At 47.5% G+C, this 71,497-nt stretch overlaps 1 protein-coding gene and 2 non-coding genes across 3 annotated transcripts; 1 reads left to right on the top strand and 2 right to left on the bottom strand.

Annotated features, from left to right (window-relative positions):
* Positions 1-7,402: 7,402 nt before the first annotated feature.
* On the bottom strand, positions 7,403-7,536 carry LOC148090545 (small nucleolar RNA SNORA71). The gene has a single exon (XR_015713755.1). It is a non-coding gene; the product is annotated as a small nucleolar RNA SNORA71 (small nucleolar RNA).
* A 26,315-nt stretch (positions 7,537-33,851) lies between these two features.
* LOC148090544 (uncharacterized protein CXorf49 homolog) lies at positions 33,852-35,430 on the top strand. Its single transcript, XM_087813385.1, has 2 exons — positions 33,852-34,505; positions 35,350-35,430. Exons 1-2 carry the CDS (start codon positions 33,852-33,854, stop codon positions 35,428-35,430), a joined length of 735 nt encoding a protein of 244 aa, XP_087669511.1.
* A 16,095-nt stretch (positions 35,431-51,525) lies between these two features.
* LOC148090543 (small nucleolar RNA SNORA71) lies at positions 51,526-51,659 on the bottom strand. Its single transcript, XR_015713754.1, has one exon. It is a non-coding gene; the product is annotated as a small nucleolar RNA SNORA71 (small nucleolar RNA).
* Positions 51,660-71,497: the final 19,838 nt, after the last annotated feature.

Below are 71,497 nucleotides of genomic sequence, written 5' to 3'. Positions count from 1 at the left end.
TGTAACATGTTTCTTTGTCTCCACATTTTGGCTGCTTCCCTGTGCTTGTTTCTATGTATCAGGTGGAGCTGCTATATCTCCCGGACTTCACAGAGTGGCCTGGTGTAGTAGGTGTCCTGCAGGGCCCAGTGGATCATCCTCCCCAGCCGCCTGAGCTGGGCACTCCAGGTGCGCCCCTGCATGAGCTGTGTGCACTGTCCTATTAGAGTTGAGCCTTGATTGATGTTGGCGTCACTGGGAGGAATTGACCCCCAGGTCAATCGGTTGCGAGGATTGGCTGCAACGGTAGAAGAGCTGCTGTGCAGGAGCTGACCCTATGGAGCAGGACTTGCTTCAGTGGGGCTTTGGGGCGCAGCAAGTCTGTCCCTTGAGTGTGCCGCTTGTGGAGGTGGTAGGGTTGTAATGAGGCGTGGTCTGAAGCTGACCACCAGGTACACTGGCTCTGGGACCTCACGGGAGGTCCAAAGTCAGACACTGCCTGTGCCCTGCCTGGGACCACCCGGAACGAGCTACAGAGTGATCTGCAGATGGCTGCTACTTGTGTTGGGCTTGGAGGTGCCCAGGAGAGGCCAAGCTGTGAACCAAGGTGGTCTGCCACTAGTGCCAGTCCTGGGGCCACTTATTGGAGGTACGGGGCACACTGAAGCCAGCTGCTGCTTGTTTGAGAGGTTTTAGGAAAGTCCAAAGCATGAGGCAAGAGAGGACAGTTGTATGGAAAAGCCACTGGAAATGGCTTGGATGAGCCTGCAAGAAGGGAGGGGCAGGGTCTCTGGGAAATCACCAGGGTGGGGCAAAAAGTGTGAGCCAGGTTGATGGAGATTCAGATATGACACCTGCCTGCGGGCTGTGTGGGGGCAGGGCTCAGCAAAAGAACAATGGCCTCTGCCAAGCACTTCTGCCTGGGAGAAAGCTGCCCCTCCAGTTCTTGCCCTGATTCCAGACAAGTTAGTTGCTCCCTGAATGCCATAGGATCCTTTCAAGCTGCTGCCCCAGGGCTGGAGCTCAGAGGAAGTGAGTCCGAGTAAGTCTGTGCACTGGCCCTATAAGAGGAACTGCCTAGGGCTCCAGTAGCCTCTCTGTCAGTCACAATCCCCGTTGGTGTTTACAGCCCCAAGGTATGGGGACTTCTCTTCCCGGCACAGGAACCCTAGGCTGAGGGGCCTAGTGGGGAGCTGGGACCCCTCGCTTCTCAGGGGAAACTGTCACAGCCAATATATCCCTCCTGATTTTAAACCACCACACGTGGGTGTGGGACCAGCTGGTTATGTTACTCCTCCCCAAGTCTCTGCCCCTCCTACCAGTCTTGATGTGGCTTCTTCTTTAATTCCCTAGTTGTAGGACTTCCATTCAGCCAGATTTTAGGTGGTACTGAATGCTGCTTGTTCTGTAGTTTAGTCGTAATTTTGATGTGGTTGTGGGAGCCAGTGAGTACCGAGTTCACCTATGCCGCCATCTTGACCAGAACCTCTAGGTAGGTGATTTAGAATGGCACAGCGCTCTCCACCACAAATCAGCACCTCTGTTTTTCAGCCAGCTTTTCCTTAGTCATACATTTCTGACTACATTCTAGACTTCTGTAAATGCTGATTCTGACAGTTTTTGCCAGCTCAATAGTTGCTCTTGTGGAGGAATGGAGCCTTGGAGTTCCTCATTTCTGCTTTCTTGGCAATGTCACCCAGAACATCCATGCATTACACTATTTTAATCAATAAATATCCAAATTTTCAGAAATGAACAAAATGTAATAGAACCATAATAGGAGAGTGAGAAGCAGAAGCAGAGTGGATAGTGTTGTGAAAAGGCTGAATTCTCTTCTGTTCATCAATACCGGTTTTTTTTACTTTAAAAAAAATTATCTTTATTGTTGAAAGTATTACAGATATCCCCCCCTTTTCCCCCCATTGATACCCTCCAACCCACATCCCCCCCCCCAAAGCCTTGACCAAACTATTGTCTGTGTCCATGGGTTATGCATATAAGCATGTAGGTTCTTTGATTAATCTCTCCCCACCCACTCCCCCCACCCCCACAGGCTCCCCCACCCCCACCTGCTCCCCCACCCCCACCTTCCCTCTGAGATTCCTCAGTCTGTTCCATGCGTCTATGTCTCTGAATCTATTTTGTCCCTCAGTCTATGTTGTTTATTAGATTCCGCATATGAGTGAGATCATGTGAAACTGAATCAGGAAGAATCAGAAAACCTGAATAAGCTAATAACAACTGATGAAATAAAAGCAGCAATAAAAAAACTCCCAGCAAACAAAAGCCCTGATCCAGACAGCTTCACAGGGGAGCTTTCTAGTTCTTTAAGTTGTAGAATTAGATAGTTTACTAAAAAATTTTTCTAGCTTTTTGAGGTAGGCCTGTAGTGCTATGGACTTCTTTTGCTGTGTCCCATAGATTTTGGGTTGTTGTGTGTTCATTTTGATTTGCTTCCAGGAAGATTTTTATGTCTTTCTTGATCTTATTGGTAACCCATTCATTGTTTAATAACATGTTATTTAGCCTCCATGTGTTTGAATGTTTTTGAGTGTTTTTACTGTAGTTGATTTCTAATTTCATGCCATTGTGATCTGAGATGCCTGGTATGATTTCAGTGTTCTTGAACTTGTAGAGACTTGTTTTGTGTCCTAACATGTGGTCTATCTTTGAGAATGACCCATGTACACTTGAGTAGAATGTATATTCTGCAGCTTTGGGGTGAAATGTCCTGTAAATGTCAATTAAATACATCTGACCTAGTGTGCCATTTAGAGTCACTGTTTCTGTATTTACTTTTGTCTGGACGATCTATCCAGTGAAGTCAGTGGGGTGTTAAGGTCTCCAACTATGACTGTATTTCTGTTGATCTCTCCCTTAAAGTCCTTAAGGTTATTATTGATAAGTCCTTATTTATTGCCATTTTAATTCTTTATGCCTATGTTTCTCTCTCTATGTCTTCTTATTATTATAGCAGTCCCTTTAAAATTTCTTGCAATGCTTCTATTTCTACTTCTAATTACAACAGTTCCTTTAAGATTTCTTGCAATGCTGGTTTGGTGGTGATATACTCCTTTAGCCTTTTTGTTTCCTTTTTTTTTTTTTTTTTGACTAGGAAGCTCTTTAGTTCACCATCTATCTTCAGTGATAGCCTTGCTGGATAGAGTAGTCTTGGTTTCAGATCCTTGTTTTGCATTACCTTGAACACTTCATGCCATTCCCTTCTGGCCTGTAGAGTTTCTGATGAGAAGTCAGCTGACAGCCTTACCGGAGCGCCTATGTAGGTAACAGATTGCTTTTCTCTTGCTGCCTTTAAGATTCTCTCTTTGTCTTGAATTTTTGGCATTTTAATTATGATGTGTCTGGGTGTGGGCCTCTTTGGATTCTTCTTGCTTGGGACTCTCTGTGTCTCCTGAACTTGTGTGACTTTTTCCTTCACCAGGTTAGGGAAGTCTTCTGCCATTAGTTCTTCAAACAGGTTCTCTAACCCTTGCTTACTTTCGACCTCCTCCAGCATTCCTATGATGCGAATATTGTTCCATTTCATATTGTTCCACAGCTCCCTTTGACAGTCCCCCTGTTTTTCAATTGTTTTTTCTTTTTGGAACTCTGATTGAGTGATTTTTCTCTACAGTGTCTTCTAATTCGCTGATCGGATCCTCAGCTTCCTCTAATCTGCTGTTTTTTCTTTCAACGTATTCTTTATTTCTGCTATGTCATTCTTAATTTCCTTCAGAGTTTCCACATCTTTTTTCATACTCTTGAGCATCTTTACAATCAGTATTCTGAACTCTATATCTGATAGATTGGTTATCTTTATTTCGTTTAGCTCTTTTTCTGGAGACTTCTCTTATTCTTTCATTTGAGGCTTGTTTTTCTGTCTCCCCATTTTGGCTGCCTATTTGGGTTTGTTTCTTTTCTTTTCTTTTCCTTTTCTTTTCTTTTCTTTTCTTTCTTTTCTTTTCTTCTTTTTTTTAAACATACCTTTATTTATTTCAGAGAGAGGAAAGGAGGGGGAGAGAGAGAGAGAGATAGAAACATCAGTGATGAGAGAGCCATTGATTGGCTGCCTATCCCGCAACCCCGGCTTGTGCCCTAACCGGGAATCGAACCCCGATCTCTTGGATCCTAGGTCGATGCTCAACTGCTGAGCCATGCCCGGCCGGGCTGGGTTTGTTTCTATGTATTAGGTAGATCTGCTGGGACTCTCAGTATTTTTGGAGGGTCTCTGGTGCAAGCCAATGTCAGACGCAGTTTGTGACTGGCCCTGAGTCCACTGTTTGGAGCTATCAACCACCCTCAGCTTGGGGTCTACTCTGCTGGGGCTGAGTGCAGTTGGACAGGACCATGGTGTACACCACAGCCTGCTTTTCCAAGGCCCGGGTCCAGAAGCAGATCAGGCAAAGACTCAAAGCACTATGAGGTCTGCCTCTGCCTACAGGCTGATTAATCTGATTCTCTTAATGAGCCTCAGGTTGTAGAAACTCCAGAGGATGGGGCGCAAGGTTTTCCAGCAGGGTGGGGCAATTGATTTCCCCTCCAGGCAAAAGCAGCAAAATGTCTGCCTGAGAAAGATGTCCTTTGCAGTATGGGGGAATGACTTGGCACAGGGATCCAGACAGGTGCCTTCTGATCTCTATCTCCAGAGCCCACAACCTTACATTCTCCTCACACAGCTCCAGTCCACTCTGCCCTCCCTTTGCTGGAGCCCAAGGTGAGTGGCTGCACACAAAACTTGGTGCATTGGCTCTTTAAGAGGGTGCCTGCATTTCCAGCCACCTCTCCCTGTCCAAAAGAAACCCTGCTGCTTTTCACAGCCAGATGTTATTTGGGCACCTTTCTCAGTTCTGGTGCTCTTGGCCTGGAAGCCCAGCTGGGCGTTTAGGCCCCAGAGTCCTCAGTGGGAACCCACCACAGCTGAGATCTCCCTCCGAACCTTCAGCTGCTGCCTGTGGGAGCCCATCCAGCCCTCTCTCGCCTCCGCACTTCTTACCAGTCTCTGTGTGGTCTCCACTTTTCCTCCTTAGTTATGAGGGTGCTCTCCAGCTTGTCTTCAGTTGCAGTTGATTATTCAGTATAGTTTTTCTATATTTTCGTTGTAATTCCAGGTTGGTTGCGGGAGAGTGTCAGTGTAGCTTCCACTCAGTCCGCCGCCATCTTTAATCTCCCTGCTCATCGATAATTAATCTCTAAAATATGAGAGTCAAGAAAGAAAAAAGGAGAAAGAAGCACGAAAGAGAGGAAGAGAAAGAGAGAGGGACTGGGTGAAGGAAAAAAGAAAGAGAGGGGAATGGAAGTGAAGGACGAGAAACAGAAAGAAAGAAGGAAGAAAGGGAGGGAAGGAAGAAGGAGACCCTCCCTGTAGCCACTACAGCTGCTGCATGTAGCCAGGTGAGATTCTTCATTGTCTTCATCATGACCACCACCACCATTATCCCGATCAAGAGCATCTCCCTCCCTCCAGCTCACATCAGAATTCTCAAGTTCTTCAATGGCAGGCTCTGTTCACACTTGTGGAGTAACAGGGAGTGCATTTACCCTGCCAATTCAAAGAATCCCCCCAAACCAGAGGCATTATATGAAACACAGGCTGTAAAGAAAACGGGTATCAAGCAATGAAGGACAGTGATCCCAGGGAGATGGGAAACAAGAGGTCTGACCTGCATTTGCCCCGCTGACTGTTTGGTGAGGGAGTTTCCTGGTAGAGGCCAATGGACACTCCGAGTTTAGGAGATGGAACTGAAATTCTCAGCACCCAGAGTTTGCGGGTTAGAGGACCAGAGGGAAGAGAGTGGCGGAGGGTGAGGACCCTGTGTATCCACAGGAGTCCCATTGGGGTATTCCACAGACCACTGATCAGCACAAGTGTATGAGGAAACTTCGTGAGGCTTGGGGAAGAACCGCCTGAACAGATGAAAGGTACTAATGCCCAGCGCTCAAGCAGGACAGAGACTAGTGGCTGTCCCCTCCAGCCAGGATGGTAAACCTCACAATTTGGGAGGCATTGGGTAAGGTGCTCGGAAGGGTCTTGCCTCAGTGGTGTGGGAAAAAAATGACTCCTATACTGAAAGAGCCCACGCAGCAAATCTTCAGAGCCAGACCCTGAAGGATCCAACTATTTCCAAGCCACTTAACAGCATCCAGAACAAAGCTCAAAAAATACAGGGTGGGGCAAAAGTAGGTTTACAGTGGTTCATATGGAAAATAATACAATAATAAAGAATAATAATACAAGAATAAACTCTGTGTTTCACATACTCACAACTGTAAAGCTACTTTTGCCCCACACTGTATGTCTAGCACTATAAAGATAACCAGCACTTAGGGGAAAATCATAATGTCTGGCATAAATGAAAAAGTACCAGGAGCAGAAAAATCCAACCAATAATGAGGAGAGAAATCATGCAATAAAAGCCTGGAAAGAAAGAAAACCTGCCTTTATTTGCAGATATGATCAGCTACAGAGAAAATCTGATGGTTTCTACACAAGAGCCACTAGACTAATTAGGGGGCTTAGCGAGTTTGCAGGACCCAACATATTTTTAGAGACAGATACTATATATAAGAACATGTTGCCCGGCCGGGCGTGGCTCAGCGGTTGAGCGTCGACCTAGGATCCAGGAGATCAGGGTTCGATTCCCAGTCCGGGCACATGCCCGGGTTGCGGGCTGCAGCCGATCAATGACTCTCTCATCATTGATGTTTCTATCTCTCTCTCTCCGTCTCCTTTCCTCTCTCTGAAATCAATAAAGATACATTAAAAAAAAAAATGTAAAAATTAAAAATAAGAGCCTTAATTCTCCTTGTCGACATAAGGGATGAGACACACCCTCTTCCCGTTTCCTAAAGTGTTTGCTTTAGAAAACTTGTAAGTTCTTTCTCTGTTTCTTTGAAAGCATGTAATTTTTTTTTTTTTTTTTTTCTGCAGGGGACAAGAAGTCTGCATGTGATTGGCCACTTGGCACTACTTATATGTCTGGAAATCATCGTGGTCATCAACAGAAAGTCACTTGGGGAATCCAAGTCTTAGGATATGAATGCACTGACAGCCTGCTTCCCTTGAACCTCAGTCTACTTCATGCTCAGTCACTGCCACTCACCTAAGGCTGTCCCATTAGATAGGGACAAGGGTGGATCCTCTGAATATGAAGGAAACCTTACAACTTTTCTTTGCCTGCATTACCTGACACAGGCAGCCTGTACTCACTTCAAACACAGGCACAGAAAAGAACACCGAGCTGTTGAAACAGAAGTACAGGCAGAAGGCCACAGCTATGGCTCCACAACCAACCCATGCATTGCCTGAGGCAGGACCCACTATCATTCTCCTTTGTTAAGGCCGCACAGAAACCAGCTCTGAGCCAGGCACTCAATAAACCAGACATCAGGGGCCAGGAGACATCAGAAGGTGGTGAGACAGAGCTGTGGGAAAGCTCCAGGGTTTGGAAGAGACAACAGTGGACCCTCCAAACATGGGGACATGCTTTCAACAATTGCTCTTCCTGCACTATCAATGACCAGGGCACACGGAGCCCACAATCACTTTCGAATGCAGGAGTCACATAAATATTTAAAAAATCTTCTTGCCAGCTTTATGACCCAGGAATATAGTTTTCAGGCCCCTGAGAAACATTTCTTTGGAATGAAAACATCAAGCAAGATCGCATCCCAATCTCCTGGTTTCCATGGGAGGTTAGAAGCCTAACTTCAGTGGGCACCTGGCTCCGAGGTGCAAAACTAGCTCCCATCCTGCAGCTACAAGACATTGATTTTTCTCTTGGATAATGCCAATTGTATTAGTCTACTCAAGCTGCTCTAACAAAATACCAATACTGGGTGGCTTAAAGAACAGAAATTTATTTCCTTATAGTTCTGGAGGCTAGAAGTCCACAATCAAGGTGCCGGGAAATTCAGCTTCTGGCGAGGACTGCCTTCCTGGCTTGTAGATGGCCACCTTCTCCTATATCCTCACATGACCTTTCCTCAGTGCATTGGGATTGAGAGAGGGAGGGAGGGGGAAAGCAGGAGAACTGGGGTGGGGAGAGAAAGGAGGAGGAGGGGGGGGAAGGAGAAAAAGGAGGAGGAGGGGGGGAGGAGGAGGAGTGGAGAAGAGAAGAAGAGGAGAGAGAGCACAGGTGAGTTCTAGTGTCTTCTTATAAGGACACTAATCTTATAGGACCTCATTTAACCTTAGTTATTTCCTAAAAGGCCACATCTCTCAATACAGTCACACAGGGTTTAGGGCTTCAATATATGAGTTTGAGGTGTGGGAGCAACACATTCAGTCCAAAACACCAGTGAACTAATACATATGGTCACCCCAGTTACCAGGTAAATTTAAGATGAACTATATGTGAGACCTGGTGATCTCAAGTCCTCTTATTTGAGGACTAGCTATGTAGACCTTGAGAACTTGTATGTAGTGAGTTATATCTGCTTGGCTATACAAAAGGGTTAGATTTCTTTCTGTCTTTGGAATCTCTTAGCAGATTGTCCGTGGTGTACATCACATTCTGGTGCAATGGTTATTCAGTAATAAAACTGTTTTTCTTCTACCTTTGTGGAGACATTTTCTGGGTTGGCAGAAGATTTCGTTCTATTTTTTGTTTCTTAGCTACTAAAAGTACTTGAGAAGAACCCTCTTAATAGTTGAGGAGAGAGGGCAAGGGGGGCAGGGAAACAGGTATCACCATTGTACACCCATTTCAAAGAGGGTCAAATACAATTTCAAGATAGAAAAGGACCTAGGAGCATAGGGAAGCCAGGGTGGGCTTTCTTACCAACCTTCTTTTCTCCTCTACTTTTCCTGCATTTGTCCACTCCTGCACTTGTCCATTTTCATTAGCCACATGGACATTCCCTGGAGCCATTGGAAGAAAAGGCACTATCCCAGCCTCCTGGTGGCTCCACGTGACAGTGTTGAGGTTGGTACGATACTGTGGCTAAGACAGTGCGTGCTCGAATCAAACAAAGATTCAAATGCAGCCTCTGCCACTTCCTAGCTGAGTGACCTTGAGAAAGTTACTTAGCTTCTCTGGGCCTCAATTCCTCACCTACAAAAGGTGTAATAGTACCTGGCGCACTGGGTTTTTGTGAGAATTATATATAATAATGTAGGTAAAGTACATAGCATAGTGCCCCCATACCGAGGATTTTATTTTTCATTATATTTTCCCAAGACTATATACTACACTGTCTCCTCTCCCTCCCCCAAACTCATAACCAGTTGTCGCAGCACTTTTCTTCTCTGATCTGAAACAAGGACAGTAAGGCACAAAGTTTTTTTAAAAAAAAATGTCTTTATTGATTTCAGAGAGAGGAAGGGAGAGGGAGAGAGAGATAGAAACATCAATGATGAGAGAGTCATTGATTGGCTGCCTCCTGCACGGCCCTGAACTGGGGATCGAGCCCGCAACCCGGGCCCGGGCCCTGAGCGGGAATCAAATCTTGATCGCCTGGATCCTAGGCCGATGCTCAACCCCTGAGCCACGCCCGGCCAGGCACAAAACTATTATTCTAGTGTTTCTGGATTCTTAGCTTTGCTCATGCAAACTGAGTTATGCAAACTGAGTTTTTTGTTTGTTTGTTTGCTTTTCTTGTGTGGCAGAAAACAAATCCAGCAGTGACAGAGATGTGGGGAAACTAGCATTCTGGTGGGGGTGGGCACATTTTCTGGAGAGCGATTTTGTATTGTAGATCTACCTCTTGGAATCTATCTTAAGAAAGCAACCATTCGTACAGAGACCTATATACAATAACCCCATTAAAACATTATGTATAATAGGGAAAATGAGAACGATTTAAGTGTTGAACAATATTATAACGCACCTTCTGTGCGTCCATTCGATAAGATGTTTTTGAAGAATTTTTAGACAGAGGTAAGGTCCAGATGGTGGATGAGAAAATTTCAGGGGGGAAAATCAGTGCTAACCTTGAAAAACCTTACTTGTTTATATGACTGTTATACATTTAATGTAGTCCTACAACTTTAAAACTATAAAAGTATGCCAATCTGCTGACAGTAGTTCATGGTGAATGACAAGACCCAAGTAATTTTCATTTTCTTTCATTTCCTAAATCATCTTCAATTGCCTGCACTATGTGAATATTTGAACTCCAGAACCGCCCCTCCAACCCAAGGACAGAGGCAAGAAAATCTGGACGCTGGAAAGAAACTCAGATACAAAATATTAGCTCAGTTTTATTATCTTCGGTAGGCGATATTTAAGCACCAATTAAACAAGAGGGCAGAGTGCCCAAGGGCCAGTACAGGCAAACAATTAACCCCCCACTCCCAAATAAAGTGGCAACTACTGCAAAAACCGTGGCCCTAGGGAAGGATGCACTGCCTAGGACGGGACACTCCTGTGGCCTCAATCCCCGTTTTTGGGCTGAAACTTAGCACAAAACGGGGGCACGAAGTGCTGCATGGTATGCACCAATATGGAAAGCCGGTTCAGCATGGAGGCAGCAGAAATTTGCAGGAGGTCAGAGTCTTCAGCAGTTAATCGGCTAAGAGTGAGGGGAAAAGAAAATCACTTTCGAGGCGATAACTTCTGGCCTTCCTCACTCCAACCCCTCCCCGAAGGTGGCAACTGGACCTACTCCTTCATTAGAGAGGCCCTCAGGCTGCGACAGACCCGGTGCCCCATGGCCCTCCTTAGACCAACCCTTTGGTGTCTCCACATCTTTAACAGAGCGCCCCCCAAGCAGATATTTGCCCCGCCTCCTGCTGCTATTCCCACCCAGGCCCTTCTAGAACTTACATAAACAGGTCACTGCCGGTCACTGTGAGTTCCCAACGAACCATCCCGTGGTAGGGTTCAGCACCTGGGGTCAGATACCTGCGGGCCACCTCCGCATCCACGTAGGACAGGAAAGGCACCGTGAGGGCACTGGTGGAGTTAAGGTAAAGGCACCATCCACACACCAACTTTACGGTTCAGGCCCCCTTGCCTGTCAAAGGCCGGGCTTCTCCCAGACGACCCCTCAGGCCACCCGAGACCCTCCAGGATGAGTTTTCAAGGAACTCTGCACCACAGCCCCCCTCAGGCCACTCCCCATGTCTCCAGGACACCGCAGCTGCTTCCCCCAGCCACCTTGGGTCGCCATAATCCCCTTCTGTCACCCCAGAAGTCCACCCCGCTCCCACCAGCCCCGGAAGCCTATCCTGCCCATCCCCTCACCCCTTACTTCCACGGGAGGGGGGAGGGAGGCTCCTTGAAAAAGATACAACTCCAGCACTTGGCTTCCCAGGCGTCTGTCGGAGGCAGAGGCCTCTCCAGCCTGCCCGGAGTCGAGCGATGCCCCCTCCACCTGCGGAGCTACCTCAGCGGCAGCGCTTTCCGCTCCGGTGCTGGCCCGCTCTCCAGGGCCCATGGGGCCCCCTGGGCCAGTGGGTGATCCAGAACCACCCGCCATGCTGCCTGTGCGGTTGGCGTCGTCGTCCGGGGCCTGCATGGCGGCGCTGCCCACCACAAACCGGAACTACTTTTTCGCTCACCCCTGAGAGGCTAGACCCTCCCGTGAGGCCCCGCCCCCGCCCCGCCCCGCCCGCCGCAGGCAGCGCCTGCGCACACAGACCTGGAGGGGGCTCCTGGCATGGGATTGGTTCCCGCTAAGCCAGCCTTGCCTCCGACTGTCTGCCCTGCCAGGGAGACCCCGTTTCGTTTCCAGGGAGACACTGGGCTCCCTCACGAAGCCCCGCCCCTCTGTGACTGGGTCCCCGCAGGTCCTGCCCATCCTGGAAGAGAGAGGTTGGAGTGAAAGGCCCTAAGCGCAGGGCGCCGGAGTGAGTCCAGACCAAGGGGAGCATCAAGATGGGGAGAATGTGGCAGGGGAAACAGGGTCAAGCATGGCCAACTTAGCCTTGCAGGGACGCCGTGCCCAGGACTTGGAGAGGCGAGCCCTGAGGGAAAGAAACGGTCCATGTCCCTGTGGCCATTCTGTGTATCCATGGGTAAATGGCGGGGGACCGGTGGCATGCTGGGAGAAACTGGGTCCTATTCAGAAGTCTCTGGCAGCCTCAAACTTTTAGGAATCTGAGAATAAATAGTGTTTCTGAACATGTCCTAATGGGCTCCTGTCCCACAAGCAGCCAGTTCCCTCGGGCCAACCCACAAACTCGTTTCCCTTGAGGACGGGCTGTGAAAGTGCCCAAGTGCCCATGAAGACACCCGCAAGAGATTAATTAGAGCTTTCCACTCCCACGGCCTTGACAGCAGCTCCCAAACCATGCTGCTCCAGGCAGGCAATAAGGGCTACGCCTCACTCCAACAACCCCTCACACCCTCCCCCACATCAAACCACAGACTGAACAGAAACTTCAGGGGAAGCATGTGACTTCCAAGAAAAGGGGTCTCCCCAAATTGGGAGGTTGGCAGTGAGGAGTGTGGTCAGGGCTGGGCACTCATCCCCCCCTGCAGGCCCGGCCTTCACGACCTCATCTAAGCCCCATGGTATCTAACACGACTACCATCCTGTTGGGGGTCAGGGCTTCAATATACATGAATTTTGCAGGGGGAGGACCCAAACATTCAGTCCATAGCAGAGTGCTACTCGCTCACTCCATCTATGTTGGCGTGAATATTTTTAACAAGGAGCCAAAGATTGATGTGACCAAACATAGAAACAACATCTTTACTGGTTGATAATGCATGCTAGCTGTTGTGAGAGGTATGACAGGAGGAAGACCTAAGGTCTCACAGGTTCTCCCAGCTGAGGGACAGGACAGAGACAGCAAACTAAGATTTTGTGATAAAAATGTTTTAAAGCAATTCAAATCCAAACGCCCTCATTAAGCTCCTGGAATCAAAGGAGCTATCAAGGTCCAGATCTGTGATGATGGTTACTCTACTTTCTCTCAACTTCACCGTGGAGTGCCCCATTCCCCTGCTTGTGCTCCCTGCCTGAGGGACAGTGTTTCTCCAGCTGTCCTCACCAGTGGTGGTGACTGCTCATGCTCCTGTGCCAGGCCCACCCCTCACATCTCAGGTCCAGGAGGTGTCGCAGGCCACGTCTAGGTTCCTCTCTGCTGCTCTGGGCCACCCTTCTACCTGCTGTTCTGGTTGCTGTCTTTACCTAGCTCTGCTCTGTGTCCCAGAGGCTGCCCCAGGTGGACGGCACCACTCAGGAAGCTCCCTTGTCCAGACTGCCAGTTGGGCTCAGCCAGTGGAGGGCACCGACAGGAGACCAGAGGATGGGAGGAGCGAGAACCAAGGGTATTTGTACCTTCCCCCCAACACACATCCTCTGAGACTCCCTACAGTTCTGGAAGTGGTTGCATTCCTCAACTCTCACCCAGATGCAGTAACACTGATCCCTGTCCCTGCCCCTTTAGGCCCAGGCTCGTTATAGAGAAGATGGCTTTTCTTGGTGCCTGACCATCCCTTGGTGGCTGTGACATGCTGGTCAATGTTTGACAACTTGTTCTCTGGGGTGTGGACGGGGTGGGGGGATTGGAAAGTATGCATATATATGTATAGAAGTTTATTATAACTCTAGCTCTGTTATAATTCTGACTCACATAAAGAATGTGTAGTACACAATTTAAAATTATAATAAAATATAAAATACTCTTTATTGTAAATTTCATAGACTTCATGGATTCTCACGGATTGCTTTAGTTGACTTTTGCCAAACTCTTGTTTGTATCTGTAGCCGATCTGTGCTTGCAAGTGATGAGCCAATGTGGTCGTGACACGAATGTCACTTGATAATTTCATTCACGGTCATGAGTAAGGCAAAAACGAAACAAGACAGACACACATCCATCAGTGACGTGTGGAGCTTCTTTTCCGAGTCGAATAATGGTGTTGGAATATGCCAAAAGCATTTCTTCAAATTTTTATGCTATTCACAATGGAACAGCTACAGACAACACACAATTTTAAGTGCATTCAATCTCGTTAATTATTATCGTTTCCTCCATCACTTTCTTAAGTCTAGGCAATCAACAAAACAATAAGCCAAGGCCTGATTTGTACCATTTGCCAATTTCCGTGGTGTCAATATTCTAACCCTGGCCAATTTCAAGCCAGCAGCAGATGTCATGGAACACAGGGTTGGGAAAGATGTGTACTCGTTCACCATTATATAGTATTTCCACCATATAGTTCCAATAGACAAAGTTAACTACAAGAGCATAGATGACAGTAATGTGTAATAAGATAATTAGAAAGCGGTGGGTTGTTTTTCTTACCTTTGAAAGGTATAATTCATTTAATTGTAAGTTCATGTAATCAAAATTTTAATAAGTATGCAAAATAAATGACTTCTAGACATCACCATGCAGCATGGTGCCTATAGTCAACAATATCGTATTATATCCTTAAAATATGCTATGCTAAATATTCTTACCATACACACCCAACAAAATAATAAAGGGGGTGGGGGAAAACTTTGGTTGGTGATGTCTATGCCCTTGATGGTGGTGATGGTTAGCAGGTGTATGCTTACCCCCAAACTAGTACAGTTGTATACATTAAATATGCACAGCTTTTTACATGTTAAACAAACCTCAATAAAGTGGTTTAGAGAATAAAATAAGCTTCTATTATTGGCTGCTTTGAACATCCAACTCCCAAATTTTTGATGATTTAACACTCAGCTCTCGGGAGCCCACATGAGCCAGCTCCGACTCGCCACTGCTTCTTGGTCCCTTGCCCTTGCTCACACCTCTCTAGATAGTCCTCTCATTGAGCACTCCTCAGCTAAAAACTTTACAGGTTGGTCGGCACTCTAACAAGAAGCACAGCGCCCTTCCTTCCAGCCACGGACTGGATTTACAGCTAAAATACTGCATAGCCAGCTTGAAAAAAACAAGAGAAATATAGCTTATGGACATATTTTGAGTAAGGAGCACTGAAGAAACACCATAGAGTCTGATAAGAGAGGGGGAGGTGTAGAAAGGGGGAGTCCCCCCTGAAGCCTGTGCTCAGCCGTGAGGCCTGAGGGTTAGAGCCTGGAAAACTCCCTCCCCTTGGGAGTGCAGGCTGGCATCCAAAAGGTGGAATTTCAAACCTGGGGCAGAAGAGAAGGGAAGGAGAGCCTGTGCAGGGTGGGCAGAGGGAACCAGGGGCACAGTGTGCTGTGAGGAGGGGGCTGCTCCTTCCCAGTGAAAAAACGCAGCTAATGGCAGCAGCCTGGGCAGGAGAGATTCACCCCGGGTGCTGACTGCAGGAAAGGCTGTCCCTCAGGGTGTGGCTTCCTAATAGAAAGGTGCCAGAGGGCTGCACTCAGCAGTGACCTAAAGGGACCCTCTGCTTTCCTGTAAGGCATTGTGTAGAACCCCAGAAAGCAGTTGAACTGTATGGCGTAGGGAAGGGGAAGAGACACCTCCTGGCACCAGAGAGAGGGACCGGAGCTGCCAGTGGGCCGGATCGCGTCTCCAGCTGCCAGAGCTGCTGGTGGGATGCATTGGAAGTTGTTGACCTGCTCTGAAGAGAGCCGGGATAGCACACAAGGAGCTGCCCCAGCTTTGCTGAGATCAGCTGTCCAGGAGACCTGCGTGGGGCTGACCTTGTGACCCCTCCAGCTTGGATCCAAGGCGCAGGGGTGCCAGATCTTCGCAAAGCAGGTTTTCTGCCTGTTTTTTACTTTATATGTTTTTGATTACTGGTCGGCACCTCACGGCATCCAGCTTCCTGGCTTGCACTGGGGAGACAGACCAGCGAAAGCTGGGTTTTGTGCCTGCATTGTGGAGAGTTTGAACTGAGCGCCCTGTGAGATCAGCCAACCAGAACTGGGAAAGGAGGGCCGGAGCATGTCTACCTCTCCTTCAGGTGAGGAGCACCATCCCCAACAGGAAAAGGGGTGGTTCAGCTCACTGAAGGCCCAGATATCCCTCGCTGGGCATAGGAGGACATTGTAAGAGTAAGACTCTCAGGGACTATTGTTTGGGAACTGGAGGAAATGCATAAAACCCCTCCTGGGGGCCGGGCAGGCAAAGTGTTCACCAGAGTCCCTTTTGAGCAATCCCACTGAGCCCAGGCCACTGAAACTGCCCATCCAGAAAAGGCAACAGGCTGAATTAAATCTGAAACTGCAGCAGGCCGTTGTATGGGGAACTAGAATTGGGCGATATGGTAAAAATTGAGGAGTTGGCTTTGAAGCAGAGATCAACTTCCCCACAGTAAGCGCCTGACAGCGAAACCTCTAAGGAAGGGGAGCAATGTCCCCAGCTACACTTGCGGGCCTGTACCCTAAAGAGTCTTCAGAAGACTCTGGAGTAAGACCAGGCAACCAAAAGGGGGAGGCAAATAGCTGACAGACAGCCTGGGACCAGCCAACTACCTACGGACACCAGAGACAAACCTCGACAGCTCCTGACATTGGCTGACACACAAGCCTCCCAGGAGACCTGATATCAGCACACAAAACACTGAGCCTCAGACAACATAAGCTGCCCAGACGAAACTCACCTGATTGTCTTTTTTTTTTAGAAAAAAAGTAAAGAAAACAATTTTCTTTTTAAGTTTTTAAATTGTTTTTCATTTCTTAATTTCTTCTTTAATTTTTTAAAAATTTGTTTTGTCAATTCCCAGGCAGCAGTTGAAGGAGATGGTGTTCTACCACCTTCTGGCCTTTCTGGTTTATGATGAAAAATCACCAGCAATTCTAATTGTTTTCCTTTTATGGCTCCCTTAGGATCTGTTTGAGTACTTTTCTTTTCTTTTTTTAAAAAAATATATCTTTATTGATTTCAGAGAGAGGAAAGGAGAGGGAGAGAGAGACAGACAGAAACATCAATGACAAGAGAGTCACTGGGGATCGAGCCCGCAGCCCGGCCACGTTCCCTGACCGGGAATCGAACCTCGATCTCCTGGATCCTATGTCGATGCTCAACCGCTGAGCTACGCCCCGCCGGGCTTTGGTACTTCTCTTAAAAAAATCTATTTTATCAGATACGGGAAGAATGCGGCACTGTGAGAAGAAGCAGAGCATGCTTGCTCCTAGACACAGACTTGATTTTCCGCTAAAATACTGCGTAACCAGCTTGGAAAAATCAGAGAAATATACTTGAGTGGACATATTTCAAGTAGGGCGCACTGAAGAAAGATCTTACAGTCTGGTAAGGGGGGAGGGCGTTGAAAGGGGGAGTACCCCCTGAAGCCTGTGCTTGGTTCTGAGGCCCTAGGGCTAGAGGCTGTAAAGCTTCCTCCCCTTGGGAGTGTGGACTGGCATCCAAAAGCTGGGATCTCAAACCTGGAGCAGAGGAGAAGGGAAGGAGAGCCCATGCGAGGAGGGCAGAGAGACCCCAGGGAACAGTGTGCCTGTGCAGACAGGACCACGCCTTCCCAGTGAAAGAAAGCTTCTAATGGCAGCCAGGACAGCAGTTTTCACACCGGGTCCTGACCATACAAAAGACTGTCCCACAGTGCGTGGCTCCCGAATGGAAAGGGCCTAGAGGGCTGCGCTGAGCAGCCACATACAGGGACACTCTGCCTTCCTGTAAGGCATTAGGTAGAACCCCAGGAAGCATTTGAACTGTATAGCGCATGGAAGGGGAAGACAGACCTCCTTTCACCAAGAGAGGGACTGGAGCTGCCAGCAGGGAAGATGGGGAATCTAGGCACCAGAGCTGCCAGTGTGGTGAATCAGGATTTTTTGACCTGCTCTCAGGGGAGCCAGGACAGCGTGCAAAGAGCTGCCCCAGCTTCACTGAGATCAGCTGTGCAGGGGAGCTGCATGGGGCTGGCTTTGCGACCCCTGCTGCCTGGTACCAAGGTGTGGGGGCCACGGGACCTCTCAGGGCAGGTTCTCTGCCCGTGTGCCGCCTGGTGCACTTTTGAGTTTTTGATTGCTGAATGGGCGTCCACCTTCCTGGCTTGCATGGGGGAGACAGACCAGCGAAAGCTGGGATTTCTGTCTGTGTAGTGTAGTGTTTTAAGTAAGCGCCCTGGGCAACAGCCAACCAGATCTCGGAAAGGAGGGGTGGAGCACTCCTAACTCTCCTGCAGGCTAGGAGAACCCCCACCCCAAAAGGAGAGGGGGTGGTTCAGTTCACTGAAGCCCCAGATGTCCCCCGCAGGTCATAGTCCTAAGGGGGAAGGGAGATAAGCTCTCAGAATGACAATATAAGAGTAAGACTCCCAGGGAGTATTGTTTGCGAACTGAAGGAAAAGCTTAAAACCCCTTGTGGGGGCTGGGCAGGCAAATTGCTTCCTGGAAATTTTTTTTGACTGAACCTACTGAGCTCAAGATGCTGAAACTGCCCATACAGAAAAAGCAACAGACTGAAGTCAATCTGAAACTGCAGCAGGCCATTGTATGGGGAACTAAAATTGGAGGATAGGGCAGAGAGTGAGGAGCTGGGTTTGAAGCAGAGACTAACTTCTCCACAGTGAGTGCCTGACAGCAAAACCTCCAAGTAAGGGAAGCAATATCCCCAGCTACACTGCCCGGCCTGCACCCTGAAGACTCTTCAGAAGACTCTGGAGTAAGACCAGCCAACCACAAGGGGGAGGCAAAATAGCTGGCAAGTGGAGGTGGTCCACAGAGAGCCTCAGATCAGTCAACCACCTAAGGACACTAGAGCCAAACCTACACAGCTCCTGACATTGCCTCATACACAAGTACTTCCCAGGAGAACTGAAATCAGCATACAAAGCAGTGAGCTGCACACAACGTAAGCTTCCCAGGCGAAAGTCACCTGAGTGACTTTTTTTTTTTTTTTTTTAGATAAAAGAGAGAGAGAAAAATTTTCTTTTTAAATTTTTAATTTTTTTAATTTTAAATTTTGTAATTAATTAAAAAAATTGTTTTGCTTTGTTTGTTTTCTTATATGTTTCTTTTTGGCTTTGTTTTGTTTTGTCTTTGGTTAGGGCTGAGACACACAGTTATCCTACCTGAGAGGAGAGTTCTCCCAAGAATGGGTCAACATCAATCTAGACCCAATCACAACAGGAGAGCCCAAAGAACCCACAAAAGGGACACCCACAAAAGGGATACACCTAGAGCAAATAGCTCAGGAGTATAAGGAAAACACACCTCTGGGCTCCACTGGACATACACTACAAAATCCCACCCCACAAGAGTGAGAGACAGCAAATGTATCTAATACACAGATACAAACACTAAGAGCCACCAAAATGGGAAGACAAAGAAACAACGCCCAAACTAAAGAAAAGGAAAAATAGTCACAAAAAGACCTTGATGAGATGGAGCCAAGCAAGTTATCAGAAGTAGAGTTCAGAGTAATGGTTATAAAGATGCTCCAGGAAATTAATGAGAGCCACAAGACACTTAATGGAGAGGTCCAGGAACTTTGTGAAAACATGATAAAAGAGCGAGATATCATAAGTAAGAACCAGGCAGAAACGAAGAATACGATATCTGACATCAAGACTACACTGGAAGGAATTGGAAGCAGGCTCAGTGAAGCAGAGGATAGAATAAGTGACTTAGAAGATAAAGTAGAAAAAAACACTCAATCAGAGCAGCAAAAAGAAAAAACACTTAAAAAGCATGAGGACAGTCCAAGGGAGCTTTGGGACAACATGAAGCAAAACATTTACATCGTAGGAGTTCCAGAGGGGGAGGAAAGTGAGCAAAGAATAGAGAATTTAGTGGAGGAAATAATGACAGAAAACTTCCTTACGCTGGTGAGGAGGAAGCCACACAAGTTCAGGAAGCACAGAGGGTTCCAAGCAAGAGGAACCCAAAGAGACCGATTCCAAGACACGTAATAATTAAAATGGTAAATATTAAGGACAAAGAGAGAATATTAAGGGTTGCAAGAGAGAGAGAAGCAGTGACCTACAAGGGAACCCCATAAGGCTGGCAGCAGATTTCGCAACAGAAACACTTCAGGCCACTGGGGATCGGCATGAAGTTCTCCAAGTAATGAAAAGCAAGAACCGGCAACCAAGACTGCTTTATCCAGCAGGGCTATCATTTAAAATTGCAGGTCGCCTGGCCGGACGTGGCTCAGCAGTCGAGCATCGACCTAGCATCCAGGCGATGGGGATTCGATTCCCGGTCAGGGTACATGCCCGGTTGTGGGCTCGATCAATGACTCTCTCATCACTGATGTTTCTATCTTTCTCTCTCCCTCTCCTTTCCTCTCTCTGAAACCAATAAAGATATACTTAAAGAAATAAAAAATAAAATTGCAGGTGAAATAAAGATCTTCCTGACCAAAAAAAAAAAGGCTAAAGGAGTTCAGCACGACCAAACCAGTATTGCAAGAAATGCTAAAAGGACTGCTTTAAGAAGAGGAAGAAATAGCCCGGCCGGGCGTGGCTCAGCGGTTGAGCGTTGACCTAGGATCCAGGCAATGAGGGTTCGATTCCCGGTCAGGGCACATGCCCGGGTTTCGGGCTCGATCAATGACTCTCTCATCACTGATGTTTCTATCTCTCTCCCTCCCTCGTCTTTCCTCTCGCTGAAATCAATAAAGATACATTTAAAAAAAAAAAGAAGAGGAAGAAATAGTGAGAGAGAGGTACATACACAAAGGGGGGAAATGGCATTAAATAAGTGTGTATCAATAGTATCCTTAAAAGTAAATGAAATAAATGCTCCAATCAAAAGACATACGGTAGCTGAATGGATAAGAAAACAGAACCCAAAGATATGCTGTCTACAAGAGATGCATCTGAGAGCAAAAGATTCACACAGGCTGAAAGCGAAGGGATGGAAAAAAATATTCCATGCAAAATGGAAAAAAGAAAAAAGAAAAAAGGTGGAGTAGCAATACTTATTTCGAACAAAATAGACTTCAAAATAAAGACCACAACAAGAGACAAAGAAGGTCACTACATGATACTAAAGGGATCAATCCAACAGGAGGAAATAACCCTTATAAATATATATGCACCCAATATAGGAGCACCTAAGTATATAAAAAATATCTTGGTGGACTTTAAGGGAGAGATTGACAGCAACACAATCACAGTGGGGGACTTTAACACCCCACTGTCATCACTGGACAGATCATCAAGACAAAAAATCAACAGGAAAACAGAGACTATAAATGACACACTAGATCCAATGGATTTTATTGCCATTGACAGAACATTTCAACCCAAAGCAGCAGAATACACATTCTTCTCAAGTGCACATGGAACATTCTCACAAAAAGACCACATGATAGGGCACAAGGCAAGAGTACAAATTCAAGAAGACTGAAATCATATCAAGCATCCTCTCGGGTCACAATGCCACAAAACTAGAAATCGATCGCTATTAAAAAACTCAAAAATATTCAAACACATGGAGGCTAAATAGCATGTTATTAAACAATGAATGGGTTACCAATGAGATCAAGGAAGAAATCAAACACTTCCTGGAAAAAAAGGAAAATGAACATACAGCAACCCCAAACCTATGGGACACAGCAAAAGCAGCCCTAAGACGAAAGTTTATAGCACTACAGGCATATCTTAAGAAACAAGTAAAAGCTCTAAGAACTATCTAACACAACAACTAAAAGAATTAGAAAGAGAAGAGCAAGAAAAGCCCCAAAGAAGTAGAAGGAAGGAAATACTAAAGATCAGAGCAGAAATTAATGACATAGAGACTAAAAATCAATACAAAAGATCAATGAAACCAAGGGCTGGTTCTTCGAAAAGATAGATAAGATGGATGAACCTTTAGCCAGATTCACCTAGAAACAAAGAGAGGACCCAAATGAATAAAATCAGGAGTGAAAGAGGCGATATAACAACTGACCCAACAGAAATACAAAGGATTGTAAACAAATACTCTGAGCAACTATATGCCAACAAACTGGACATGGGTGAAATGGACAAATTCCTAGAAACATACAATCTCCAAAGGTGAATCAGGAAGAATCAGAAAACCTGAATAGGCTGATAACAACTGATGAAACTGAAGCAGTTGTCAAAAAACTCCAAGTCAACAAAAGTCCTGGACCACATGGGTTTACAGGTGAGTTTTACCAAACATCCCAAGTAGAATTAACACCTATTCTCCTCAAATCATCCCAGAAAATTCAAGACGAGGGAAACTCCTGAGCTCTTTTTATGAGGCCAGCATCTTCCTAATCCCAGAACCAGGTAAAGACACTACAGAGAAAGAAAATTACAGGCCAATATCCCTGGTGAACATAGATGCTAAAATCCTCAACAAAATATTAGCAAGTCAGGTCCAGCAACACATTAAAAACATCATACACCAAGGTCAAGAGGGATTTATTTTGAATATATCATTCCATTTTCTCCTGCCTTGTAGGGTTTCTACTGAAAATTCTTTTTTTCCCCTTCTTTTTAATATATCTTTATTGATTTTAGAGAGAGGAAAGGAGAGGGGGAGAGAGAGATAGAAACATCAATGATGACAGAGCCATTGACCAGCTGCCTCCTGCATGCCCCTGTCTGGGGATCGAGCCCGCAACCCAGGCATGTGCCCTGACCTGGAATTGAACCATGATCTCCTGGATCCTAGGTCGACACTCAACCGCTGAGCCACGCCCAGCCGGGCTCTACTGAAAATTCTCATGATAATCTGATGGGGTTTCCTTGGCTGCCAGGGAATCATTTCTTTGTCATTAACTTTTGGGTTTTCATATGCATCTTGGAGAAGATCTTTTTGTGTTGACATAATTAGGTGTTCTGTTAGCTTCTTGTCTTTGAATGTCCAGCTCATTCCATTTGGGAATTTTACATTGATTATTTCTTTGAATAGACTCTCTGTTCCATTCTCCTTCTCTTCTCCTTCCAGGATACCCATTATTCTATGTTGCTCTTTCTAATGGAGTCAGATAGTTCTCATAGAATTTGTTCAGGCGAGCCAATGAGATTGCAGTCTTCCTGGCCTGCATGCTCATCCTGTTGATTCCCTTCTTGTTGATACTGCTCTCCTGTGGATTCCTTCTCGCTGCCATCCTCAGAATCCACTCAGCCGAGGGCAGAAGCAAAGCCTCCTCCACCTGTGCTGGGCACCTGCTGGTCTCTCTTCTGCACTGCGGCTGTGCAATATTCATCTACATTAGCCTCAAGTCATGCTACACCCCGGAACAGGACAAAATCATGTCCTTATCTACACCAATGTAAGTTCCATGCTCTACCCCATGATCTATAGCCTCAGGAACAAGGAAGTCAAGGGTGCCCTCAGGAGACTCTTGGAGAGCCACAACCAGATGAGGAGGCAGCCTAATGCCAGGTGAAGGGCAAAGCGGAGCCCACCAGGACTAACCTGGCGCCCTTACAAGAACCCAGTTGGCCATCTCACTGCACACCTTGCGGCTCCACTCCTCCCTCTGAGGCCTGCTCCATGGTTCTGTGTGCACCTGAACCTTAACACGCCCGTTTCTATGGTCAGAGGGATGGGACGAACCCTAAGGCTCTCCAAAATGTGACAGTTATGGTGCGTTTTGCTGTCCCTTCATGGACGATTACACTCATCATCTGGAACACAGTCTGAGCCATGGACACTGACAGGAAGGAGGTCATGAGATGACCCAAAGAATACATTAAGGCAGCCACTTCTCTGGCCAAAGAGTTAGCGAGGATAAAACACAAGGAGCTCCCAAGTCCAAACTAGGCAAAGTGGAGAAGTGGAAACTGAACCGTGCATCTCCACAAAATGACCTAGAGATTACTTGAGATACAGCAGCGTAAACCAAAGCAGCAGCAGCAGCAGCAGCAACACCAGGGGCCTGTGACCTGCTCCACCACCATCCGGCTCACCATCCTCACTAAGGCATTTCACTATCTGCCCCAGTCCAGCCTCTGGGCCAGGTGACTCCTCTTCCTTCCATTGTCAAAGGGCCACTTGCTCCTGGTAGCCTGTGCAGACTGCCCTTCCTGCCACCTGACCTGCTGTGCTTGGGGAGGTGCCTCTCCAGTGTGGCCACATGTGCTTTCTCATCACCCAGCGCTGAAATGATTTTTCTGTCTCCCTGACTGGCCTGGAGGCTTCTTGAGGGCAAGAAGAATGATTAATCTCTGTTACCAGAGACTTGGCACATAATAGGTATTCAATAAGCAGTAACTGAACTGTGAGCCCCCATGAGCTACGGCATATTTTCAGACCCTGGTTGCTAACGGAATTTAAGCCTTCAATACCCTGCTGAGCTGAGGCCTCTGCGATTCAGGGACTCATGTCAGATGTAAAGATCTCAAGAGCTAAGTGCCATGGGTCCCTGAATTTTCCTCCATCATAGCACTTAGCAAGAAATAATTGTTGAATAAAGAAATGAATGAGTGATTGAGCACCTTGTGTATACCAGGCACTGGGCATAGCACTGGGGACACAGAAAAGCAACACAGTCCCTGCCCTCAAGGAGCTCAGAAATTAGCCTGGGGGATTAGGCACCCAAACAACTTTATTTAACACAATTGTCACCCACTATTCATTGGAAGGAGTGACTTGCCCCAACTCAAAACCTAGGAACACCCACATTCTGTTACAAGGGTCAGGAGCGGGGGCCTGGGTCCTTGATGACCCTTCATTGGACGACTAACCCGGCATGATGGCCATGTCCCTCTGAACTTCACATTCAGTCAACAATACATTTCCTTATACTTTAAGCCCCAAAGCCATCCTTACTGACACACAGAAAAGCACCATAAGCACCAGCTATTTCCAACCTTGCCTGCTCTCCTCGATGGGCAGCTCCTCCTACCTTCCTCATCACGCCTAGCCGATGACCCCAGCTTCGACAGCAAAGAGGCCCTCGGAGCCACCCGAGGGGCACTCCTCAGTGGGAGTGGCAGATCTCGGAGAACATGAACCCTGTAGACCATTTTTCCTAGTGCCCAGCCCTACTTGCTGTTTGGTCAGTGCCAAGGCCACAGCAAGTCACTGAGAGGAGATGGCGACAACAGAAGAATCCCCTAGAGGCACTACCCTGGAGGAGCTTACAGACCAGCAACGTCCTGGTGACAGTCCAGTGCTAAGGATGCTATGGCAAAAGATAGGCTCACGTGACTATCCAGTGGGGAGACACGATTCCACATCTTCTGGGGTCGTGCTGAGGACTGCTTGGACAAAGCACGGGAAGCGATTCCTGGCCCCGCGCCTGGCATACAGGGTGCCGAGTCAATGGCAGCAAGGCTTAGTCGGTTTATCTGGTTCTGGGTCCTTCCATGTTGTTCTCTCCCTCTCGGGCTGCACTTCCTTCAGCGCCCTCAGATGTGGGAAAGGTTGCAGCCTGGAAGGGTGTGTGTGTGTGTGTGTGTGTGTGTGTGTGTGTGTGTGTGTGTACACCATTAGGAAGTCCTGCAGGAAACTTAGATGGTGACTCCAGGTTGATCAAAGAGAAGGTGTGGTGACAGTTAAATTAAATCCATATGTATTTGGAGAGAGAGAACGTGGGTGAGAGCGAGACACACACTGACCAAAACAGTAGCTGCTTGTTGCTGACAGCACCCCACGGCAGCGCAGGGCTTGGCAGCACCAGGCAGGCCCTGTGCTGCATGGCCCTATGATGCCCACACACAGGGGTGCATGGACTCCCCGATATTTGGACAAGCTTAAGTGGGTGCGTCTTCTCTTATTGCTTCAAGAAATATTAGCTCCCACTGCTCTCACCCCTAAATCCTTGTCTTCTTTCAAAATAAACTAGTGGAAAATGCTGAATCTGGGTGAAGGCTAGGTGTGTATTTTGAATACTATTCTGTCTCCTTGGGTGTAGACGTGTAAGTTCCGTAATAAAGAGTTTGAAAAGGCAACAGTATTAGGCCTTCTTTGCCCAAGCAGCTCCTGTGCTTAGAATGCCTTTTCCCATCTTTTTGCCATTTTTCTCACCCTCATGCTTCCTTTAAGGCGCAGCTCTAATGTCATTTAGTTCATCACCTCTTTGTGATTACTTCCTCGGTCCAATTCCCACTTAGGGCAAGTCTAGTGGGAGTGTCGCGGACGGGACGCACACACGCAGGCACACAGACACAGGTAACCTCGGGGGAGGGACAAGGACAGGGAGTCCCGTCACTCCCAGGCAGTGTGGTAGGGGCCTGACAGCATAGGGCGCCCCGGGAAAAGGCAGAACCCCCTTTCAGGTGCGGCAAGACAGGCATAGGTCCGGTCCCACGCCCAGGGCCTCCGTGAGGGTGAGGGGTGCAGGGCTTCAGAAGTGAAGTAAAGATAACCCACGACTCTCCCCAGCATTAGGAGGCCTTCCAGAGGGCAGGGGCCCCAAGAATCTGTTGAGCTACAAACAAAATAGCTTCCAGAGTTTCAGACAAATAAGGATCTATTTGAGACCAATAAGAATAGCTACCAGGGACTTGTTAATTCAGACGGAAGCCCAAATAATGTTCCGATAAGGAGACAGTGGCCATGGGTATTTATGACAAGGACGAGGGCAGCAACTACATCCATAGGAGGAAGGCATTTCTGTTGGCGCAGAAAACATGACACAGCGATGTTTATGCTAAACAATGTTTTCAATGGTCAGTCCAGTGTCATGATATCTGCTTTCTTCTTATGTTTGTAAACAGTCCTTTGGCCGCCCTAGGCCCAGTGCAAACGTTATTGTGCCCTGTTGTAACATTGCAAAGGTTTGAGGCATAAGACATGCAAGGCAGCTCCCCTGTCATGGCAGCTCCGGCTCCATTTTAAAGTGGCTCCAGTTATATTATTGTCTGCAAATCTGTACGGTAAGAGATGATGCCAACCTGGCCTTAGGTGCACTAGGGAGGGTGGCTAGGACACAGTCAGGGGCATTGAGTAGCTGGGAGGTGAAATGAGAGAGTGGGAGGCTGTGGAAATACCTGTCACCAAGTGAGTAATGAAAGAGAGGGAAGCATTTGGGGGTGGGGAAAACACGAGGTCATTTGGGGGCTAGTTGGGTTCCAGGTGCCTGCAGGGCATCCAAGTTCGGGTGGCTATACTGATTTGAGGCTCAGGCATTCAGGAAAGATGTTGAGTATCTTGCAACTGGTTAAAAAAAAATAATAATCCTTGTTGATTTAAGCATCACCTTCCTTGAATTTATGCTCCCTGGCCCTGACACCTCTTAGACTTAGTCATTACGCATTACGCCGAATGTGTTTTTCAACACACATACTACATTCCAAACAAGTCTTTGATCCAGAAAGACAGGGGCCTTAACCGCGACGCAGCCAGAAGGGTTTAGGCTACAGGTGGCGCTATGCACAGGAGAGGCTGTGATGTGCTGAGCGCCTCCTGAGTATCTAGCTGCGTGCGCGTGTATTTCTTGTTCGTGCACACGAGTTCGTATACTGGCATACTTGGAAGGATTAAAAGAGCAAAATATCATCTTGTGTAGAACTGGTGAAATGCTGATGAAAGCAAACTGTCAGTTGCCCACTAGAGGAATAACTTTCCATGTAGGATGAGCGTTATGTGTGGAGTTTGGAAAGGATTGCTTTTAGGGGCAGCTCAAAGTCATGAAGACAGCAGGGCTGTGCCGCACTGGCCCCACAGTCATCAGCCTGGGTCCCCAGGCTCCGTGACTTCAGGGACTTCATCACAGTCCTCCTGGCTGCATCAAGGAAAGGGCCAAGTATGAGCACTTTCAAAGGTAAGATCAGCCTCCAATGAATAGAACAAGATAATTAAAACTTCAGCAAAGTAGTTCACTTGGGAACTAATTAGAAGTTTTCCTAAACAACAGTTGCTGAATACATTCCTTTCCTTTTTTTCCTGTTTTCAAATGTAATCCATGCTCGTTGCCAAAAACAGAAAAAGTATGTGCACATTTGGAAAAGAAGATAATTACCTATCATCTCACTGCTAAAGATAAGCACAATGAAAATGTTGGTGTATTTCAGGATGAAATCAGCTCATTCCTGGTTAGATTTAGAACAGTGACTGGAACATTGTAATCACTCAATTCATGTTACTGGGGTGTTATTTCTTTTCATCTTCACCCGAGAATATGTTCTTACTTGTCGACAGAGAGGAAGGGAGAGAGAGGGAAATATCAGTGTGAGAGCGAGGCGTGCGTGGCTCGGCTGCCTCCTGATGCACCCGACAGGGGATCGAACCGGCCACCTAGGATGTGCCCTGTCGGGGAATCCAACCCGCACGCAACCTTTTCGTGTATGGGATGATGCTCCAACCCACTGGGCCACCCAGCCGGGGCCCTGTTGTTGTTTATTATTATTCATTGTTGGTAAGCTTAGGAAATCTCTCCCATCCAAAACTCAAAGTTCATCTAAATTTCTTCTCGTGTTTTCACTTTGATTTTATTGTGTGCATAATACATAGACACCTTCTCATTACAAACAGTTCCTATGCTATACAGATAAGTAGGATAAATGTGAATGTATTCCTTCAGACCTCCCTCCCGTGTTTCGGTGAGATATGTAACAACAGCTTACGTTGTCCCTGTTCATTTGTCCACTCCTATTTCATTCAATAGTCACTTGCACCTCAGAACTGGCCCTCCAAAGGCTTTGTCCGTGAGTCCTGGCTGCGTCTGCAGAGAGCTGTGTCCAGGGCTGCAAACTCCCGTGCGCTCCCGGCCCACCCCGTGCACAGGCTGTGGGGGGGCAGGAGGAGGATGTGCAGGCAGCTGGAGGGGAGCAGGGCACTGGGTACGGAGGCGTCCAGCCCAGCAGCGTGAAGTCAGAGGCTTGAGGGGGTGCAGGGCCCCAGGGTCTCAGCAGGAACAGGCAGCCTGCTGCTGAGGGAGAGCAGGAAGGGATTCCAGAGATATGTAGACAACACAGGAAGGAGCGCGTTAGCAGGTCAAAGCAGAGTCTTCATTTGTCTCCTGCCCAGACTGGTTTTCCCTCGATGGCCCCATGTCAGTTTGACCCAGTTATGCCAAATCCTGGAGGTCCTCCTCGCTACCACACTTCTTCAGCCTCCACATCCAGTCCTTCCTGAAATCTGTGTCTTTGACCTGCTAGCATCTATTCCCTGTGTTTTCCCTTGAATCCCTTTGCCCTCCTGCTTTGCTCAGCGTGTTCCTCTTTAGCATACTGTTATCCTTTGTCCCCAAGGAAGTCAGCTCCCTGGGGACAAGGCTTTCTGCAGGCTTCCCTCCCCTGTTGCATTATTCCCAGTCCCCGGAACAGTGCTGGGTGAAGAGTGTTCAGAACAAAGCAGCAGCTGGATGCGGGGAGGCCTCCCCTGTATCTCCAGTTCCATCCCACTCATGCGCCCCACCCAACCCCCTGCCCCCCGAAGACAAGCAGAAGTAGAGCAGGAGCCAGCTCTGGAAAAGGACATTTCTATTGCTCTGTTTACAGGGGTTTTTCAGCAGATAAAGAAAGTGCCAGCTGCTCCCACCACCTCCCCACCCAGCGGACCAGCACTCACACAGGCTCACCTCCCACTTGAGGGCGCTGGTGCCTCTATACCTCCAGCCGCCCCCTGCCCCCTTCAAAAAACCCACCCACCCTCCACCACAATGTTAAGACTTTGCTCCTAGGGGAGGGAGGGCCCTGGCGAGGGCTGCGCCAGCAGAGGGCAAAGCCACTGGGAGTGGTCCCAGGGGAGGTGCTCCTGCTCCCGCCTCCCTTGTGTCCAACTGGTCTCTGCTGAGCTGCCGGTAGGGCTCAGCCCACCCAAGCCTGAGGCCTGGAGACGTCCCAGTTGAGTGCCTGGATCCCAGGAGCCCAAGGGCAGAGGCAGCCACCCCCTCCCGCAGGCTGCAAGTCACCACGGAGTGCTAGGGCCCGGAGTGACAAACGGTGCTGAAGGAGCAAGGCCCATCCATCCCGGCTCCTGCAGGGACTGGGCTGGGGGTACCCGAGGGCAGGCAGGGCCCCGGAGTGACTCCCGGGGGACTGGCCCAGAGGCGCCTGGCTAACTCCCAGAACTGGATGACCAGCGACGGGCAGGCAGCAAGCTGGTCACACGTGAGGTTGGCTGGACTGGCACGGACACAGGCTTCGAGGCTCACCCGCAAGCTCGGGGCAGCGCAGGCGTGGCGGGAAACAGCCACAGCCACATGCCCGGGGGCCTCACAAGACGGGGTTCCGGTAGGCGGCAGCTGGACCTGTCTGCGCAGGCGCCCTGGGGAGTCCCAATGATGTCACCCACTAGGGGGCGGGGCCTCGTGCAGGGCGGAGCTCCGCGCTGCGGCGGTTAAGCGGGCTCTCGGAAGGAAGGGCCGAGGAACCATGCAGGCTGAAGAGCGAGGAGCAGGCGGTGTGGCCGAAGATGCGGAAGGCCGGGGCAGTCCTGGTGACCCTGGCAGCTCGGATGGCTCTGGAGGCCTGGAGGACCCCGGTACAGGCGGCTCGGGAGAGGCGGGCGCCGAAGCCAGTGGAGCGCCACAGGTCTCGCGAGCACTCAGAGCTCACGGGCCGGGCGGAGACGCCTTGCCAGGGCCCGTAGCCAGAAGGCCGAGACCACGACTTTTCCAGTTGTATCCTATTCGAGGAGTGGCCGGGGGGCCGGCCGGGGGCCCAGGGCCCCAGGGGGCCGGGGGACAGACCTTGGCGAGGCAATGGGGCGGAGAGGAGGGCGTCAGCGGGGGGAGGGGTACGGACGGGAGAGGGGAGACGGGGACCCGGGTCCTGAGGGGATGGGCCCGTGGGGACCAGTTGAGAGGGTGGTGGGCGACGGCCTGAGGGACCAGGAGGAAGGGAATGGATGTGAGGGGTTGACACGGGTGAGAGTGGTCTGAGGGGACACAGCAGTCTGTATTGCATGGTGCCTTACCTGAATCTCCACTAGCTCCTTCATAGTGGCTTTCCGATCACCAGTGTTGGCAGAGATGGCCTGCGAGTACCTGGCCCCGGGCGCCCAACTCCACCCAGCAGCGGTTGAGCAGGACCTCATACTGTTGGACAATATTCTAACTATGTAAGTTCTAAAAAGGGCCACGGTTGGGGACATGAGGGACAGGTGGCTAGGGTGGCTCTGTGGAGGGTCGTTATAATAGTGAATTGGAGATCCCAGTAAAGTCAGTTCTATCTATGACCGTCGTGGGGCAGTGTTTAGATCGTCAGCCTCCACACCAGAGTGTCACGGGTTTGATTCCCAGTCAAGAGCAGGCACATGGGTTGCAGATTCCGTCCCTGCCCTGGTCAGTGAGCTTGCAGGAGTCAACAGATCGTGGTGTCTCTCTCACATCAATGTCTCTCTCTCTCCCTCCCTCCCTCCCTTCCACTCTCTGTCTAAAAAAAAGCTAGGTCTAAGGAGGTACTAGCGCTTCACCGGGCCTGTCACCAACTGTGGGGACAGAGAGAGAGAACTAGGTGCACTGTTGTCACATTTTATTTGATTTCTTTTTCCCTCATTTAGCCAGCTGACTGCAGAAGACCCTGACCAGTTGCAAATATCTATCTCCTCCTGTCTCCATGAGCTTTGCCTGTTGATTCGGACCATGCAGCCCATTTTGCCCCCTTTTTTTTCGTTAACGCTAGGCCGGAAAAGGGGAGCTTAGACTAACCTAGAGTCCCTCCCTAGGCAGTGCATGCTTCCCTGGGGCATTGATTCCTACAGAGGTTGCCACTTTATTATGGGGGCCTAAGTGTTTGCTTGTATTGGCCCTTTAACACTCGCAGCTCTATTGTCTCCCCACTGCTTGAAGAGGGGGTCCTAAATTGTTTGTTACATCATACTTAGATATCACACTTAGACATCTTTCCCACCCCAACTCCTTTAAAACTGCTCCCCTGGCTTTTGTTTGGAGAGCAGCAGCCATTTCTTTCTCTCTTCAGAAGCTATTTCCCTCTCGACTTGCATACGAGCTTTTTAATAAACCTCTCACCTGAGTAGTTTGTGCATGTGTGTGTGGTGAGCTCTCTTGATTTCCATCTTGGGAATTCCCAAGAACACGGTACACTGGTAATAACAATGCTTATGAAATCTAGTTAGTTACACAGCCTCATTCATTCATTTTCACTGCTGCATTTTAATCTACTGGACAAATATGCCCCATTGCATTTATCAGTTTCCTTGCTGATGGGACTTTAGGTGGTTCCTAATTCCTATCACCACTGTTCTTGGGCATGTGTCCTTATATACATCATTTACCAGTGTATCTCTACGAGATGTACTGGCAATGGATGTGCTGGGTCACAGACAGAATGGGCATTTTCAGTTGCAATACTTTCAGTTCAAGCCAATGCTCTGGAGCCACAGTGCCATGATTCAGTCCTTTTGCTGATATGATCGACAAACTAAAGGACCCTGGGCAAGCTGCAGACCCTCTCTGTGACTGTTTCCTCACCTGCAGATGGAAGTAATAGTCCATACTTCAATCATAGGATTGTTTCAGGGTTTAGTTAATATTTATCTGCAGCATTTAGAAGTGTGCCAGGAGCCTGAGCAAATGTTGTATAATTTGTTGTATAATTTCATAGATTCTGCCAGATTACTCTGCCAACTGCCTGTCCTACTTTACATGCACACCAGTAGTGCACAAAACCACTGGTTTTCTCACAGCTGTGGAAAGTTTTGCAAATCTGATGATTGAAACGTGATTTGTCATTTTAGTTTGCATCTCCTGATTATCGATGGCAAGCATTCAAATTCCCTCCCTTCTGATTTAACTCAGGGATCCATAGACTGTGGCCTCTGGCCTGAATGCAGCCGATCAGTAAAGTTGTATTGGGCCACATTGGTCTATATACTGGTTAGGGCAGCTTTCTTGCCACAACTGCAGAAGCCGGTAGTTGAGAAGGATCACATGGCCTGGAAAGCTGAAACTATTTCCTGTGTTAACCTAAACATAAAAGGCCTTTCATAGTGAGAAGCAAATAAGCATTTATTTGAGGTCAAACGAATTGCTATTCAGGAAAGCACTGACAGGCAGAAACCCAAAGAGTGTTCCAATTAGGAGACAAAGGTAAAGACTATTTATGAGAAAGGGAGGAGGAACAATTACATCCATAGAAAGGGAGCATTGCTATTGGTGTGGATAATATAACCTAGTGATGTTTATGCTAAATGATGTTTTAACTTTTCAGTCCAGTAGTCATAACGCCTGCATTCTTGTTATCTTTCCAGACAGTTCTTTGGGACATGAGGTTGCCCTAGGCCCTACCAACAGTTATTTTGCCCTGTTTTAAGATTACAAAGGTTTGAGGCAAAAGACAGGCAATACTGCTTCATTTTAAATTGGCTCCATTTATATTATTTTGACGCCTGTATGACCCTTCACAGAAAAGCTTTCCACCCCTGCCTATTGCCTGTTTGCATCCTCTGCCCATTTCCCTAACGGGTTGTTAGTCTCCTTTGGGAATAGAGGCTCACAATTATTTTCTGGCCTAAAATGCTCCCATTCATCACTCTAGTTCGTCCTCACAAGCCCAGGAGGGAGGGGCTGCTCCTTCAAGTTTTGGAGATGAGAAACTGAGGCTCAGAGGCAGAGGCACCAGGAGAGGCGGGGCCAGAGCTTTGGAACCTGGAATTCAGCTCCCCTCCCCCCACAATCAACTCTTCAATGGCTGATCTCCCAGCAACCCTTGGCCCTCACTGGTGGAGTTCTCAAAGGGCTGGCATGTTGTGCACGCTCATTGGTGGGCTGTGGTGCTGTTGCACACTGCTGTTCCGTTCACTGAGCTCCGCCGCCGCCCCTGAAGGTTTCAAGGTCTGGAGGAGGTGACGGTCAGGCCTTACCTGCCCAGCTGCCAAACTCCCTGCAGACATGAGCTCCCCTCACAATGGTGAGGTGTCGACCCAGGAGACCGTCTTGGCCCAGGGCATAGGGAGGGCAGTGGTGGGGACGAAGACCTCCTGGTGGGGGCCTTCAAGGAGAGGGAGAGGAGAACACCCCGAGTGGGTGGGTGTTGGGGTGCTGCAGGTGATGGTGGCCTGGAAGAGGGGGTCCCCATGAGGTGGCAGGGATAATGGCAACCTGGGTGGAGGGTGGCCTGGATGAAGGGACTGTAAGTTGGTGAGGGCAGGGTGGCCTGGGTGGGGGGAGGTGAGGGGTTCCCTGGAAGGGTGGGGGTGGGCAGTCCTGGCTGAGGGGCTTGGAGAAGGTCAGGACTGGGGAAACTAAAAGAGAGTGACGAAATTTGAATATCACCATGGGTCTCCAGGGACCGACATCACCCAACCTGCTACCCTCAGGCGAGGAGCTTTCTGACCTGTCATCAGATGAGTTCCCTGAGCCACAGCTCATGAGGGTAAGCATTTTCTTCAAAGGAGGAAGTCAAGTCAAGCCCAGTGGCTTCAATGATCCTGGAGACACGTCCAGACAGGGCGTCCTTGCTGGGCCAGGTGCTTTCCAGTCCTCCGTTCCTTGCACATTAGCTGCAACCATACAAAGGGAGTCTGCTGGAGAACTGGCTATCCCTTCTCCCAACAAGTCATCAGCTAAGAAAATGCCGAGCATCGTCAGTGGGAAGACGGGGGACGGGCCTAGTCACCTGCCTCGGGCAACACTTAGGAAGAAGGAGCCTCCGGAGAAGAAATCTCTGGCTGGCAGTGTCTCAAAAGTTGTCCTGGGGAGAAAATCCCAGGCCTATATCTCGGGAGCTCCCCTGGCACCAGCAACTTTCCCTCCAATCTCTGGCCCTCCCGTGCTTGGGATTGCTAAGAAATATTCCTTGGTCCCTTTGGGGCCCAAACAGCCCAAGCACAACTCCAGGAAGAAACTAGCTGTGAGTAGGATGAGGGAGTCCCAACTGGTGGCCCAAGAAGACACCAACCCAAATAACGAGCCAGCCCCAAAGGGCCAAGTGAGTAGTCCATCTTCCTCTTTCCCTTCCCCATCCATACCCTCAATACAAGCAGCTTTTCACATGCTCCTTCTGTCCTTTGAGGTTCTCATTAGGGTGCCACGTTGGAGGTCATTTTAATAGGATCAAATGCTTAATATGTGTCAAGTGCTGTTTTTGGCCTTTTTCCCAGAGAGGGGCTGGGGAGGAGGGGGCTTTGAGAATGAGGGGGCTGGCAGGAGGGGGCCTGGGAAGGAGGAGGCGAGGAGGCTGAGATTAGGTTTTTACTTATCATCTATTCCCTGCCTCACCCCAGCCCCTACACACACACACACATACACACACACACACACACACACACACACAACCCCCCTCACCAGTCAGAATGTGTTTTAGCTTCCAGCAAACAGGCCAGGGCCATCTCGCCTGTCCATGCATGTTGGAGGATACAGCAGTGGAGACCCCAAGATCAAAACCTTTCCAGTTCCAAGACATTCACAGCTTTTGGCCATGGTGCAGGAAGGAGTCAAGCCCAGAGTGTCCCCACCCTCAGGTTGAGTCTAGAGGGTTTGGTTTATAGGGAGGGGAATTTGGAGGGAAAACTCTGGCTCTGTCACTCTGAGGAACTCAGTCTTGCTCCCAGCCCTCTCTGCCTACCCATACAGTTCTCCCATCGGAAACTGTGTAAATAGGGCTGGCCCGAAGCATGGCTCCTGAGAAGGCCGCCCTGGAGAGAAGGGCACAAATGCTGGACAGAGCGGGGGCAACTTGTCCACAGAGGGAGGTGCCGCCTCACTGTAGATCCTGCTAGGCCCTTCCTGCCTCTCTCCTGGGCCTGGGAGCTGGATTTTGTGTTCTCCTTCAGGTGACCAGGGGCCACTTCTCCATCCACCACCGCAGGAAGAGAAGCAGCCACCACCTGGAGCACAGGACTGCCCTCAAGTAATGCTCTCTAGTCTAGGCAGCAGGTCTATGTCCAGGTTCAACAGTCTTATATTGTCCCCCTCCCACCACTGTGGAGGGAGGCTACCTTCTTCCCACTGAAGATCCATTTCAGTCTAGCCACTGGGCTTTGGGATGTGGGGTAAGCGCCAGAGGGGGAGTGAGGAGAGAAAGGAGGCAAGAATACACTAACAGTTTCTTTCTCTCCTGTCTGCTGGGTTAGTGTCCTGTGCTGCAGAGAGAAATTGAGGATCTTAGCAATCAACTTGGTATGACCAACCTCTGGCTAGGGCAGGGGAAGACCAGGGCATCCTAGTGCTCAACATGGGGTGGTATGGGGCTGGGAGTGTAGGGCGCTGCCCAGGGATCAACATTCCTGTGGGAAGGAGACTCTGGCAGGCCTGACCCTGGAACCTTCTGTGCATCTCTCAATCTCTGTCTCTCTCTCTCTCCCTCCGTCTCCCACTCTCCCTGCCTTCCCCCCTCCCCCTATCTCTTCCATCCTCTCTCTTTGAAATCAATCAATCAATAAAAATAAAGATAAATAAGTTGAAGTCCTTCTCAGATCCCATGGTCTGCTTCTCTCTAGGAGAGGTTCGGGCTGGGGAACGTGCGGCTCTGCCCCTCCTCACACTGCACTGTACTTCCTCACCCCTCTACCTGGGGTCGCATCCCCACACTCACCTCCCTCTCAGCAGAAACGAATGTCCTTCTTCCAGAGGTCCAGCCTTTCTCCCCTCTCCTCATTTGGATCATCGTCCTGGTTCTCCCCTCTCTCCCTTTATTCTCTGCCGTGCGTCGGCCGGCTTCTCCTCCATGGTCATTTCAGCAGCTATTACACAACAGTCTTCCCCCTTCCCAGGCCCAGTCCTCTTTCTGGATTCATTACCTCCCACTGGTACCAGCACAAGCACAGACCACTCAGCCAGAACCTCCGCATCGTCCTCATTTCCTCTCTTGCCCTCAGATGTCACTTCTGTCTCCTCAGTTTCAGTAGAGGGGTAGACACAGAAGTCACAGCATAGCGAGATTTGGAACAAAAAGGGGGACATGTATCTGTTCTGCTGACTCTGGGACAACTTGGGGGAACTGCTCACAGGTAAATAGAAATGGATGGTCAAGGGGTCAGGGGTTTCATATCATTTATATCCCAGCCACCACTGCCACCGCCAATCTGGGCCCAGGCCCCACTCTGCCACCCCCGCCCCACGAATGGCAGTCATGCTGCCCACTGCCTCCGTGCCTGTGGGCCTGGGCCCGCACATCTGTGAGCTGACACCAGCGCCATCTCCTTTGCTCATGCGTGCTCCATTTTCCCATCAAACTTCACTTATAGAACAAAAGCTCAAATATAAAATGATTAAGAATTTCAGGCTGCAACAGCAGAGCATTGCACCAAGCACAGGGGGGGAGGGGGGGCTTCTGATACCAGGGCCCCATGCAAGGGTTGCACATGCAGGAAGCCAGCCCTGGTCACATCTAATGACACCGAGCTAGCTACGCACAGAGATTTGATTCATTGGTGTTATATACAGAGAACTTGTTTTTGTTTAGGCTATCTATCTTTCTCTTAACAATCCTGCTTGATTTTTATTATCTTGAGTGCTTTGTCAGAGCTGAAAAGTAGATTCTTTCCCATTTTTCCGATACAGAAAAAATATCTTCATAAAACTTTAAAAGTTTTTAAAAATCTGATTTAAACCAATTTCTGGAAGGGAAATGTGCAGCTTATGGTTTATAAGGGGTAACAGGATAGTCTTCTGTTAAAAATTAAAATGTGTTTCGTTCAAGATGGCAGCAAAGTAGGTGGAATCTACCATCACCTCCTCCCAGGACCACACTGGAATACAACTACATTAAAGGACAATCATCCTAAACTCTAACTGAAGAGGAGTATTATAACCAAGGATTTACATAAGAAGCCACATCAAGACTGGTAGGAAAGGTGGAGGGAGAATAGGGCTGCCCCAGCTCCCTTAGGCAGTGGCTGCGATTCAGGAGGGATATCTCAGCTGTGGGGGGTTCCACCTGAGAAGTGTGGAGCCTAAACCCCAGGCTGGGCTCCGCAGCTCAGAGCAGCAGAGCAGAGAAGAAGTGCCCACATACATCAGTCTGAAAAGCAGTGGGATTTCTGTCCACCAAGGATAGTCAGAATCCACTGGAGACACAGACACCCTGTTAAAGGACCATTGCACAGAATTTCATTCGCAGCCACTAACCCTGGACTCCTGCGGAAGGAGGGCAGAGCAGACTAGAGTCGCCTTAAAGGATACACTAGATTGGATGGATTTAATTGACATCTTCAGAGCATTTCACCAGAATATACATTCTTTCCAAGTGCACATGGAATTTTTCCTAGGATAGACCACATGTTAGGACACAAAACAAGTCCCAGTAAATTTAAGAAGATTGAAATCACATCAAGCATCTTCTCTGACAAGAATGGTATGAAACTAGAAATCAATCACAAGAAAAAGACTGAAAAGCACACAAAGTCATGGAGGCTAAATAACATGTTCCTAAACAATGAATGGGTTAACAATGAGCTCAAGGAAGAAATCAAAGGAAAAGGAAAATGAGAACACAACAACCTAGAATCTATGGGACACAGTGAAAGCAGTCCTAGGAAGGAAATTTCATAGCATTACAGGCCTATCTCAGGAAACAAGAAAAATCTCACATAAACAATCTAACTTTACACCTAAAGGAACTGGGAAGAAAACAAGAAATGAGGCCCAAAATGAGTTGAAGAAAGGAAATAATAAAGATCAGAGCAGAAGTAAATGAAATAGACTAAAACAAATACAAAAGATCAATGAAACCAAGAGTTGGTTCTTTGGAAAGATAAACTATTGACAAACCTTTAACCAGACTCATCAAGAAGAAGAGAGAGGCACCCAAATAAATACAATCAGAAATGAAAGGGGGGAAGTAACAACTGACACCAAAGAAATACAAAAGATTGTAAGAAAACATTACCAGCAACTATATACCAACAAATTAGATAATCTGGAAGAAATGGATAAATTCAGTGTTCCAAAACTGAATCAGGAAGAACCAGAGAATCTGAAGAGACAGATTACAACTAGTGAAATTGAAGCAATAATAAATTTTTAAAAATACGCCCAACAAATAAGTCCTCTACCGCAGGCTTCACAGGTGAATTTTATCAAATATTCGAAGAACTAACAACACCTGTCCTTCTCAAACTATTTCAAAAAATTCAAGAGGAGGGAAGACTCCCAAGTTAACTTTATGAGACCAGCATTTTCCTTATTCCAAAACCAGATAGGCACTACGTTTCTTTCTGTGCAATAGACATTTAGAAGGGTGATTGTTTGGTTGAAGTATAAGCCCTTTTAAAAGTATTTGATACATATCACCAAATTGCCTCCCGAAGTTTGCACCAATTTGAACTCTATCCAATAGTGCATGAAAGTCACCATTTTCCTACATCCCATCTCACATAGAATATGTACAATCTTTTACATCTTTGTAAAACCAAATACACATAGTGACCAAAATCATATCTCAGTGTTGTTCCACTTTCCTTTTGATTCTAATGTAATTGAACGATAATGTGTATGACATTTGCCCAGTGGCATCTGATCTTCTGAGGACTGTCTATTTGGGACAGTCATGTTTTTCCTATTGATTGGTAAATGCTCTGCACATGTTCAGAATATCCAGTCTTTATCGTAATTGGAAAATACTTTTCCTACTCATTGCTTTATTTTTAACTTTGTCCAAAGTCCTTTTGTATACATAAATTAAAAATGTAAATGTATTCAAGTGATCAGTTAGTTTAAAATTTTTTGTTTGTTCTTGTGTGTTTATTTTGGTCTAAAATATTACAGATGTCCCTTTAAGTGATCAGTTTCTTCATTATGTTCTCTGGATGTTGTGTCCTATGAAAAATTGATGATAAAATGAAAAGTCTTCACTCACAAGATCCTTTAGTTCTTTAACATTTTAATCTACCGGACATTTATTTCAGTGATAAAGGGCATTGGGATCTAACTTTGTTTTCTCTCCAAAGTTTTAGTCAGATGTCCCAACACCATTTATTGAATAACCCATATTGCCCCCCTGAGTTGAAATGTCATCTTCACCAAATTATAAATCCCATCTGGGTTTATTCTTGCATAGTTGTTCTTCCAGCTAATTTAGGTCGGGTGATTCCAGGATGGCCTGTCTGAGGGAAGGATACAGTAGGTGAGGTAGGGAATGGGGTAAGGAGACAGAGACAGAGAAGAGAGAGAGAGACAGAGAAGAGAGAGAGATCCAAGCAGAAAAAACTCATTTCTTCGGAATGTTGGGAGCAAGGCTTACAGAACTCTCAGCTAGGTGACATTTTGGAGGGATCTGTGGTTCTTCAAGTCTTCAAAAAAAATCTCAGGTATCCCCATGACAACTGGGAGGAAATTGGTCCTCTTGTGTTCATGACAGAGACAGGGTGAGTTGGGAATCCAACTACCACTGTAATTTTAAACTTTCAGAATGCTTTTCTGAGTTGGAGAGTTGGGTTTCCTTGGCATCTCAACACTGGCTACATGCACCAAGGGACCCCACCAGCAAATCGGGGAGAGGCCGGAAGGTGCCTTTTGGGTCTAGAGACCATCAGAAGTGCCTGTCTACCCAGGGGTCACCTTTAAAAATGGTTTCACGGCAGCCTCTACCCAAATCCCAGAGTTTGCCTTCAGAAAACACTTGGTCCCAGTTGCCCACTGGTGACAGCTGGGTTCTCTGCTTCCCTCTCCTGCAATGTGAATGGGAATTTCTCAGCTTTCCCCAACTGGACACAGTAAGTAATTGCTAATCACAAAAACCACCTCGCATTTTCTGAGTGTGTGGCTTGATGAAGAGTGTCATCAAGAAGTGATGGCATTCTCACCTTCTGCTTGTGTAAGGATGATTTGTTGGGTGGAACAAAAGAGGTTCCTGTGACTTCTAAGAGAAAAAGTCTGCAATTGGAGGGCATTGTCACTAGGTGGCAGTATATGCACGGGTTGTGACTTCATGGCACACTCAGTGGGCTTGTGAGCCAAGTGGGGAGAGAGATGGGTGCCCCTCCAAACTCCTGCGTGAAGCATGGCATGTGAACACTGCTCAGGCCATAGACTTAGCTGTTGACTTCACAAAGAACATTCCTAGTTCGAGTGAAGAGAATGGATTCACCACCATATCTCAACATGTGCATATGACAATAATCACAACAGTGTGGCTGAGTGTCTTCCAAGTGATGGACGTAAGGGTAGCCTATCCCAAGTGCTCTGCTACAGGAAGGCCTTTGCAGTCTCCCCTGGAAAGGCAGGGGTTCTGTGTCCCCGACCCTTGAACGTAGGCTGGCTTATGACTAATTGCACCAGGGCCGAGTCATGGAAGGTAGCACCGCTTCTGGATTGTTCCCTGGACTATGTGCTCTGGGAACCCTGAGCTGCCTGTAAGAAGATGGGCCACCCTGAGGCAGCTATGCTGTGAAGAAGCCACGCTGCATGGAGAGGCCGCGTGGAGGTGCTCTGGTCCACAGAGCCCCAGCTTTCCAGTCATCCCAGAACAACAGGAGACATACGAGTGAGTGAGCCCTCAGAGGATTCTGGCTCACACCTGCTCAGTCTTCCCAGCAGAGGCTCCAGACATCGTAGAGCAGAGACAACACACCTCCACTACCCTCTACCCCATGTCCTGACCCACAGAATCTTTGATCTGTGTGCACAGCATGTGGCTGTTTTAAGTCACGTTTTGGGGTGATTTCTTATGCAGACATAGTCACTGGAACGAATAGCGATGGCTGCAACAGCAAAACAACAAAATGTGGTTGCTAATCTTTACCCGACACTGGCTTTGTATGGGTCCTTATTCCAAGCACTTTAGTTACATTCACTTGAATTACTTCTCAAGACAACCCTGCCAGGGAGGTATTCTTACCGTCTCCAGTCCCCAGACCCAAAAGCCTAGGTCCAGAGCTGGTAGGTTATTGGTCAAAGGTCACCTAGCTCTCAAGTAAAGGGGCTTCGACTGAATCCTTGCAGCCTGGCTAGAGAGCCCATGCTCAGAGCCACTGTGTACGTGGCAGGCTGCTTCTGATTCTTCTTCCAGCACCCCAACCTGCACTGGGTGGACAGTGAGGCCATGGGCCAGAGGGAAATGCCAGAGGATGCATTCAGATTTCAGTTTTTATTTAGGAAATTTGCCGAGGGACTCTAGAGAGACGAACGAAAAGCTTCACTCCCAAAATGGAAAGAATGGGTGTCACCTCTCTGGTGCAAAGAGGAGGCCGGGATTGACGTGATTTTATTATCTTAGAGTCTAGGACACCCTTCAGACATCCCTGTGCAACCACCCAGACCCGAGAGTCTGATCGAGCGGCAGTGTGTCTCAGGGCAGCAAGGGAAGAGATTAACAAAAAGATTAGAAGCGATTTAAATGAAAACAACAGTTCTTATTTCAGACACTCTCCATGAAGTGCAAGCTTTTCTTCTGAGCAGGTGATGCTTGATTACATTAAGTAAATTGCTCCCAAAGGTAACCTCTTGCTGTCCTGCGTGCCTGACACCACATGAGCAGGGCAGGAGAAACAGAGAGCAGGTCCAGTCTAGAGTGCCCAGGAGAAAATCAGAATTTGTTCAGGACAGGGGAGGCTGAGCCAGGATGAGTAGAGAATGCTGGTACACAGTATAGCCCCGCCCTGGAACCTATCAGTCTTCCCTGATTCCCTCCCTGACACCATTCAAAGGCTCCTTACTGTCCCAACTTCCTCACATGGATGTGTATATACAAACACACTCTTAATACTCATTGGTTCTTCATTTAAAAGCTGACAAGTGCTCTAAGTCAAAACATTGCATGATACAAAAGCATAAAAGGCGGGGATTGTAATTCACAGACATGGCCTTTCCCCAATCCTTTCCTCTGGTGGGTAGAATTTAAAGATGTCCACACAGATTCCAATCCCTGTTGTGTACACCCTGTATAATCGCCTCCCGTCGAGGGCAGAAGGAGCAGTGAATATGATGGCACTAGTAACCTGTGCCAGGTGTGCTGGCTGCCGTCTCCAGCCCGCTGCTGATTTGGATATTGAACCATGTTAGGTAGGCAATTTATTTACTTACTTTTCCTTTTCTGTTGTCTTTTAAAATCATTTTTTAATTTCTCAATTACAGCTGACTTACAATATTATATTAGTTTCAGGTGTACACCCCAGTGATTAGACATTATAAAACTTATTAAGTGATCATCATGAAAAACCTCATGCCCATCTGACACCATATATAGTTATTAGAATATTATTGACTATATTCCCTATGCTGTACCTTACACCCCTGTGACTGCACTATAACTATTAACTTGTACTTCTAAATCCCTGATGGCTACCATCAAAATGTTCTCTGTATCTATGAGTCTGTTTCTGTTCTGCTTGTTCATTTATTTTGTTTTGTTGTTTGTTTTTGTTGTTGTTTGTTTTTAAAATATAACATTTTTAAAAATTTATCTTTAATGTTGAAAATATTACAGATGTCCCCTTTCCTCCCCACTGAGCCCTCCCACCCCGCACCCACTCCCCACCCCAGGCCTTCACCATGCTATTGTCTGTGTTCATGGATTATGCGTATAAATTCTTTGGTTAATCTCTCCCCACCCACCCCCACCTTCCCTCTGAGATTCGTCAGTCTGTCCCATGTTTCCATGCCTCTGGTTCTACTTTATTCATCAGTTTATTTTGTTCATTAGATTCCTTGTTCATTTATTTTGATTTTTAGATTCAACTGTTGATAGAATGCATTTATTGCCATTTTATTGTTCATATTTTTTATCTCCCCCCCCGCCCCGGTTTCTCTTCTTAAAGAAGACCCTTTAACGTTTCATGTAATACTGTATTGGTGGTGATGAATTTCCTTTACCTTTTTGTTGTCTGGGAAGCTCTTTATCTGACCCTCAGTTCTAAATGATAGCTTTGCTGGGTAGGTTCTTGCTTTTCATCACTTTGAGTATTTCTTGCCGTTCCCTTCTGGCCTGCAAAGTTTCTGTTGAGTAATCAGCTGACAGTGGTATGGGCGCTCTCTTGTAGGTAACAAACTGCTTTTCTCGTGCTGCTTTTAAGATTCTCCCTCTGTCTTTAACCTTTTGCATTTTAACTATGATGTATCTTGGTGTGGGCCTCTTTGGGTTCATCTTGTTGGGGACTCTCTGTGCTTCCTGGACTTGTACATCTATTTTTTTCACCAGGTAAGGGACATTTTCTGTCATTATTTTTTCAAATAGGCTATCAATTTTTTGGTCCTTCTCTTTGCCTCACAGCATCCTCATGATGTGAATGTTGGCATGCTTGAATTTGTCCCAGAGGCTCCTTACACTATCTTCATTTTTTTGTATTCGTTTTTCGTTTTGCTCTTCTGATTGGGTGTTTCTTGGTTCCTTACATTCCAAATCGATGATTTCATTCTTGGCGTCCTCTACTCTACTGTTGATTCCCTGTAAATTATTCTTCATTCCAGTTAGCGTATCCTTCATTTCTGACTGGTCCTTTTCTATGTTGTTGATGTTCTCACTAAGTTTCTTGACGTTCTCACTAACTTCCTTGACGTTCTCAGTAAGTTCCTTGAGCATCCTTATAACCATTGTTTTGAACTTGAACTCTGTATCTGGTAGTTTTCTTGCTTCCACTTCACTTAGTTCTTTTTCTGGAGATTTCTCCTGTTCTTTCATTTGTAACATGTTTCTTTGTCTCCACATTTTGGCTGCTTCCCTGTGCTTGTTTCTATGTATCAGGTGGAGCTGCTATATCTCCCGGACTTCACAGAGTGGCCTGGTGTAGTAGGTGTCCTGCAGGGCCCAGTGGATCATCCTCCCCAGCCGCCTGAGCTGGGCACTCCAGGTGCGCCCCTGCATGAGCTGTGTGCACTGTCCTATTAGAGTTGAGCCTTGATTGATGTTGGCGTCACTGGGAGGAATTGACCCCCAGGTCAATCGGTTGCGAGGATTGGCTGCAACGGTAGAAGAGCTGCTGTGCAGGAGCTGACCCTATGGAGCAGGACTTGCTTCAGTGGGGCTTTGGTGTGCAGCAAGTCTGTCCCTTGAGTGTGCCGCTTGTGGAGGTGGTAGGGTTGTAATGAGGCGTGGTCTGAAGCTGACCACCAGGTACACTGGCTCTGGGACCTCACGGGAGGTCCAAAGTCAGACACTGCCTGTGCCCTGCCTGGGACCACCCGGAACGAGCTACAGAGTGATCTGCAGATGGCTGCTACTTGTGTTGGGCTTGGAGGTGCCCAGGAGAGGCCAAGCTGTGAACCAAGGTGGTCTGCCACTAGTGCCGGGCCTGGGGCCAGTTATTGAGAGGTACGGGGCACACTGAAGCCAGCTGCTGCTTGTTTGAGAGGTTTTAGGAAAGTCCAAAGCATGAGGCAAGAGAGGCCAGTTGTATGGAAAAGCCACTGGACATGGCTTGGATGAGCCTGCAAGAAGGGAGGGGCAGGGTCTCTGGGAAATCACCAGGGTGGGGCAAAAAGTGTGAGCCAGGTTGATGGAGATTCAGATATGGAACCTGCCTGTGGGCTGTGTGGGGGCAGGGCTCAGCAAAAGAACAATGGCCTCTGCCAAGCACTTCTGCCTGGGAGAAAGCTGCCCCTCCAGTTCTTGCCCTGATTCCAGACAAGTTAGTTGCTCCCTGAATGCCATAGGATCCTTTCAAGCTGCTGCCCCAGGGCTGGAGCTCAGAGGAAGTGAGTCCGAGTAAGTCTGTGCCCTGGCCCTATAAGAGGAACTGCCTAGGGCTCCAGTAGCCTCTCTGTCAGTCACAATCCCCGTTGGTGTTTATAGCCCCAAGGTATGGGGACTTCTCTTCCCGGCACAGGAACCCTAGGCTGAGGGGCCTAGTGGGGAGCTGGGACCCCTCGCTTCTCAGGGGAAACTGTCACAGCCAATATATCCCTCCTGATTTTAAACCGCCACACGTGGGTGTGGGACCAGCTGGTTTGTTACTCCTCCCCAAGTCTCTGCCCCTCCTACCAGTCTTGATGTGGCTTCTTCTTTAATTCCCTAGTTGTAGGACTTCCATTCAGCCAGATTTTAGGTGGTACTGAATGCTGCTTGTTCTGTAGTTTAGTCGTAATTTTGATGTGGTTGTGGGAGCCAGTGAGTACCGAGTTCACCTATGCCGCCATCTTGACCAGAACCTCTAGGTAGGTGATTTAGAATGGCACAGCGCTCTCCACCACAAATCAGCACCTCTGTTTTTCAGCCAGCTTTTCCTTAGTCATACATTTCTGACTACATTCTAGACTTCTGTAAATGCTGATTCTGACAGTTTTTGCCAGCTCAATAGTTGCTCTTGTGGAGGAATGGAGCCTTGGAGTTCCTCATTTCTGCTTTCTTGGCAATGTCACCCAGAACATCCATGCATTACACTATTTTAATCAATAAATATCCAAATTTTCAGAAATGAACAAAATGTAATAGAACCATAATAGGAGAGTGAGAAGCAGAAGCAGAGTGGATAGTGTTGTGAAAAGGCTGAATTCTCTTCTGTTCATCAATACCGGTTTTTTTTACTTTAAAAAAAATTATCTTTATTGTTGAAAGTATTACAGATATCCCCCCCTTTTCCCCCCATTGATACCCTCCAACCCACATCCCCCCCCCCAAAGCCTTGACCAAACTATTGTCTGTGTCCATGGGTTATGCATATAAGCATGTAGGTTCTTTGATTAATCTCTCCCCACCCACTCCCCCCACCCCCACAGGCTCCCCCACCCCCACCTGCTCCCCCACCCCCACCTTCCCTCTGAGATTCCTCAGTCTGTTCCATGCGTCTATGTCTCTGAATCTATTTTGTCCCTCAGTCTATGTTGTTTATTAGATTCCGCATATGAGTGAGATCATGTGAAACTGAATCAGGAAGAATCAGAAAACCTGAATAGGCTAATAACAACTGATGAAATAAAAGCAGCAATAAAAAAACTCCCAGCAAACAAAAGCCCTGATCCAGACAGCTTCACAGGGGAGCTTTCTAGTTCTTTAAGTTGTAGAATTAGATAGTTTACTAAAAAATTTTTCTAGCTTTTTGAGGTAGGCCTGTAGTGCTATGGACTTCTTTTGCTGTGTCCCATAGATTTTGGGTTGTTGTGTGTTCATTTTGATTTGCTTCCAGGAAGATTTTTATGTCTTTCTTGATCTTATTGGTAACCCATTCATTGTTTAATAACATGTTATTTAGCCTCCATGTGTTTGAATGTTTTTGAGTGTTTTTACTGTAGTTGATTTCTAATTTCATGCCATTGTGATCTGAGATGCCTGGTATGATTTCAGTGTTCTTGAACTTGTAGAGACTTGTTTTGTGTCCTAACATGTGGTCTATCTTTGAGAATGACCCATGTACACTTGAGTAGAATGTATATTCTGCAGCTTTGGAGTGAAATGTCCTGTAAATGTCAATTAAATACATCTGACCTAGTGTGCCATTTAGAGTCACTGTTTCTGTATTTACTTTTGTCTGGACGATCTATCCAGTGAAGTCAGTGGGGTGTTAAGGTCTCCAACTATGACTGTATTTCTGTTGATCTCTCCCTTAAAGTCCTTAAGGTTATTATTGATAAGTCCTTATTTATTGCCATTTTAATTCTTTATGCCTATGTTTCTCTCTCTATGTCTTCTTATTATTATAGCAGTCCCTTTAAAATTTCTTGCAATGCTTCTATTTCTACTTCTAATTACAACAGTTCCTTTAAGATTTCTTGCAATGCTGGTTTGGTGGTGACATACTCCTTTAGCCTTTTTTTTTCCTTTTTTTTTTTTTTTTGACTAGGAAGCTCTTTAGTTCACCATCTATCTTCAGTGATAGCCTTGCTGGATAGAGTAGTTTTGGTTTCAGATCCTTGTTTTGCATTACCTTGAACACTTCATGCCATTCCCTTCTGGCCTGTAGAGTTTCTGATGAGAAGTCAGCTGACAGCCTTACCGGAGCGCCTATGTAGGTAACAGATTGCTTTTCTCTTGCTGCCTTTAAGATTCTCTCTTTGTCTTGAATTTTTGGCATTTTAATTATGATGTGTCTGGGTGTGGGCCTCTTTGGATTCTTCTTGCTTGGGACTCTCTGTGTCTCCTGAACTTGTGTGACTTTTTCCTTCACCAGGTTAGGGAAGTCTTCTGCCATTAGTTCTTCAAACAGGTTCTCTAACCCTTGCTTACTTTCGACCTCCTCCAGCATTCCTATGATGCGAATATTGTTCCATTTCATATTGTTCCACAGCTCCCTTTGACAGTCCCCCAGTTTTTCAATTGTTTTTTCTTTTTGGAACTCTGATTGAGTGATTTTTCTCTACAATGTCTTCTAATTCGCTGATCGGATCCTCAGCTTCCTGTAATCTGCTGTTTTTTCTTTCAACGTATTCTTTATTTCTGCTATGTCATTCTTAATTTCCTTCAGAGTTTCCACATCTTTTTTCATACTCTTGAGCATCTTTACAATCAGTATTCTGAACTCTGTATCTGACAGATTGGTTATCTTTATTTCGTTTAGCTCTTTTTCTGGAGACTTCTCTTATTCTTTTATTTGAGGCTTGTTTTTCTGTCTCCCCATTTTGGCTGCCTATTTGGGTTTGTTTCTTTTCTTTTCTTTTCTTTCCTTTTCTTTCGTTTCCTTTTCTTTTTTTTAAACATACCTTTATTTATTTCAGAGAGAGGAAAGGAGGGGGAGAGAGAGAGAGAGAAATAGAAACATCAGTGATGAGAGAGCCATTGATTGGCTGCCTATCCCGCAACCCCGGCTTGTGCCCTAACCGGGAATCGAACCCCGATCTCTTGGATCCTAGGTCGATGCTCAACTGCTGAGCCATGCCCGGCCGGGCTGGGTTTGTTTCTATGTATTAGGTAGATCTGCTGGGACTCTCAGTATTTTTGGAGGGTCTCTGGTGCAAGCCAATGTCAGACGCAGTTTGTGACTGGCCCTGAGTCCACTGTTTGGAGCTATCAACCACCCTCAGCTTGGGGTCTACTCTGCTGGGGCTGAGTGCAGTTGGACAGGACCATGGTGTACACCACAGCCTGCTTTTCCAAGGCCCGGGTCCAGAAGCAGATCAGGCAAAGACTCAAAGCACTATGAGGTCTGCCTCTGCCTACAGGCTGATTAATCTGATTCTCTTAATGAGCCTCAGGTTGTAGAAACTCCAGAGGATGGGGCGCAAGGTTTTCCAGCAGGGTGGGGCAATTGATTTCCCCTCCAGGCAAAAGCAGCAAAATGTCTGCCTGAGAAAGATGTCCTTTGCAGTATGGGGGAATGACTTGGCACAGGGATCCAGACAGGTGCCTTCTGATCTCTATCTCCAGAGCCCACAACCTTACATTCTCCTCACACAGCTCCAGTCCACTCTGCCCTCCCTTTGCTGGAGCCCAAGGTGAGTGGCTGCACACAAAACTTGGTGCATTGGCTCTTTAAGAGGGTGCCTGCATTTCCAGCCACCTCTCCCTGTCCAAAAGAAACCCTGCTGCTTTTCACAGCCAGATGTTATTTGGGCACCTTTCTCAGTTCTGGTGCTCTTGGCCTGGAAGCCCAGCTGGGCGTTTAGGCCCCAGAGTCCTCAGTGGGAACCCACCACAGCTGAGATCTCCCTCCGAACCTTCAGCTGCTGCCTGTGGGAGCCCATCCAGCCCTCTCTCGCCTCCGCACTTCTTACCAGTCTCTGTGTGGTCTCCACTTTTCCTCCTTAGTTATGAGGGTGCTCTCCAGCTTGTCTTCAGTTGCAGTTGATTATTCAGTATAGTTTTTCTATATTTTCGTTGTAATTCCAGGTTGGTTGCGGGAGAGTGTCAGTGTAGCTTCCACTCAGTCCGCCGCCATCTTTAATCTCCCTGCTCATCGATAATTAATCTCTAAAATATGAGAGTCAAGAAAGAAAAAAGGAGAAAGAAGCACGAAAGAGAGGAAGAGAAAGAGAGAGGGACTGGGTGAAGGAAAAAAGAAAGAGAGGGGAATGGAAGTGAAGGACGAGAAACAGAAAGAAAGAAGGAAGAAAGGGAGGGAAGGAAGAAGGAGACCCTCCCTGTAGCCACTACAGCTGCTGCATGTAGCCAGGTGAGATTCTCCATTGTCTTCATCATGACCACCACCACCATTATCCCGATCAATAGCATCTCCCTCCCTCCAGCTCACATCAGAATTCTCAAGTTCTTCAATGGCAGGCTCTGTTCACACTTGTGGAGTAACAGGGAGTGCATTTACCCTGCCAATTCAAAGAATCCCCCCAAACCAGAGACATTATATGAAACACAGGCTGTAAAGAAAACGGGTATCAAGCAATGAAGGACAGTGATCCCAGGGAGATGGGAAACAAGAGGTCTGACCTGCATTTGCCCCGCTGACTGTTTGGTGAGGGAGTTTCCTGGTAGAGGCCAATGGACACTCCGAGTTTAGGAGATGGAACTGAAATTCTCAGCACCCAGAGTTTGCGGGTTAGAGGACCAGAGGGAAGAGAGTGGCGGAGGGTGAGGACCCTGTGTATCCACAGGAGTCCCATTGGGGTATTCCACAGACCACTGATCAGCACAAGTGTATGAGGAAACTTCGTGAGGCTTGGGGAAGAACCGCCTGAACAGATGAAAGGTACTAATGCCCAGCGCTCAAGCAGGACAGAGACTAGTGGCTGTCCCCTCCAGCCAGGATGGTAAACCTCACAATTTGGGAGGCATTGGGTAAGGTGCTCGGAAGGGTCTTGCCTCAGTGGTGTGGGAAAAAAATGACTCCTATACTGAAAGGGCCCACGCAGCAAATCTTCAGAGCCAGACCCTGAAGGATCCAACTATTTCCAAGCCACTTAACAGCATCCAGAACAAAGCTCAAAAAATACAGGGTGGGGCAAAAGTAGGTTTACAGTGGTTCATATGGAAAATAATACAATAATAAAGAATAATAATACAAGAATAAACTCTGTGTTTCACATACTCACAACTGTAAAGCTACTTTTGCCCCACACTGTATGTCTAGCACTATAAAGATAACCAGCACTTAGGGGAAAATCATAATGTCTGGCATAAATGAAAAAGTACCAGGAGCAGAAAAATCCAACCAATAATGAGGAGAGAAATCATGCAATAAAAGCCTGGAAAGAAAGAAAACCTGCCTTTATTTGCAGATATGATCAGCTACAGAGAAAATCTGATGGTTTCTACACAAGAGCCACTAGACTAATTAGGGGGCTTAGCGAGTTTGCAGGACCCAACATATTTTTAGAGACAGATACTATATATAAGAACATGTTGCCCGGCCGGGCGTGGCTCAGCGGTTGAGCGTCGACCTAGGATCCAGGAGATCAGGGTTCGATTCCCAGTCCGGGCACATGCCCGGGTTGCGGGCTGCAGCCGATCAATGACTCTCTCATCATTGATGTTTCTATCTCTCTCTCTCCGCCTCCTTTCCTCTCTCTGAAATCAATAAAGATACATTAAAAAAAAAAAATGTAAAAATTAAAAATAAGAGCCTTAATTCTCCTTGTTGACATAAGGGATGAGACACACCCTCTTCCCATTTCCTAAAGTGTTTGCTTTAGAAAACTTGTAAGTTCTTTCTCTGTTTCTTTGAAAGCATGTAATTTTTTTTTTTTTTTTTTTTCTGCAGGGGACAAGAAGTCTGCATGTGATTGGCCACTTGGCACTACTTATATGTCTGGAAATCATCGTGGTCATCAACAGAAAGTCACTTGGGGAATCCAAGTCTTAGGATATGAATGCACTGACAGCCTGCTTCCCTTGAACCTCAGTCTACTTCATGCTCAGTCACTGCCACTCACCTAAGGCTGTCCCATTAGATAGGGACAAGGGTGGATCCTCTGAATATGAAGGAAACCTTACAACTTTTCTTTGCCTGCATTACCTGACACAGGCAGCCTGTACTCACTTCAAACACAGGCACAGAAAAGAACACCGAGCTGTTGAAACAGAAGTACAGGCAGAAGGCCACAGCTATGGCTCCACAACCAACCCATGCATTGCCTGAGGCAGGACCCACTATCATTCTCCTTTGTTAAGGCCGCACAGAAACCAGCTCTGAGCCAGGCACTCAATAAACCAGACATCAGGGGCCAGGAGACATCAGAAGGTGGTGAGACAGAGCTGTGGGAAAGCTCCAGGGTTTGGAAGAGACAACAGTGGACCCTCCAAACATGGGGACATGCTTTCAACAATTGCTCTTCCTGCACTATCAATGACCAGGGCACACGGAGCCCACAATCACTTTCGAATGCAGGAGTCACATAAATATTTAAAAAATCTTCTTGCCAGCTTTATGACCCAGGAATATAGTTTTCAGGCCCCTGAGAAACATTTCTTTGGAATGAAAACATCCAGCAAGATCGCATCCCAATCTCCTGGTTTCCATGGGAGGTTAGAAGCCTAACTTCAGTGGGCACCTGGCTCCGAGGTGCAAAACTAGCTCCCATCCTGCAGCTACAAGACATTGATTTTTCTCTTGGATAATGCCAATTGTATTAGTCTACTCAAGCTGCTCTAACAAAATACCAATACTGGGTGGCTTAAAGAACAGAAATTTATTTCCTTATAGTTCTGGAGGCTAGAAGTCCACAATCAAGGTGCCGGGAAATTCAGCTTCTGGCGAGGACTGCCTTCCTGGCTTGTAGATGGCCACCTTCTCCTATATCCTCACATGACCTTTCCTCAGTGCATTGGGATTGAGAGAGGGAGGGAGGGGGAAAGCAGGAGAACTGGGGTGGGGAGAGAAAGGAGGAGGAGAGGGGGGGAAGGAGAAAAAGGAGGAGGAGGGGGGGAGGAGGAGGAGTGGAGAAGAGAAGAAGAGGAGAGAGAGCACAGGTGAGTTCTAGTGTCTTCTTATAAGGACACTAATCTTATAGGACCTCATTTAACCTTAGTTATTTCCTAAAAGGCCACATCTCTCAATACAGTCACACAGGGTTTAGGGCTTCAATATATGAGTTTGAGGTGTGGGAGCAACACATTCAGTCCAAAACACCAGTGAACTAATACATATGGTCACCCCAGTTACCAGGTAAATTTAAGATGAACTATATGTGAGACCTGGTGATCTCAAGTCCTCTTATTTGAGGACTAGCTATGTAGACCTTGAGAACTTGTATGTAGTGAGTTATATCTGCTTGGCTATACAAAAGGGTTAGATTTCTTTCTGTCTTTGGAATCTCTTAGCAGATTGTCCGTGGTGTACATCACATTCTGGTGCAATGGTTATTCAGTAATAAAACTGTTTTTCTTCTACCTTTGTGGAGACATTTTCTGGGTTGGCAGAAGATTTCGTTCTATTTTTTGTTTCTTAGCTACTAAAAGTACTTGAGAAGAACCCTCTTAATAGTTGAGGAGAGAGGGCAAGGGGGGCAGGGAAACAGGTATCACCATTGTACACCCGTTTCAAAGAGGGTCAAATACAATTTCAAGATAGAAAAGGACCTAGGAGCATAGGGAAGCCAGGGTGGGCTTTCTTACCAACCTTCTTTTCTCTTCTGCTTTTCCTGCATTTGTCCACTCCTGCACTTGTCCATTTTCATTAGCCACATGGACATTCCCTGGAGCCATTGGAAGAAAAGGCACTATCCCAGCCTCCTGGTGGCTCCACGTGACAGTGTTGAGGTTGGTACGATACTGTGGCTAAGACAGTGGGTGCTCAAATCAAACAAAGATTCAAATGCAGCCTCTGCCACTTCCTAGCTGAGTGACCTTGAGAAAGTTACTTAGCTTCTCTGGGCCTCAATTCCTCACCTACAAAAGGTGTAATAGTACCTGGCTCACTGGGTTTTTGTGAGAATTATATATAATAATGTAGGTAAAGTACATAGCATAGTGCCCCCATACCGAGGATTTTATTTTTCATTATATTTTCCCAAGACTATATACTACACTGTCTCCTCTCCCTCCCCCAAACTCATAACCAGTTGTCGCAGCACTTTTCTTCTCTGATCTGAAACAAGGACAGTAAGGCACAAAGTTTTTTTAAAAAAAATGTCTTTATTGATTTCAGAGAGAGGAAGGGAGAGGGAGAGAGAGATAGAAACATCAATGATGAGAGAGTCATTGATTGGCTGCCTCCTGCACGGCCCTGAACTGGGGATCGAGCCCGCAACCCGGGCCCGGGCCCTGAGCGGGAATCAAATCTTGATCGCCTGGATCCTAGGCCGATGCTCAACCCCTGAGCCACGCCTGGCCAGGCACAAAACTATTATTCTAGTGTTTCTGGATTCTTAGCTTTGCTCATGCAAACTGAGTTATGCAAACTGAGTTTTTTGTTTGTTTGTTTGCTTTTCTTGTGTGGCAGAAAACAAATCCAGCAGTGACAGAGATGTGGGGAAACTAGCATTCTGGTGGGGGTGGGCACATTTTCTGGAGAGCGATTTTGTATTGTAGATCTACCTCTTGGAATCTATCTTAAGAAAGCAACCATTCGTACAGAGACCTATATACAATAACCCCATTAAAACATTATGTATAATAGGGAAAATGAGAACGATTTAAGTGTTGAACAATATTATAACGCACCTTCTGTGCGTCCATTCGATAAGATGTTTTTGAAGAATTTTTAGACAGAGGTAAGGTCCAGATGGTGGATGAGAAAATTTCAGGGGGGAAAATCAGTGCTAACCTTGAAAAACCTTACTTGTTTATATGACTGTTATACATTTAATGTAGTCCTACAACTTTAAAACTATAAAAGTATGCCAATCTGCTGACAGTAGTTCATGGTGAATGACAAGACCCAAGTAATTTTCATTTTCTTTCATTTCCTAAATCATCTTCAATTGCCTGCACTATGTGAATATTTGAACTCCAGAACCGCCCCTCCAACCCAAGGACAGAGGCAAGAAAATCTGGACGCTGGAAAGAAACTCAGATACAAAATATTAGCTCAGTTTTATTATCTTCGGTAGGCGATATTTAAGCACCAATTAAACAAGAGGGCAGAGTGCCCAAGGGCCAGTACAGGCAAACAATTAACCCCCCACTCCCAAATAAAGTGGCAACTACTGCAAAAACCGTGGCCCTAGGGAAGGATGCACTGCCTAGGACGGGACACTCCTGTGGCCTCAATCCCCGTTTTTGGGCTGAAACTTAGCACAAAACGGGGGCACGAAGTGCTGCATGGTATGCACCAATATGGAAAGCCGGTTCAGCATGGAGGCAGCAGAAATTTGCAGGAGGTCAGAGTCTTCAGCAGTTAATCGGCTAAGAGTGAGGGGAAAAGAAAATCACTTTCGAGGCGATAACTTCTGGCCTTCCTCACTCCAACCCCTCCCCGAAGGTGGCAACTGGACCTACTCCTTCATTAGAGAGGCCCTCAGGCTGCGACAGACCCGGTGCCCCATGGCCCTCCTTAGACCAACCCTTTGGTGTCTCCACATCTTTAACAGAGCGCCCCCCAAGCAGATATTTGCCCCGCCTCCTGCTGCTATTCCCACCCAGGCCCTTCTAGAACTTACATAAACAGGTCACTGCCGGTCACTGTGAGTTCCCAACGAACCATCCCGTGGTAGGGTTCAGCACCTGGGGTCAGATACCTGCGGGCCACCTCCGCATCCACGTAGGACAGGAAAGGCACCGTGAGGGCACTGGTGGAGTTAAGGTAAAGGCACCATCCACACACCAACTTTACGGTTCAGGCCCCCTTGCCTGTCAAAGGCCGGGCTTCTCCCAGACGACCCCTCAGGCCACCCGAGACCCTCCAGGATGAGTTTTCAAGGAACTCTGCACCACAGCCCCCCTCAGGCCACTCCCCATGTCTCCAGGACACCGCAGCTGCTTCCCCCAGCCACCTTGGGTCGCCATAATCCCCTTCTGTCACCCCAGAAGTCCACCCCGCTCCCACCAGCCCCGGAAGCCTATCCTGCCCATCCCCTCACCCCTTACTTCCACGGGAGGGGGGAGGGAGGCTCCTTGAAAAAGATACAACTCCAGCACTTGGCTTCCCAGGCGTCTGTCGGAGGCAGAGGCCTCTCCAGCCTGCCCGGAGTCGAGCGATGCCCCCTCCACCTGCGGAGCTACCTCAGCGGCAGCGCTTTCCGCTCCGGTGCTGGCCCGCTCTCCAGGGCCCATGGGGCCCCCTGGGCCAGTGGGTGATCCAGAACCACCCGCCATGCTGCCTGTGCGGTTGGCGTCGTCGTCCGGGGCCTGCATGGCGGCGCTGCCCACCACAAACCGGAACTACTTTTTCGCTCACCCCTGAGAGGCTAGACCCTCCCGTGAGGCCCCGCCCCCGCCCCGCCCCGCCCGCCGCAGGCAGCGCCTGCGCACACAGACCTGGAGGGGGCTCCTGGCATGGGATTGGTTCCCGCTAAGCCAGCCTTGCCTCCGACTGTCTGCCCTGCCAGGGAGACCCCGTTTCGTTTCCAGGGAGACACTGGGCTCCCTCACGAAGCCCCGCCCCTCTGTGACTGGGTCCCCGCAGGTCCTGCCCATCCTGGAAGAGAGAGGTTGGAGTGAAAGGCCCTAAGCGCAGGGCGCCGGAGTGAGTCCAGACCAAGGGGAGCATCAAGATGGGGAGAATGTGGCAGGGGAAACAGGGTCAAGCATGGCCAACTTAGCCTTGCAGGGACGCCGTGCCCAGGACTTGGAGAGGCGAGCCCTGAGGGAAAGAAACGGTCCATGTCCCTGTGGCCATTCTGTGTATCCATGGGTAAATGGCGGGGGACCGGTGGCATGCTGGGAGAAACTGGGTCCTATTCAGAAGTCTCTGGCAGCCTCAAACTTTTAGGAATCTGAGAATAAATAGTGTTTCTGAACATGTCCTAATGGGCTCCTGTCCCACAAGCAGCCAGTTCCCTCGGGCCAACCCACAAACTCGTTTCCCTTGAGGACGGGCTGTGAAAGTGCCCAAGTGCCCATGAAGACACCCGCAAGAGATTAATTAGAGCTTTCCACTCCCACGGCCTTGACAGCAGCTCCCAAACCATGCTGCTCCAGGCAGGCAATAAGGGCTACGCCTCACTCCAACAACCCCTCACACCCTCCCCCACATCAAACCACAGACTGAACAGAAACTTCAGGGGAAGCATGTGACTTCCAAGAAAAGGGGTCTCCCCAAATTGGGAGGTTGGCAGTGAGGAGTGTGGTCAGGGCTGGGCACTCATCCCCCCCTGCAGGCCCGGCCTTCACGACCTCATCTAAGCCCCATGGTATCTAACACGACTACCATCCTGTTGGGGGTCAGGGCTTCAATATACATGAATTTTGCAGGGGGAGGACCCAAACATTCAGTCCATAGCAGAGTGCTACTCGCTCACTCCATCTATGTTGGCGTGAATATTTTTAACAAGGAGCCAAAGATTGATGTGACCAAACATAGAAACAACATCTTTACTGGTTGATAATGCATGCTAGCTGTTGTGAGAGGTATGACAGGAGGAAGACCTAAGGTCTCACAGGTTCTCCCAGCTGAGGGACAGGACAGAGACAGCAAACTAAGATTTTGTGATAAAAATGTTTTAAAGCAATTCAAATCCAAACGCCCTCATTAAGCTCCTGGAATCAAAGGAGCTATCAAGGTCCAGATCTGTGATGATGGTTACTCTACTTTCTCTCAACTTCACCGTGGAGTGCCCCATTCCCCTGCTTGTGCTCCCTGCCTGAGGGACAGTGTTTCTCCAGCTGTCCTCACCAGTGGTGGTGACTGCTCATGCTCCTGTGCCAGGCCCACCCCTCACATCTCAGGTCCAGGAGGTGTCGCAGGCCACGTCTAGGTTCCTCTCTGCTGCTCTGGGCCACCCTTCTACCTGCTGTTCTGGTTGCTGTCTTTACCTAGCTCTGCTCTGTGTCCCAGAGGCTGCCCCAGGTGGACGGCACCACTCAGGAAGCTCCCTTGTCCAGACTGCCAGTTGGGCTCAGCCAGTGGAGGGCACCGACAGGAGACCAGAGGATGGGAGGAGCGAGAACCAAGGGTATTTGTACCTTCCCCCCAACACACATCCTCTGAGACTCCCTACAGTTCTGGAAGTGGCTGCATTCCTCAACTCTCACCCAGATGCAGTAACACTGATCCCTGTCCCTGCCCCTTTAGGCCCAGGCTCGTTATAGAGAAGATGGCTTTTCTTGGTGCCTGACCATCCCTTGGTGGCTGTGACATGCTGGTCAATGTTTGACAACTTGTTCTCTGGGGTGTGGACGGGGTGGGGGGATTGGAAAGTATGCATATATATGTATAGAAGTTTATTATAACTCTAGCTCTGTTATAATTCTGACTCACATAAAGAATGTGTAGTACACAATTTAAAATTATAATAAAATATAAAATACTCTTTATTGTAAATTTCATAGACTTCATGGATTCTCACGGATTGCTTTAGTTGACTTTTGCCAAACTCTTGTTTGTATCTGTAGCCGATCTGTGCTTGCAAGTGATGAGCCAATGTGGTCGTGACACGAATGTCACTTGATAATTTCATTCACGGTCATGAGTAAGGCAAAAACGAAACAAGACAGACACACATCCATCAGTGACGTGTGGAGCTTCTTTTCCGAGTCGAATAATGGTGTTGGAATATGCCAAAAGCATTTCTTCAAATTTTTATGCTATTCACAATGGAACAGCTACAGACAACACACAATTTTAAGTGCATTCAATCTCGTTAATTATTATCGTTTCCTCCATCACTTTCTTAAGTCTAGGCAATCAACAAAACAATAAGCCAAGGCCTGATTTGTACCATTTGCCAATTTCCGTGGTGTCAATATTCTAACCCTGGCCAATTTCAAGCCAGCAGCAGATGTCATGGAACACAGGGTTGGGAAAGATGTGTACTCGTTCACCATTATATAGTATTTCCACCATATAGTTCCAATAGACAAAGTTAACTACAAGAGCATAGATGACAGTAATGTGTAATAAGATAATTAGAAAGCGGTGGGTTGTTTTTCTTACCTTTGAAAGGTATAATTCATTTAATTGTAAGTTCATGTAATCAAAATTTTAATAAGTATGCAAAATAAATGACTTCTAGACATCACCATGCAGCATGGTGCCTATAGTCAACAATATCGTATTATATCCTTAAAATATGCTATGCTAAATATTCTTACCATACACACCCAACAAAATAATAAAGGGGGTGGGGGAAAACTTTGGTTGGTGATGTCTATGCCCTTGATGGTGGTGATGGTTAGCAGGTGTATGCTTACCCCCAAACTAGTACAGTTGTATACATTAAATATGCACAGCTTTTTACATGTTAAACAAACCTCAATAAAGTGGTTTAGAGAATAAAATAAGCTTCTATTATTGGCTGCTTTGAACATCCAACTCCCAAATTTTTGATGATTTAACACTCAGCTCTCGGGAGCCCACATGAGCCAGCTCCGACTCGCCACTGCTTCTTGGTCCCTTGCCCTTGCTCACACCTCTCTAGATAGTCCTCTCATTGAGCACTCCTCAGCTAAAAACTTTACAGGTTGGTCGGCACTCTAACAAGAAGCACAGCGCCCTTCCTTCCAGCCACGGACTGGATTTACAGCTAAAATACTGCATAGCCAGCTTGAAAAAAACAAGAGAAATATAGCTTATGGACATATTTTGAGTAAGGAGCACTGAAGAAACACCATAGAGTCTGATAAGAGAGGGGGAGGTGTAGAAAGGGGGAGTCCCCCCTGAAGCCTGTGCTCAGCCGTGAGGCCTGAGGGTTAGAGCCTGGAAAACTCCCTCCCCTTGGGAGTGCAGGCTGGCATCCAAAAGGTGGAATTTCAAACCTGGGGCAGAAGAGAAGGGAAGGAGAGCCTGTGCAGGGTGGGCAGAGGGAACCAGGGGCACAGTGTGCTGTGAGGAGGGGGCTGCTCCTTCCCAGTGAAAAAACGCAGCTAATGGCAGCAGCCTGGGCAGGAGAGATTCACCCCGGGTGCTGACTGCAGGAAAGGCTGTCCCTCAGGGTGTGGCTTCCTAATAGAAAGGTGCCAGAGGGCTGCACTCAGCAGTGACCTAAAGGGACCCTCTGCTTTCCTGTAAGGCATTGTGTAGAACCCCAGAAAGCAGTTGAACTGTATGGCGTAGGGAAGGGGAAGAGACACCTCCTGGCACCAGAGAGAGGGACCGGAGCTGCCAGTGGGCCGGATCGCGTCTCCAGCTGCCAGAGCTGCTGGTGGGATGCATTGGAAGTTGTTGACCTGCTCTGAAGAGAGCCGGGATAGCACACAAGGAGCTGCCCCAGCTTTGCTGAGATCAGCTGTCCAGGAGACCTGCGTGGGGCTGACCTTGTGACCCCTCCAGCTTGGATCCAAGGCGCAGGGGTGCCAGATCTTCGCAAAGCAGGTTTTCTGCCTGTTTTTTACTTTATATGTTTTTGATTACTGGTCGGCACCTCACGGCATCCAGCTTCCTGGCTTGCACTGGGGAGACAGACCAGCGAAAGCTGGGTTTTGTGCCTGCATTGTGGAGAGTTTGAACTGAGCGCCCTGTGAGATCAGCCAACCAGAACTGGGAAAGGAGGGCCGGAGCATGTCTACCTCTCCTTCAGGTGAGGAGCACCATCCCCAACAGGAAAAGGGGTGGTTCAGCTCACTGAAGGCCCAGATATCCCTCGCTGGGCATAGGAGGACATTGTAAGAGTAAGACTCTCAGGGACTATTGTTTGGGAACTGGAGGAAATGCATAAAACCCCTCCTGGGGGCCGGGCAGGCAAAGTGTTCACCAGAGTCCCTTTTGAGCAATCCCACTGAGCCCAGGCCACTGAAACTGCCCATCCAGAAAAGGCAACAGGCTGAATTAAATCTGAAACTGCAGCAGGCCGTTGTATGGGGAACTAGAATTGGGCGATATGGTAAAAATTGAGGAGTTGGCTTTGAAGCAGAGATCAACTTCCCCACAGTAAGCGCCTGACAGCGAAACCTCTAAGGAAGGGGAGCAATGTCCCCAGCTACACTTGCGGGCCTGTACCCTAAAGAGTCTTCAGAAGACTCTGGAGTAAGACCAGGCAACCAAAAGGGGGAGGCAAATAGCTGACAGACAGCCTGGGACCAGCCAACTACCTACGGACACCAGAGACAAACCTCGACAGCTCCTGACATTGGCTGACACACAAGCCTCCCAGGAGACCTGATATCAGCACACAAAACACTGAGCCTCAGACAACATAAGCTGCCCAGACGAAACTCACCTGATTGTCTTTTTTTTTTAGAAAAAAAGTAAAGAAAACAATTTTCTTTTTAAGTTTTTAAATTGTTTTTCATTTCTTAATTTCTTCTTTAATTTTTTAAAAATTTGTTTTGTCAATTCCCAGGCAGCAGTTGAAGGAGATGGTGTTCTACCACCTTCTGGCCTTTCTGGTTTATGATGAAAAATCACCAGCAATTCTAATTGTTTTCCTTTTATGGCTCCCTTAGGATCTGTTTGAGTACTTTTCTTTTCTTTTTTTAAAAAAATATATCTTTATTGATTTCAGAGAGAGGAAAGGAGAGGGAGAGAGAGACAGACAGAAACATCAATGACAAGAGAGTCACTGGGGATCGAGCCCGCAGCCCGGCCACGTTCCCTGACCGGGAATCGAACCTCGATCTCCTGGATCCTATGTCGATGCTCAACCGCTGAGCTACGCCCCGCCGGGCTTTGGTACTTTTCTTAAAAATATCTATTTTATCAGATACGGGAAGAATGCGGCACTGTGAGAAGAAGCAGAGCATGCTTGCTCCTAGACACAGACTTGATTTTCCGCTAAAATACTGCGTAACCAGCTTGGAAAAATCAGAGAAATATACTTGAGTGGACATATTTCAAGTAGGGCGCACTGAAGAAAGATCTTACAGTCTGGTAAGGGGGGAGGGCGTTGAAAGGGGGAGTACCCCCTGAAGCCTGTGCTTGGTTCTGAGGCCCTAGGGCTAGAGGCTGTAAAGCTTCCTCCCCTTGGGAGTGTGGACTGGCATCCAAAAGCTGGGATCTCAAACCTGGAGCAGAGGAGAAGGGAAGGAGAGCCCATGCGAGGAGGGCAGAGAGACCCCAGGGAACAGTGTGCCTGTGCAGACAGGACCACGCCTTCCCAGTGAAAGAAAGCTTCTAATGGCAGCCAGGACAGCAGTTTTCACACCGGGTCCTGACCATACAAAAGACTGTCCCACAGTGCGTGGCTCCCGAATGGAAAGGGCCTAGAGGGCTGCGCTGAGCAGCCACATACAGGGACACTCTGCCTTCCTGTAAGGCATTAGGTAGAACCCCAGGAAGCATTTGAACTGTATAGCGCATGGAAGGGGAAGACAGACCTCCTTTCACCAAGAGAGGGACTGGAGCTGCCAGCAGGGAAGATGGGGAATCTAGGCACCAGAGCTGCCAGTGTGGTGAATCAGGATTTTTTGACCTGCTCTCAGGGGAGCCAGGACAGCGTGCAAAGAGCTGCCCCAGCTTCACTGAGATCAGCTGTGCAGGGGAGCTGCATGGGGCTGGCTTTGCGACCCCTGCTGCCTGGTACCAAGGTGTGGGGGCCACGGGACCTCTCAGGGCAGGTTCTCTGCCCGTGTGCCGCCTGGTGCACTTTTGAGTTTTTGATTGCTGAATGGGCGTCCACCTTCCTGGCTTGCATGGGGGAGACAGACCAGCGAAAGCTGGGATTTCTGTCTGTGTAGTGTAGTGTTTTAAGTAAGCGCCCTGGGCAACAGCCAACCAGATCTCGGAAAGGAGGGGTGGAGCACTCCTAACTCTCCTGCAGGCTAGGAGAACCCCCACCCCAAAAGGAGAGGGGGTGGTTCAGTTCACTGAAGCCCCAGATGTCCCCCGCAGGTCATAGTCCTAAGGGGGAAGGGAGATAAGCTCTCAGAATGACAATATAAGAGTAAGACTCCCAGGGAGTATTGTTTGCGAACTGAAGGAAAAGCTTAAAACCCCTTGTGGGGGCTGGGCAGGCAAATTGCTTCCTGGAAATTTTTTTTGACTGAACCTACTGAGCTCAAGATGCTGAAACTGCCCATACAGAAAAAGCAACAGACTGAAGTCAATCTGAAACTGCAGCAGGCCATTGTATGGGGAACTAAAATTGGAGGATAGGGCAGAGAGTGAGGAGCTGGGTTTGAAGCAGAGACTAACTTCTCCACAGTGAGTGCCTGACAGCAAAACCTCCAAGTAAGGGAAGCAATATCCCCAGCTACACTGCCCGGCCTGCACCCTGAAGACTCTTCAGAAGACTCTGGAGTAAGACCAGCCAACCACAAGGGGGAGGCAAAATAGCTGGCAAGTGGAGGTGGTCCACAGAGAGCCTCAGATCAGTCAACCACCTAAGGACACTAGAGCCAAACCTACACAGCTCCTGACATTGCCTCATACACAGGTACTTCCCAGGAGAACTGAAATCAGCATACAAAGCAGTGAGCTGCACACAACGTAAGCTTCCCAGGCGAAAGTCACCTGAGTGACTTTTTTTTTTTTTTTTTTTTAGATAAAAGAGAGAGAGAAAAATTTTCTTTTTAAATTTTTAATTTTTTTAATTTTAAATTTTGTAATTAATTAAAAAAATTGTTTTGCTTTGTTTGTTTTCTTATATGTTTCTTTTTGGCTTTGTTTTGTTTTGTCTTTGGTTAGGGCTGAGACACACAGTTATCCTACCTGAGAGGAGAGTTCTCCCAAGAATGGGTCAACATCAATCTAGACCCAATCACAACAGGAGAGCCCAAAGAACCCACAAAAGGGACACCCACAAAAGGGATACACCTAGAGCAAATAGCTCAGGAGTATAAGGAAAACACACCTCTGGGCTCCACTGGACATACACTACAAAATCCCACCCCACAAGAGTGAGAGACAGCAAATGTATCTAATACACAGATACAAACACTAAGAGCCACCAAAATGGGAAGACAAAGAAACAACGCCCAAACTAAAGAAAAGGAAAAATAGTCACAAAAAGACCTTGATGAGATGGAGCCAAGCAAGTTATCAGAAGTAGAGTTCAGAGTAATGGTTATAAAGATGCTCCAGGAAATTAATGAGAGCCACAAGACACTTAATGGAGAGGTCCAGGAACTTTGTGAAAACATGATAAAAGAGCGAGATATCATAAGTAAGAACCAGGCAGAAACGAAGAATACGATATCTGACATCAAGACTACACTGGAAGGAATTGGAAGCAGGCTCAGTGAAGCAGAGGATAGAATAAGTGACTTAGAAGATAAAGTAGAAAAAAACACTCAATCAGAGCAGCAAAAAGAAAAAACACTTAAAAAGCATGAGGACAGTCCAAGGGAGCTTTGGGACAACATGAAGCAAAACATTTACATCGTAGGAGTTCCAGAGGGGGAGGAAAGTGAGCAAAGAATAGAGAATTTAGTGGAGGAAATAATGACAGAAAACTTCCTTACGCTGGTGAGGAGGAAGCCACACAAGTTCAGGAAGCACAGAGGGTTCCAAGCAAGAGGAACCCAAAGAGACCGATTCCAAGACACGTAATAATTAAAATGGTAAATATTAAGGACAAAGAGAGAATATTAAGGGTTGCAAGAGAGAGAGAAGCAGTGACCTACAAGGGAACCCCATAAGGCTGGCAGCAGATTTCGCAACAGAAACACTTCAGGCCACTGGGGATCGGCATGAAGTTCTCCAAGTAATGAAAAGCAAGAACCGGCAACCAAGACTGCTTTATCCAGCAGGGCTATCATTTAAAATTGCAGGTCGCCTGGCCGGACGTGGCTCAGCAGTCGAGCATCGACCTAGCATCCAGGCGATGGGGATTCGATTCCCGGTCAGGGTACATGCCCGGTTGTGGGCTCGATCAATGACTCTCTCATCACTGATGTTTCTATCTTTCTCTCTCCCTCTCCTTTCCTCTCTCTGAAACCAATAAAGATATACTTAAAGAAATAAAAAATAAAATTGCAGGTGAAATAAAGATCTTCCTGACCAAAAAAAAAAAGGCTAAAGGAGTTCAGCACGACCAAACCAGTATTGCAAGAAATGCTAAAAGGACTGCTTTAAGAAGAGGAAGAAATAGCCCGGCCGGGCGTGGCTCAGCGGTTGAGCGTTGACCTAGGATCCAGGCAATGAGGGTTCGATTCCCGGTCAGGGCACATGCCCGGGTTTCGGGCTCGATCAATGACTCTCTCATCACTGATGTTTCTATCTCTCTCCCTCCCTCGTCTTTCCTCTCGCTGAAATCAATAAAGATACATTTAAAAAAAAAAAGAAGAGGAAGAAATAGTGAGAGAGAGGTACATACACAAAGGGGGGAAATGGCATTAAATAAGTGTGTATCAATAGTATCCTTAAAAGTAAATGAAATAAATGCTCCAATCAAAAGACATACGGTAGCTGAATGGATAAGAAAACAGAACCCAAAGATATGCTGTCTACAAGAGATGCATCTGAGAGCAAAAGATTCACACAGGCTGAAAGCGAAGGGATGGAAAAAAATATTCCATGCAAAATGGAAAAAAGAAAAAAGAAAAAAGGTGGAGTAGCAATACTTATTTCGAACAAAATAGACTTCAAAATAAAGACCACAACAAGAGACAAAGAAGGTCACTACATGATACTAAAGGGATCAATCCAACAGGAGGAAATAACCCTTATAAATATATATACACCCAATATAGGAGCACCTAAGTATATAAAAAATATCTTGGTGGACTTTAAGGGAGAGATTGACAGCAACACAATCACAGTGGGGGACTTTAACACCCCACTGTCATCACTGGACAGATCATCAAGACAAAAAATCAACAGGAAAACAGAGACTATAAATGACACACTAGATCCAATGGATTTTATTGCCATTGACAGAACATTTCAACCCAAAGCAGCAGAATACACATTCTTCTCAAGTGCACATGGAACATTCTCACAAAAAGACCACATGATAGGGCACAAGGCAAGAGTACAAATTCAAGAAGACTGAAATCATATCAAGCATCCTCTCGGGTCACAATGCCACAAAACTAGAAATCGATCGCTATTAAAAAACTCAAAAATATTCAAACACATGGAGGCTAAATAGCATGTTATTAAACAATGAATGGGTTACCAATGAGATCAAGGAAGAAATCAAACACTTCCTGGAAAAAAAGGAAAATGAACATACAGCAACCCCAAACCTATGGGACACAGCAAAAGCAGCCCTAAGACGAAAGTTTATAGCACTACAGGCATATCTTAAGAAACAAGTAAAAGCTCTAAGAACTATCTAACACAACAACTAAAAGAATTAGAAAGAGAAGAGCAAGAAAAGCCCCAAAGAAGTAGAAGGAAGGAAATACTAAAGATCAGAGCAGAAATTAATGACATAGAGACTAAAAATCAATACAAAAGATCAATGAAACCAAGGGCTGGTTCTTCGAAAAGATAGATAAGATGGATGAACCTTTAGCCAGATTCACCTAGAAACAAAGAGAGGACCCAAATGAATAAAATCAGGAGTGAAAGAGGCGATATAACAACTGACCCAACAGAAATACAAAGGATTGTAAACAAATGCTCTGAGCAACTATATGCCAACAAACTGGACATGGGTGAAATGGACAAATTCCTAGAAACATACAATCTCCAAAGGTGAATCAGGAAGAATCAGAAAACCTGAATAGGCTGATAACAACTGATGAAACTGAAGCAGTTGTCAAAAAACTCCAAGTCAACAAAAGTCCTGGACCACATGGGTTTACAGGTGAGTTTTACCAAACATTCCAAGTAGAATTAACACCTATTCTCCTCAAATCATCCCAGAAAATTCAAGACGAGGGAAACTCCTGAGCTCTTTTTATGAGGCCAGCATCTTCCTAATCCCAGAACCAGGTAAAGACACTACAGAGAAAGAAAATTACAGGCCAATATCCCTGGTGAACATAGATGCTAAAATCCTCAACAAAATATTAGCAAGTCAGGTCCAGCAACACATTAAAAACATCATACACCAAGGTCAAGAGGGATTTATTTTGAATATATCATTCCATTTTCTCCTGCCTTGTAGGGTTTCTACTGAAAATTCTTTTTTTCCCCTTCTTTTTAATATATCTTTATTGATTTTAGAGAGAGGAAAGGAGAGGGGGAGAGAGAGATAGAAACATCAATGATGACAGAGCCATTGACCAGCTGCCTCCTGCATGCCCCTGTCTGGGGATCGAGCCCGCAACCCAGGCATGTGCCCTGACCTGGAATTGAACCATGATCTCCTGGATCCTAGGTCGACACTCAACCGCTGAGCCACGCCCAGCCGGGCTCTACTGAAAATTCTCATGATAATCTGATGGGGTTTCCTTGGCTGCCAGGGAATCATTTCTTTGTCATTAACTTTTGGGTTTTCATATGCATCTTGGAGAAGATCTTTTTGTGTTGACATAATTAGGTGTTCTGTTAGCTTCTTGTCTTTGAATGTCCAGCTCATTCCATTTGGGAATTTTACATTGATTATTTCTTTGAATAGACTCTCTGTTCCATTCTCCTTCTCTTCTCCTTCCAGGATACCCATTATTCTATGTTGCTCTTTCTAATGGAGTCAGATAGTTCTCATAGAATTTGTTCAGGCGAGCCAATGAGATTGCAGTCTTCCTGGCCTGCATGCTCATCCTGTTGATTCCCTTCTTGTTGATACTGCTCTCCTGTGGATTCCTTCTCGCTGCCATCCTCAGAATCCACTCAGCCGAGGGCAGAAGCAAAGCCTCCTCCACCTGTGCTGGGCACCTGCTGGTCTCTCTTCTGCACTGCGGCTGTGCAATATTCATCTACATTAGCCTCAAGTCATGCTACACCCCGGAACAGGACAAAATCATGTCCTTATCTACACCAATGTAAGTTCCATGCTCTACCCCATGATCTATAGCCTCAGGAACAAGGAAGTCAAGGGTGCCCTCAGGAGACTCTTGGAGAGCCACAACCAGATGAGGAGGCAGCCTAATGCCAGGTGAAGGGCAAAGCGGAGCCCACCAGGACTAACCTGGCGCCCTTACAAGAACCCAGTTGGCCATCTCACTGCACACCTTGCGGCTCCACTCCTCCCTCTGAGGCCTGCTCCATGGTTCTGTGTGCACCTGAACCTTAACACGCCCGTTTCTATGGTCAGAGAGATGGGACGAACCCTAAGGCTCTCCAAAATGTGACAGTTCTGGTGCGTTTTGCTGTCCCTTCATGGACGATTACACTCATCATCTGGAACACAGTCTGAGCCATGGACACTGACAGGAAGGAGGTCATGAGATGACCCAAAGAATACATTAAGGCAGCCACTTCTCTGGCCAAAGAGTTAGCGAGGATAAAACACAAGGAGCTCCCAAGTCCAAACTAGGCAAAGTGGAGAAGTGGAAACTGAACCGTGCATCTCCACAAAATGACCTAGAGATTACTTGAGATACAGCAGCGTAAACCAAAGCAGCAGCAGCAGCAGCAACACCGGGGGCCTGTGACCTGCTCCACCACCATCCGGCTCACCATCCTCACTAAGGCATTTCACTATCTGCCCCAGTCCAGCCTCTGGGCCAGGTGACTCCTCTTCCTTCCATTGGTCAAAGGGCCACTTGCTCCTGGTAGCCTGTGCAGACTGCCCTTCCTCCCACCTGACCTGCTGTGCTTGGGGAGGTGCCTCTCCAGTGTGGCCACATGTGCTTTCTCATCACCCAGCGCTGAAATGATTTTTCTGTCTCCCTGACTGGCCTGGAGGCTTCTTGAGGGCAAGAAGAATGATTAATCTCTGTTACCAGAGACTTGGCACATAATAGGTATTCAATAAGCAGTAACTGAACTGTGAGCCCCCATGAGCTACGGCATATTTTCAGACCCTGGTTGCTAACGGAATTTAAGCCTTCAATACCCTGCTGAGCTGAGGCCTCTGCGATTCAGGGACTCATGTCAGATGTAAAGATCTCAAGAGCTAAGTGCCATGGGTCCCTGAATTTTCCTCCATCATAGCACTTAGCAAGAAATAATTGTTGAATAAAGAAATGAATGAGTGATTGAGCACCTTGTGTATACCAGGCACTGGGCATAGCACTGGGGACACAGAAAAGCAACACAGTCCCTGCCCTCAAGGAGCTCAGAAATTAGCCTGGGGGATTAGGCACCCAAACAACTTTATTTAACACAATTGTCACCCACTATTCATTGGAAGGAGTGACTTGCCCCAACTCAAAACCTAGGAACACCCACATTCTGTTACAAGGGTCAGGAGCGGGGGCCTGGGTCCTTGATGACCCTTCATTGGACGACTAACCCGGCATGATGGCCATGTCCCTCTGAACTTCACATTCAGTCAACAATACATTTCCTTATACTTTAAGCCCCAAAGCCATCCTTACTGACACACAGAAAAGCACCATAAGCACCAGCTATTTCCAACCTTGCCTGCTCTCCTCGATGGGCAGCTCCTCCTACCTTCCTCATCATGCCTAGCCGATGACCCCAGCTTCGACAGCAAAGAGGCCCTCGGAGCCACCCGAGGGGCACTCCTCAGTGGGAGTGGCAGATCTCGGAGAACATGAACCCTGTAGACCATTTTTCCTAGTGCCCAGCCCTACTTGCTGTTTGGTCAGTGCCAAGGCCACAGCAAGTCACTGAGAGGAGATGGCGACAACAGAAGAATCCCCTAGAGGCACTACCCAGGAGGAGCTTACAGACCAGCAACGTCCTGGTGACAGTCCAGTGCTAAGGATGCTATGGCAAAAGATAGGCTCACGTGACTATCCAGTGGGGAGACACGATTCCACATCTTCTGGGGTCGTGCTGAGGACTGCTTGGACAAAGCACGGGAAGCGATTCCTGGCCCCGCGCCTGGCATACAGGGTGCCGAGTCAATGGCAGCAAGGCTTAGTCGGTTTATCTGGTTCTGGGTCCTTCCATGTTGTTCTCTCCCTCTCGGGCTGCACTTCCTTCAGCGCCCTCAGATGTGGGAAAGGTTGCAGCCTGGAAGGGTGTGTGTGTGTGTGTGTGTGTGTGTGTGTGTGTGTGTGTGTGTGTGTGTGTGTGTGTACACCATTAGGAAGTCCTGCAGGAAACTTAGATGGTGACTCCAGGTTGATCAAAGAGAAGGTGTGGTGACAGTTAAATTAAATCCATATGTATTTGGAGAGAGAGAACGTGGGTGAGAGCGAGACACACACTGACCAAAACAGTAGCTGCTTGTTGCTGACAGCACCCCACGGCAGCGCAGGGCTTGGCAGCACCAGGCAGGCCCTGTGCTGCATGGCCCTATGATGCCCACACACAGGGGTGCATGGACTCCCCGATATTTGGACAAGCTTAAGTGGGTGCGTCTTCTCTTATTGCTTCAAGAAATATTAGCTCCCACTGCTCTCACCCCTAAATCCTTGTCTTCTTTCAAAATAAACTAGTGGAAAATGCTGAATCTGGGTGAAGGCTAGGTGTGTATTTTGAATACTATTCTGTCTCCTTGGGTGTAGACGTGTAAGTTCCGTAATAAAGAGTTTGAAAAGGCAACAGTATTAGGCCTTCTTTGCCCAAGCAGCTCCTGTGCTTAGAATGCCTTTTCCCATCTTTTTGCCATTTTTCTCACCCTCATGCTTCCTTTAAGGCGCAGCTCTAATGTCATTTAGTTCATCACCTCTTTGTGATTACTTCCTCGGTCCAATTCCCACTTAGGGCAAGTCTAGTGGGAGTGTCGCGGACGGGACGCACACACGCAGGCACACAGACACAGGTAACCTCGGGGGAGGGACAAGGACAGGGAGTCCCGTCACTCCCAGGCAGTGTGGTAGGGGCCTGACAGCATAGGGCGCCCCGGGAAAAGGCAGAACCCCCTTTCAGGTGCGGCAAGACAGGCATAGGTCCGGTCCCACGCCCAGGGCCTCCGTGAGGGTGAGGGGTGCAGGGCTTCAGAAGTGAAGTAAAGATAACCCACGACTCTCCCCAGCATTAGGAGGCCTTCCAGAGGGCAGGGGCCCCAAGAATCTGTTGAGCTACAAACAAAATAGCTTCCAGAGTTTCAGACAAATAAGGATCTATTTGAGACCAATAAGAATAGCTACCAGGGACTTGTTAATTCAGACGGAAGCCCAAATAATGTTCCGATAAGGAGACAGTGGCCATGGGTATTTATGACAAGGACGAGGGCAGCAACTACATCCATAGGAGGAAGGCATTTCTGTTGGCGCAGAAAACATGACACAGCGATGTTTATGCTAAACAATGTTTTCAATGGTCAGTCCAGTGTCATGATATCTGCTTTCTTCTTATGTTTGTAAACAGTCCTTTGGCCGCCCTAGGCCCAGTGCAAACGTTATTGTGCCCTGTTGTAACATTGCAAAGGTTTGAGGCATAAGACATGCAAGGCAGCTCCCCTGTCATGGCAGCTCCGGCTCCATTTTAAAGTGGCTCCAGTTATATTATTGTCTGCAAATCTGTACGGTAAGAGATGATGCCAACCTGGCCTTAGGTGCACTAGGGAGGGTGGCTAGGACACAGTCAGGGGCATTGAGTAGCTGGGAGGTGAAATGAGAGAGTGGGAGGCTGTGGAAATACCTGTCACCAAGTGAGTAATGAAAGAGAGGGAAGCATTTGGGGGTGGGGAAAACACGAGGTCATTTGGGGGCTAGTTGGGTTCCAGGTGCCTGCAGGGCATCCAAGTTCGGGTGGCTATACTGATTTGAGGCTCAGGCATTCAGGAAAGATGTTGAGTATCTTGCAACTGGTTAAAAAAAAATAATAATCCTTGTTGATTTAAGCATCACCTTCCTTGAATTTATGCTCCCTGGCCCTGACACCTCTTAGACTTAGTCATTACGCATTACGCCGAATGTGTTTTTCAACACACATACTACATTCCAAACAAGTCTTTGATCCAGAAAGACAGGGGCCTTAACCACGACGCAGCCAGAAGGGTTTAGGCTACAGGTGGCGCTATGCACAGGAGAGGCTGTGATGTGCTGAGCGCCTCCTGAGTATCTAGCTGCGTGCGCGTGTATTTCTTGTTCGTGCACACGAGTTCGTATACTGGCATACTTGGAAGGATTAAAAGAGCAAAATATCATCTTGTGTAGAACTGGTGAAATGCTGATGAAAGCAAACTGTCAGTTGCCCACTAGAGGAATAACTTTCCATGTAGGATGAGCGTTATGTGTGGAGTTTGGAAAGGATTGCTTTTAGGGGCAGCTCAAAGTCATGAAGACAGCAGGGCTGTGCCGCACTGGCCCCACAGTCATCAGCCTGGGTCCCCAGGCTC

The sequence above is a fragment of the Miniopterus natalensis genome, chromosome X (genome assembly GCF_054644295.1).
Source record: "Miniopterus natalensis isolate mMinNat1 chromosome X, mMinNat1.hap1, whole genome shotgun sequence".
NCBI lineage: Eukaryota > Metazoa > Chordata > Mammalia > Chiroptera > Miniopteridae > Miniopterus > Miniopterus natalensis.
This window is presented reverse-complemented; position numbering and strand designations above follow the sequence as displayed.

Bases quoted from the DNA above. Each gene is read 5' to 3' on its own strand.
- LOC148090544 (XM_087813385.1), top strand. From the start codon at position 33,852: ATGGGTCTCCAGGGACCGACATCACCCAACCTGCTACCCTCAGGCGAG. The intron at 34,506-35,349 runs GTGAGTAGTCCA...GTTCTCCTTCAG, and splicing joins AGCCAGCCCCAAAGGGCCAA to GTGACCAGGGGCCACTTCTC.